Raw genomic sequence first — 72,089 nt, forward strand, 5'->3', positions numbered from 1 at the left:
GAGGGCGACTGCTGTTGGCTGGGGTAAGCACCTTTTGGATTCAACAAACTGACCAAGAAAGGGTAAGTCACTTCTGGACAGGATTGATGGTGTGAGGAAAATCCCTTTTCCTCCTGTCTTCTGTTTGATGGGCATTAGCTTCTGACTTTCATCTTCCTCTCTTGCATGTTTCCTCTTTTCATCATCTTCTGCCCCATTAAATCTGTTTCCACTCTATCCACTGGGTTTCTGGGTCATTTGGAACGGGGACCTCTAACTAAGCCAAACCCTCTTGGGGGCATTCTTGTCCTCTCCCCACCTCCTACTTGAGGCATTTTGTTCTTATTCCCCCCGTGATGGGGGTAGGAGCTGGATCACTGCCCTGGACTTGCCACCCTTCCTCAAAAACATCTCTGCAAGGACACAGGCAGAAGGACTTCCAGTCCATTCTAGAATAATGCATTTGGATTCCAAACAGGATAACAAAACATAAATTACTCACAGATGTATAAGGTGTGAGAGATAGTGAAGTCTTGAAGGGAAGCTGCCCCTTAGAAGGAAACTCTCAGTGCCCTTAGGTGGGGGATGTTCTAGAAGTTGATGGTTGTCATTTAGGAGCATCTCCTTCTGGTGTTGGAGCCTGCATTTGCTTTTTTTTTTCATCTCATTCCTCATTCTTTCATTGGGGCCAAGTTGGCATTGCCTTCAGATGCATTCTAATCAAGAAACAGACAAATATATGATTTATGGTCAAATTTCTTGGAATTAAAATTCATCCGTATGATTTTTTGTTGTTCTTGTTGATTCTATGAGTGTGCCAAGTGTCAAGGCAGCCCTGGTCTAGATTCATTGGGAAGTCTGACTGGAGGTCACACTGACCCTTTCTCTTTTCTAGATGACCCAGACAGCAGGCTGCTCAAGGAGAAGCCAGGGCTGTCAACCAGGCTTTCCATCTCGGAACCCTGTATCTGTTTCTCCACAAGAAGTGGGGACCAGACAACCCTGTAAAGGCACCAACTCACTGGCTGAAGGGAATATTATTGATTATAACGTGGAACCCTGGGGGCTCTGTCCATGCAGGCTACTTTGTGAGTTAAATTATTCTTCTACTTGGGAATGATGCAACCAAAGAGAGAATGCATTTCTTTTATGGTCTGTGACATGAACCTTCTTTGAATGCCAGTACTTCAAAGTCATTCTGCACCCTTCGAGATCAGAGTTGTGCTAAATTATGATAAACCAGATAGTGGAAATGGAAGAAAAGTAGTTGGAGAAGCTCAAAGAAAATTCGGCTTTTGCCTTTTCTTTATTTGCTGTTGGATCCATTTCCCCATTTGGATTTGGGGCCTCAGAAAAGAATTTGTAAGAAAATGAAGCTGAAGAGCCCTGAGTTTACCGTCGAAGCTTACTGCAACGCCACTCCTAAGCTGAGTAACCCTGAGCAAACTGAATCTCCCTCTTGACCTCAGTTTCCCCTTCCATAAAGTTGCCTGACATTGTGACTGTGTGTGGTGGGCTTCCTCCCCATTGGCTTTCCTCCCTCCCTTTCTCCCTATTTCTTTACCTTCACCACTTTTTTAATTAGAGGGGAAAATAGATGAAAAAATAAAATGAAAGGAAAAGCAGAAAATTAGCATTTTCTCAGCTACACATTTCAGTTATTAATATTGCAATTTGAGGTAATGAAATTCACAAAATGCAAAAGGTTTAAGGTTTGCCTGGTGGGGTGAACTCAGCCACATGGTATATGGCTTGAATTTCTAGGTGAGGTTCATTATGCAGAATGCACAATGTGGGCAAGCTAACAACGTCATAAACCCTTCACTTTTGCATTTCTTGACTTTAATGTTGCATTACTGTAGGTTTTAGGTTTTAATATGCTGTATAAATACAGAATACATATTTGTAAGTACAGGCGCTGTGAAAGGGAGGATTCTTCTGTTTTAAATCTTGGGCTTTGAAAGCCCAGCTCTATTTGCTCTCTGGTTGACTTTGTTAGAAAGCAGGTGGGAAAAAGTAGGGCAGGGTGAGTTACCTAGGAACAATCCTCATTTATGCCCAAATCCATTATGAAAGGCAAAGGCTTGCTTTTCGCCCTCACAGCAGTTTGCAGAGGATTTCGTAATGGAGACCAAAGGCTCCTGGGAGGGGAAGCATCAGGATAAAGGAAAGACTTAGCTTGGCTCATCCCTGGCACCTGCCCAGGTTGTCCCTGCCCGGGCGCCTCAGCACAGCCCTTGCTCTGCCTCTGGTGATCGTTGCCAGTTCTCTTGCTTGTTTTCTTTCAGATTCATGATGCTGCAGACGCTGAGCAGTGGTGAAAATCTCTGGGCAACAGAAAAGATGTGAGTGGCTGTACAGTGTGTCTATAGCAGAGAATATAGCAAGTTTCCTTCTTCTAATAGGGATGATCAGTGAACTATTAGATGCTCTCTTGGGGGAAAATGTTGAGTCCTCATTGCCAAGAACTTTTCAGGCCCACAGCTTGCCTGGCCTGTTTCCCTCTATCATCAGAGGCAGCAAAGGGCTTGCTTTTTCCTCCCTTTGGAGTCATCATTGTCAGCCTCTGTACTCACAGTTGTTGGATGGGAGGCCCTTTGTCCATTTGCTAGGTTCCTAATGGTCTTCCCATTGGGCATAGATTGAGGACTGGGTGGGAAAGGGCTTGATATTGTAGGGAGACTAATATTATTGAAGAGGCAGGCTTAGACAGAAAGGTAAAACCTGCCTTCTAGAATTCAAAGAGAAGATGCTGTACACCCCAGGATTTCATCCCTGAGCTTTCATGCAGGGCTTACAACCTGCACTCATCACTGCTCTAACCCACGCCTTGCCCCAATTGAGTGCATCTCTGCTTCTCAGAATAATGAAGGCTCAGAGCCCAGAGGGTCCCTCAAGGTAACCCAACTCTTCTCAGTTCATTCCCCAACTAAACCGCCATAAAGACGTGCACCTCTCTTAAGGGACTTGGCACTGTCTATCTTGCCTTGGAAGTAGTCATATAATCTTCTATCTCCTCTACTTTCCTTGCAGGGAAGATTCTATCACGTTATAGTTCATCCACTCAGCATTTATAAAGGACCTACTATGTGCTGGACTCTACAAATCTATAATATCCATTTAATAATGCACATGACAATGGTCCCTGACCTCCAGGAGCTCAGTCATTGGGATGAGTACCATGATAAACAACCACATGCACAGGGAAGGGGGATTTCTTTCTGCCTCAGGGAGCAGAAACCTTCATGCATGAAACATCCAGGGAATGTCAAATAGTTTGGTATAACTGTCACATAGGACAAAAAAGTGATTACAGTTGAGGCCAGGAGGACAAGGAAATCTTTAGGTTCTTAACCAGGATTGCAGATTGGCATCTGGTGATCTCAGGACTGGATCTAAAGGCCCAAGAAGATTTGTGTCTGAGGAAAGTCTTCCTGAGACCAAACTCGGACCTCCTAGTGTCTTGCGCCATCCCCAGGACATGCAAACTACAGTTAGAATCACTTCCATCTGTTGTGGTCTACATGCTGGGTTTTGAAAAGCACACACATTCTCCCCTTTCCCAGTACCTTTCTGAGTTTATCTTAAAACTCAATATCTCCCCATTTAGTGTTATTTACATGATTAAACCATGGTGTCCTAAAGGCATGTTAAGGTCCCAATATTTTACTTGGTAAAGGCAGTGTGGTCTATGTTAATTGCCATGAAAACTTAAGACCACTTCAGGATGACTGCCACCACTACAAATCTACCAGATGACACATAGGCATGTATCTAGGGGCATCCGGGAAACTAGAAGATACGAAGTTCCTGAAAGGATGAAAGAAGCTCTCTAGAAGGAGGCATAAATGCAGTTCTATAGGCAAAGACTGCCATCTTTTCTGGCCTAATACATCCTAGGTTTCCTCAGAACCTTTCTTCCCCAAGACTGTACTCAGGACCTTCATTAAACCACCCTGGGGAGAGTGTTTGTGTGAGTATGTGCGCTAATAGGAAGGAAATTACACTCTCAATGCTGGCATACAGAGGAGTTAGCTGACACATTAGCATCCTGATCTGACATGGCTGTCAGAAAAATTATCCGTGACCCAGAAGGGGCCACACTAAAGGTGATTTATCCTCTTACTTGGCTTAGCTTGAGCTCTCCCCAGAGAAGGCCATGCCAATTAAACAAAAAATAAGGCAAATTGCTTGTGTTGTGGTGCCTGGTGTTGACTGTTCCCCCAGAGAGACCTACAAATTAATTTTCTCATTGTAGCCTAGCTCTGCAACCGGTTCCAAAATGGAAACCTCAGCAGCTTATCTCCTTAATCTCTTATTCTTTTTTTCATTCACTTTTTTTCCCCAAACAAAATTAAATCATTTAACAGTGATTTTAATAAGCACTAAACAGTGTAATGAACCAGATAATGAAGAAGAACTCATATAATTTTCTTTATCTACTTAGTACTTAATTTATTTTGTATTTTTCCTTTGCATGCCCCTCCCTGAGAGTTTTTCCAATGTTAGGATTTTAGATAAATGTTTCACTTAGTTTCATTGAAACCTGGTAAACATCCTAATTTGAAAGCTGGGTGATAACCCATCCAGACCACCAGTGACAGTGTTTCAAAGCTCATGACCAGGACACAATGCCCCCTTCTGGGACTGGCTGTCACTCAGGTTCCAATGAATTCCCTTAAGCCTCAAGCCAATGGGGCCTTCCTCAAGCCAGTGGGGCTAAGGAAGTCATGCTGGTTTCCACTTGGAGTCTGGACTATGGCTGGAGTGGAAAGTGTGGCCCTTGTTGGACTGGACTTCTCCCGCCTGTGGTTATAATACTGGGTGAGAGGGCTCAGATTAGGTTGTGGCAGAAGCAATGGGAACTCAAGTACAAAGTTCAGGCACTCATGGTTCCAAAGAGTTCCTCCAAGTGCCGTCAAATTATTTGCCATTCTCTATAAGATGCTCATAACTGTTCCATGACCTGTGACACATGTATATTGGGTAAAATAATTTAGCCAGGTATTTCTTCTTAAATTCCTTCAGTGACTCCCATAGCAGTGATCCAGATGATAGAACAAGCACAGCAGACAGATAAGTGGAAAAATTCCATGCTAATAAACACTTTGCCCACATTCCTCATAGCCCATGTAGTGAGTAGACTAGCCAGCCTGGGGAATTTAGACAGGATAAACACTAAAGAATATATACAAAGCCATCCTATTTTTTTTCAAGTGTGTAGTATCTCTGTTTCATTAAAAAGAAAATACAAGTCTGAATTTTAAACCAATCCCCAGGTTTAAAAAATAGAAGTGAAGGAAGGAAGGAAGGAAAGAAGAATAGAAGGGAGAGAGGGTAGATAATTAACTTATTTAGCTATATACCAGGGCTTTTTTTTTTTTCAAGGAAAAATGAGTCTATTACATAGCAGCAAACATGACCCTATTTGGAATGTCCTTGAGATGATGATCCAGGCCGAGTCTTCTGAAAACTGTGCAAGGCACAGTGTGAGCAATAGCAATTTGTCCCTCAGAGAGGCAATGTAGGGATGTGTGTGAGAGGAGAAACATAGAATCTGTGCAAGAGGAGGACCCCTGAGCTCCCAGACCCTAAGGAGAAGTGTGGACTGGCTTGCAGAGAAATAAAGCTCACCTCTCTCCAAGGTCCTTCATGGAAGCCTTGGGTGGAACAGAATGAGACTGTAGGATCTGGCTGGGAATCCTGGCTTGTACATTTCTGGCTGGGAATCCTGGCTCTACCGTTACTGGCATGGTCATTTCGCAGAGCCTCAGTCTCCTCATCTGTGCAATAAGCATGATAAAAATTAGTATCTACCACACAGGATTGTTAGAGGATTACTTGAGATTGAACCTGTAGCCCAAGCTCATAAATGCTAGGAGTCCTCAAAACCAATGTGGATGTTGGGTGCTTTCTGGGACTCTGAGACTGTCCTTCTAACCCAACACCCTTGCTTTTATAAAACTCACCTCTTCCACTGTAAATTCCTGATATCCTCAGGTCTGTGCTAACGAAGAGTTTTCTTGAGCAGGGATTGATTAAAATGTAGTAGCATACCGTCATTTTGCATCACTGCGTGTGTGACTAATAGCCATGGAATTCATGCCACAGATAAATAATTGGCCCTTCAGCCATCCTCCATGTCTTCAGAGACGTACAACCACGATCTATCACAGCTGCAGACATCTCAATGAACATCATCTCTAGATCATAATAGATCATGTTACATTTGTATATGTTCAGGAACATAATTTACTATTAAATGGGGCCAAGATCAGTACCAAAGAAATTATCCTTCCACGGAAGAGGACTCTTTGGCTGCATTATATGCACACTGTGGTTTTTAAAATATTAATTATATTGTAAACTAAAGGTTTACTTTATGTATCATAAATCTGGATGTCTCTTCTTGCTGTGTGCCCAATAAATATACTTCTCATCAACTTTTAATTATGCTGTTTGCATTATTCTGTCCTGAGGATGAGAGTACGTGCTAAATCATGGCCTTCTAATGTGGACTACAGCATAAGTTTAGTTAATTAAACCATATATTTTATTAGTTCTTGCACCTCCATCTTGTAAAACTATGCGTTATTATTATGTTGAAGTGGGAGGGGGTACAAAATAACATATCGGGGTGTTTTTATTGTTATTATTATCATTATTTATTCTAGAGAGTCAGGTAATTTAGGAAAAGTTAAGTTGCTTTACCTCTGCATGTTTCTGCTGCCCTTTGGACTCTGGGCACATTCTCTGTCTGAAGGTAGAGAAGGTGTGGACATGTTGTCAAAAAACCAGGTCACAGGTTTGAGACCAGCTCCAGAGCTGATGAGAGAAACTAAAGCATAAGAGCAGCTCCCCTACATACCCACCCACTTAGCTGTTTTCTTCCTTGACTTTGTGCCTTTCGGCAAGTGGCCTCTGGCCTTTAAGACTATTCCTCTGCTCTTTAATCCATGCACAAAATAGTAGTAAATTTGAAATAGAATAATGCTTGTTTCAAGTTTTAAAGAAGTTGGACATGGTTTCTAGAATGGAAGTCTGAGCTATCCCCTAAGGCAGGCAGCTTGAGAAGGGTCTGAGGCAATGGAGAAGTTCAAGGCCTGGTTGGGCAGCACTGCAGGTCTGACCTGCACTGCAGGCCACACAATGCTGGCAGTTGAAATCTTGGGAGTCAAAGGAAATTGGATTGAAATCTTCCTCTGGCACTTACTAGCCACAACACAGAACAGATATGCGGTGACACTAGCCTTGGCTTTCTCGTCTAAAAGTGATGATACGGTTTGGGTCTGTGTCCCAGCCCAAACCTTATGTCAAATCATAATCCCCAAAGTTGGTGGTGGGGCCTGATAAGAGGCGACTGGATCATGGAGGTGGATATCCCCCTCAGTGCTGCTTTCATGATTGTGAGTGACTACCTGTGAGATATGGTGGTTTAAAAGTGTGTAGCACCTCCCCTCATTCTCTCTCTTCTTTTTGCTCTGGCCACATGAAGATGTGTCTGCTTCCCCTTCACCTTTGCCATAATTATAAGTTTCCTGAGGCCCCCCCCCGCCAGCCATGCTTCCTGTACAGCCTGTGGAACCGTGAGCCAGCTAAAGCTTTTCTTTATAAATTACTTAGTCTCGGGTATTTCTAAAGCAATGTGAGAACAGACTAATGCAAACCTCTTCAAGGTATTATAAAAGTTGAATGAGATATAATGTAAGCCAAGTAGTTAACACAGTGCTGATATAGTGTGTGATAATTGTGGGACCTGTTGCTACTGCTTCTGCCATGCCTCCTACTGTTGACATTCACAGTATCTAGCAGGTTTGACGAGTGGACACACAGCTCTGATGGGGACTCCAGGACCAGTGGGCCAAATCTGCAGGGTTGCTCAATGATTGTACTGCCACATAGCTTGGCCCAGACCACTCTTGAATGAAGTTGACTGGCCTAGTAGCTCAAACTATAGTTCTGGCAAATTTCCTATGTTATTTCTTCTGCTAAAGTTGATCATGGAGTTGTGTTGTCATGTAGATCTCAACTGTTCCCTCAATTCATCGCTTGGTATTGGTAATAGCTATTCCCCTGGCTTTCCCATCAGGCCAGGCATCATGGATGCCCAATGCCTGCACCTCATGACCCTTCACTGTGCAGACAGAGGGAGTCCTTGCAGACAGATGCAGGTAACTGCCACCCCCTTTCAACAGACAGAATATCCCTAGGCATTATGGGACCCCTTTCGGTGCCAACTCCTTTATAAACAACTCCCAAGAAATGTACTGGCTTTATCAGCAACTTAATTCTCCTCCCCTTCCCCCCACCAAAGAATAAATAAAGAACAGAGGCAAGATCTGTTTTGTTTCAACTTTTAAAGGCCTTTGAAGGCACAGCTATTTGAGAACAATAAAAAAAGAAAGCATTCTGTTCTCTTAACTGCTCTTCAGGTGGTGAAGGGCCCCCCACTGCCCCCATCCTTTCCACAGGGAGGGGAGTGGGGACATTGTGTTTTGGTGGCCAAAACCCTTCTCCTGCACCCTCTAGGAGAGCTCTCCAGTTGTGCTGCCCTTCAGGACAGAGTCCACTATAGAGCTTGTAATAAACAAAGGCAATGAGTCACAGCAACATGACCAGGGTTGGCTGGAAGAGCCTTTGCTTGCTGCTGGAGTGTGGGTGGGGACCAGAGGAAGGAACCCCTGGAGGAAGACTTCTCGCCTGTAATGGATCCCATATGCCAAGGGCTGAGTTCTGATATTCTCCAGTCCCAAAGCACCTAGGCTTTGATTTTTATTTTATTTTGGATGGGTGGAGGGATAGAACCGGTATGTTATGGCCTCAGATCTCAAGCTGACAGTTCAGCATTAAATAAAGCATTAAACACAAAAGTTAATTTTTTTCCCCATGTGCCTGTGTGTGGTCTTACCTCCCCATTCTGCCTGTGGCTCTCAACTCCCTTTCTTTAAGACTTTCTTTATCACTTTTAAAAGTTACAAAGAGTTTTATGCTCTTAACTATGAATATGCCACGCACTCCCCAAATTGAGGTGATTGTAGGGAGGCTGACAATTTTCATAATGTGTCTCCCTGTGGATAGAGTCAAATGGAAAGATAGGGGACAGGACGTTGTAGGTTTCAGCATACACCAGAACCAAGTGCCAATATTTCTAGGCCAATCAGGTAAATTGGCCCCATGAACATCTAGTTGGAGTTGTTTTCTGTGCCTTAAATTTAATGTTATAGTGTCTTCTCTCCTTTTTGTAGCTAATTTGAAGGGAGAAAAGCAAAGAAAGTTTTGTCCAGATCTATCTCACTGACAAATAGAAATCTTCAACTGTGTTCTAAAAGTTTATAACTCCTACAGCCCAGTAAGGGCTCCTCTGACTTTATAGCTTTATATTTTCAACCTAATGTCAAATTCACACTCTTGCATTAGTCTGAGGAACTTCGGTAATAAATGTCTGAGAGCTGAACACTTCAGAGAGAAGGCAAGTTTAAACCATCATGGACTAAAAAGCCTTCCACAATCCCTGCAATGGATGGCAATCCAAGAATACCTGGATGGAGCACAGACCTGGAGCATTTCCTTTTGATCTGATGGACTCCGCATCTCTGTCAAAACAAGGGGCTTTGCAGGAAGGCAGAAGCCAAACTACATTCCAGATGGAAAGGAAATCCAAGTGTCACCCGGGATGCTGGTGATCTGGTTTCGTCATTAAGAATGCTGCAGCTAACAGAAAGCTTCAATCTGAGCCGTTAGGAATGTACTAGTTTTGCCTCTCAATCCCTACTGCGGGAGACCCCTGGACCTTTATTTTCCTTCCGAGGCTGTCCTGGGTTTTCTTCTTTAACATTGTCCCTGATTTATGGTATGTCCACATTTCCCTGGATAGTACCATCTTTTGAGTTATACATCATCAGAGTGACTCATTCTGATGATGTATGGCCCCAATACATCATCAAAGCTCCTTGCTCTGCCGTTGCACTAATGATATGTTAGTGTAATACATCACCAGGCTGAGCTGCAGCTGTGATGGATGGAGCTGAGGGTGATGGGAGTCCATGGAGAGGAGGCTGAGGAGCGGGTTCTGGGTAGGCACAGGAGGAAAATTCTTCAATCCCAAGTCGACCTCCCTTCCTGGCACCAATGCCCATACTGAATTAGCACTGTGGCATATGTCCTTACAGAAACAGGGAAACATACATTATCCCCCAAAGCAGTATGAACTCAACGCTCATGTATAGATCATAGATACACTGGAGGTTATAGATACATAACCTATATATAGGTTATATATGTGTGTGTGTGTATATATATAGATATATCACTACAATTAAGGGGTAGGAGGAGTCAGTTGGATTGAACTGGGGCAATGAGGAACAACAAAGAGCACTGGGAGCACTGGAACAAAAACTTCCTCAACAGGAGGGAAGTAAGTGCTCACAAGAGAATGCAGGAATCAGAAATCTACTACCTGCACTCATAATTCTCCAAAAGAATTGGAATAGAAATGCTCTGGGGGTTTCTTAGCTGCTTTTCTCTCAGACCACCTTTTTATTAATGCTTGTGCCTGCCCAGAGCTTCTGACTAGCTGGGAACATTCACTCTAAGGGAACTTTGACTTATGAGTATTTGTCAGCGGATAGATCTACGTGCTAGACCAAACCCATATCTACATAGGTTAATAGCTGGGACTTAGTTTCCTTATCTGAAACTTGAGATAATAATATAAATTATAATATATAAATAATAATAATATAAATAGATATTACCTCACAGCATTAGTATGAGTATTATGAGAGTTAACAGCTATAAAGTGCCTAGAATGAAATATGAAATAAACACTCAATGTTAGCCATTACTACAACAATTTCAGCTATTTCTATTACTGCTACTGCTACTGCTGCCATCACCCTCACTATTGCTGGTGCTGATACTGCTACTACTAGTGCTACTGCCACTACTACCAGTACCCATGAGGCTCTCTTTAAAATCATATACCTAATACCTTCTCCCCTGCCAAAATTCTGCATGTTCTATCTCTTACTTGGAATTTTCCAAGGCACATTAGTACATTAAAGCATACTGAGAGATTCCACAGTTAAAAAAAAAAAAACAAAAACAAATTACCACTTACAATTCCAGTGTACTGTTGACTGGGTACTCTGACTAATTTACTTGCTAAAATACACCTAGAATTGGAGAAATTTACACATATACTCTTTTTTTACTGAGGTGATATTTATGTCACATAAAATTAACCAGGCTATAGTATATAATTCAGTGACATTTTGTATATTCCCAATGTCCTGCAACCACATCTATCTAGTTCCAAATTTTTATCACACTGAAAGAAAATCCTGTACTCATTAAGCAGTCACTCCTCATTCTCCACTCCCCTCCACCCCTGGCAACCACCAATCTGCTTTATGTTTTTACAGATTTAACTAACCTGGATATTTCACATATATGGACTCATACAATATGTGATGTTTAGTGTCTGGCCGCTTTCACTTAGCATATGTTTTTGAGATTCATCTACACTATTGCATGTATGAGTACTTCATTTCTTTTATAGCTGATTAATATTCCATTTGTGTGTATTTACAGACCACATTTTGCTTATCCATTTGTGTGTTGATGGACATTTGGTTACTACCTTTTATCTACTGTGAATAGTGCTGCTATGAATATTTGTGTACAAGCAGGTGTTTGAGTACCTGTTTTCAGTTCCTCGGAGGCTATACCTAGGATTAGAATTGCTGGGTCACATAATAATTCTAGGCTTACCATTTTAGAAACTACCAAAATATTTTCCACATTAATTTGAAACATTTTACATTCCCAGTAGAAATGTATATGGGTTCAATTTCTCCATACCATCACTGACATTTGTTGTTTTCATTTTTATTTTTATTCTAGCCATCCTAATGGATGTGAAGTAGTATCTCATTGTGATTTTGTTTTGCATTTGTCAATGACAGTTGATCACCTTTTTATGTGATTTTTGGCCATTTGTATTCCTTCTTTGGAGATATATCTATTCAAGTTCTTCTACAAAACACTAAATCACAGTTTAGCACAGTCCTTTGCTACTCTATAATAAGGATTGGCTTCCTACAGTTTCCAGTGGCATGTTTTTCATTTCTGTATGAGAGGTCAGAAGAATAGCTCTTAAAATCTTTATTTCTACCATCATTTTGTTCCTGATTATTAATGTATTCTCTAAGAACATATGAATGTTCTCTTCAGCTCTCCTATTTTCTTTCTGAGTTCTGAACTCTAAACAGAATTGTCCCTAAAGTTTGTATTTGCAGCATGTACCTCAAAACCCTACCTATTACACAGTGACAAAGTCAATATCATACTTTTAGGTTTTTATTACAACAGCACCCCAAAATGTGTTTTAGAAGGTGCTTGCTTCCCTCTTACCTTTCCGCCAAAATTGTATGTTTCCTGAGGCCTTCCCAACCATGCTTCCTGTACATCTTGTGGAACTGTGAGTCAAGCAAACCTCTTTTCTTCATAAATGACCCAGTCTCAGGTAGTTCTACACAATGAAGAGATTAAGGACCTATTTTCAGCATCCTTAAAGAAAAGAAATTCCAACCAAGAATTTCATATCTTGCCAAACTAAGCTTCATAAACAAAAGAGAAAAAAGTAATTTTCAGACAAGCAAACACTAAGGGAATTCATAACAACTAGACCTCCCCTACACGGGGTCCTTAAGAGAGTGCTAAACATGGAAATAAAAGAACAGTACCTGTCAGCACAAAAACATACTTAAATACAAAACCCATTGACACTATGAGGCAACTATACAATCAAGTCTATAAAATATCTAGTCAACAATGCAATGACAGGATCAAACTTTAACATATCAATATTGACCTTGAATGTAAATGGGCTTATTACCCCACTTAAAAGGCATAGAATGGCAAATTGGATATAGAAGGAAAACCCAACTGTCTGTCTGTTATCTTCAAGAGAGCCATCTCATATGTAACAACACCCATAGGCTCAAAGTAAGAAGATGGAGAAAGATCTGCCAGGCAAACAGAAAACAAAAAAAGAGCAGGGTTTTTTTTTATTATATCAAGTAAAACATAATTTAAGCCAACAATGATTAAAAATGACAAAGAAAGGCACTATATAATGATAAAGGTTTTAATTTAATAAGAAGACTTAACTATCCTAAATATATATACACCCAACTTTGGAGTACTGAGGTTCATAAAACAAGTATGAAAAGACTTATCCACACAATAATAGTGGGAGATTTCAACACTCCACTGACAGAGTTTGGCAGATCACTGAGGCAGAAAACTAACAAAGAAATTCTGGACTTAAACTTGACACTTAACCAATTCGACCTAATAGACATCCACAAAATATGCCACCCAACAACAGAATATATATTCTTCTCATGTGCATATAGCACATATTCTAAGATAGATCACATGCTTGGCCATAAAGTAAGTCTCAACAAATTAACAAAAAATCAAAATCCTGCCAACTATACTCTCGGATGTCAGCACAATAAAAATGTAAATCAATAACAAGAGGACCTCTCAAAATCATACACTTACATGAGAATTAAACAACCTGCTTCTGAATGATTTTCAAATGAAGGACAAAATCAAGGCAGAAAGAAAAATAAATTGAAACTAATGAAAATAGAGATACAATATATCAGAATCTTTGAAACACAGCTAAAATGGTGTTATGAGGAAAGTTTATAGCACTAAATGCCTACATTAAAAAGTTGGAAACATCTCAGATTAAAAACCTAACATTACACCTGGAGGAACTAGAAGAGCAATGGCAAACTAACCCTGAAACCAGCAGGATAAAACCAACAACTAAAATCAGAGCTGAATTGCATGCAATTGAGAGGTGAAAATCCATACAAAAGCTTAACGAAACTAAAAGTTATTTGAAACAAGAAGTTTGGTAAACTGCTAGCTATGTTATTAATAAAGAAAAAAAGAAGATCCAAATAAGCACCATCACAAATGACAAATGTGATACTACAACTGACCCCACATAAATACAAAAAACCTTCAGAGACTTTTAAGAACACCTCTATGCACACAAACTAGAAAACCTAGAATAAATGGATAAATTCGTGGAAACAGAAAACTTCCCAAAATTGAACCAGAAAGAAACTGAAATCCTGAACAGACTAAAAATGAGTTTCAAAATTAAATAGCAAAATACCTACCATCAAAAAAAGAAAAAGTCCTGGACCAGTTGAAATCACAGCCAAATTCTACCAGACATATAGATAAGAACTAGTACCAATCCTACTGAAATTGGTCCAAAATGTTGAGGAGCAGGGACTCCTCCCTAACTCACGCTACAATATCGGCATCATTTTGATACCAAAGTCTGACAAAAATGTGATGAAAAAAGACAACATCAGGCCAATATTCTTGATAAACATGGATTCAAAAATCCTCAACAAAATACTAGCAAACAAAAGTCCAGAAGCATATCAAGAAGTTAATTCACCATGATCCAGTAGGCTTTATTCCTGGGATGCAAAGTTGGTTCAACATACCAAAATCAGTAAGTGTGATTCACCACATAAACAGAATTAAAAACAAAAACCACATGATCATCTCAATATACACAGAAAAGACTTTTGTTAAAATCCAACACTACTTCATATTACAAACACTCAAAAAATTAGGCATCACATAAAAGGGACATATGTCAAAATAATAAATGTCATCTGTGGCAAACTCAGACTCAACAACATTGTGAATGGGCAAAAGCAGAAAATACACTCCTTGCAAATGGGAACAAGATAAGGATTTCTACTTTCTCCACTCCTATTCAACATAGTACTGGAAGTTCTAGCCAGAGCAACCAGGCAAGAGAAAGAAATAAAAGGCATCCAAATAGGAATATGAGGAAGTCAAACTATCTCTCCTCGCACATGATGTGATTCTATACCTACCAAACCCTATAGCCTTCATCAAATTACTCCTAGAACTGATAAATGGCTTCAGTAAAGGTTCAAGATACAAAATCAATGTACAAAAAGAGGTAACATTTGTATACAACAATAATGTCCAAGCTGAGAGCCAAATTAAAAACACAATCCCATTTACAATAGCCACAAAAAGAATAAAATACCTAGGAATACAGCTAACTAAGGAGGTGAAATATCTCTACAACAAGAGTTTCAAAATACTGACAGAAATTAGAGACTATACAAACAATTGGAAAAACATTCCATGCTCATGGATAGGAGGAATCAATATTGTTAAAATGGCTATACTGCCCAAAGTAATTTACAGATTCAACACTATTCCTATCAAACTACCAGCCTCATTTTTCACAGAATTAGGGGGAAAAAAACTATTCTAAAATGTATGTGGAACAACAGAAAAGCAGCCCCAATAGCCAAAGCAATCATAAGCAAAACGAATAAAGCCAGAAGTATCACACTACCTGAATTTGAACTAAACTACAAGGCTACAGTAACCAAAGGAGCATGGTAATTGTACAAAAACAGACACTTAGACCAACAGAATAGGTTAGAGAACCCATAAATAGAGCCACATATCTACAATCAAAGTTCACAAAAACAAGCAATGGGAAAGGACTCCTTATTCAATAAATAGTGCTGGAATAACTGGCTAGACATATACAGAAGATTGAAATTGGGACCCTTCTTTTCACCATATACAAAAATTAACTCAAGATGGATTAAAGACTTAAAGGTAAGACCTAAAACTTATAAAATCCCTAGAAGAAAATCTAGGAAATAGTATTCTGGACATTGGCCTCTGTAAAAAATTTGTAACTAAGTCCCCAAAAGCATGTGTAACAAAAAAAAAGTTGACAAGTGGGACTATATTAAACTAAAGAGCTTCTATGCAGCAAAAGAAACTATCAACAGAGCAAACAGGCAACCTACAGAATGGGAGAAAATATTTTCAAACTATGCATCTGGCAAAGTCCTAACATCCAGAATCTGTAAGGAGGGTAAACAATTTAACAAGAAAAAAACAAACAACCCCATTTAAAAATAGGCAAGGGATGTGAACAGACACTTCTCAAAAGAAGACACATATGTGTTCAACAAATACATGAAAAAATGCTCGACATCAGTAATCATTAGAGAAATGCAAATTAAAACCACAATGAGATACCACCAGTTAGAATGGCTATTACTCAAAAGTCAAAAAATAGCTGATGTTGGCAATTTGCTAAGAAAAAGAAACACTTAGACACTGCTGGTGTTAATATAAATTATTTCAGCCATTGTGAAAAGCAGCATAAATATTTCTCAAAGAACTTAAAACAGGACTATCATTTGACCCAGCAATCCCATTACTGGGAATATACCCAGAGGAAAATAAGTTGTTCTACAAAAAAGACACATGCATATGCATGTTTATTGCAACACTATTCACAATAGTAAAGACAAGGCATCAACCTAGATACATACCAACAGTGGACTGTGTAAAGAAAACATGGTACGTACATATAGTGGAATACCATGCAACCATAAGAAAGAATAAAATAATGTTACTGTGTTATTTGCAGTAGCACAGATGCATTTGGAGGCCATTAGCATATGCAAATTAAGGAAGAGAAGACCAAACACCACATGGAGGCTAAACACTGAGTGAGCATGAACATAAAGTAGACACAATAGACACTGGGCACTCCTAGATGAGGGAGGGTGGAAGGAAGGTGTGGGTTGAAAAACTATCAGGCACTATGATTGCTACCTGGGTGACTGGATCATTCATACAGCAAACTTCAGCCACGTGCAATTTATCCATGTGCACATGTACCCCTGAACCTAAAATAAAAGACACGTACAAAAAGAAGAATAAGATAACAAGACTTAGAATCAGACTAGACCCAGAAGTAGAGATTAGGATGAACAAAGAAAAAAAATTCAAGATATATTGGCTAACAATTTTTTAAAGCTTATCAAAATAATAAAATTCACCTGTATTGGAACATATATATATATTCTACTAAATGGCAAGAAGTTCACACAACAACAGCAATAATATGTAATATAATAATAATACTGTATCACCTCAAAACAAAAGATCTTAAAAACAGAAAGAGAGAAAAACCAGATACTTAAAAATTATAATAAGACAAAGGCAATAGCAGCGATTGAAACCAAAAGATGACTACTAATATATATATAATACTAAGATATGCTAATGCATATATATAATGCTTATATATATATATATAAAATACTGAGTTGTGTATCCAGCAAAACCATCTTACCAAAATAAGAATAAAGGAGAGAGATTCTCAAACTATTTTCATCAACAAATATTCACTGGAAGAATTTCTAAACTATAAAATATGAAGAATTTCTAAAATATGTAGATATATATGTATATAAATTAGTAAATATATACATACTTCTAAACAAACAGCATTCTTACAAAATACTCATGATAGTAATAATATTACTCGATAGTAATAATATTAATAGCAAATTTATGGATTTCTAAAAAGTAAAACAGGAATAATATGATGGAAAATAATAGCATGCAAATTATAAGAGGGATATTAAGGATAAAAATATTTTCAACTACATGTTATTTGGAAAGAAGGTTAAGATATTTATTAATTTTAAAGTTAAGTCCAATTTAAAGGATTACCATAATAATTATATTAAAATAGTGTTTAAAATGTAATTATTTTCTTGTAGAGACAGGGTCTCACTATGCTGCCATGGTGGGTCTTGAACTCCTGGGCTCAAACATTCCTCCTGCCTTGGCCTCCCATAGTGTTGGGATTACAAGCATGAGCCACCACACCTGGTTTAAAATAATCATTTTAAAAGCAGGAAAGAAGACTAAGTAAACATAAAAACAGCAAGCGAAATAGAAAACCAAATGAAGAGATTAAAGTAGCTCCAGATACGTCAATAATTTCAATAAATATGAACAGGTAAAACTCAGTACTAAGTAAAAAAGATCAGACTGACATTTAAAAATAGGCAAGTCTAGCCATAGGCCATTACAAAGAAATAAACATGAAATATACATGAAACACTAAGACCCAGAAAAATTAAAGACAAAAAGTTGGAAAATACATTTCAAAATTTGAAAAATATTGATAATTTGATAATTTTTGAAACTGGGTAACTGGATTATACCAACTGATCATAATATTTTATTTACTGTTGTGTATGTTAACATTTTCTATAATAAAAAAGCTTTTGGGCAGACACAGTGATTCACACCTGTACTCCCAGCACTTTTGGAGGCCAAGGCAGGAGGATCACTTGATCTCAGAAGTTCAAGACCAGTCTTCACAGCATAGCAAGACCTTGTCTTTACAAAAAAATGTAGAAAGTTAGCCAGGCATGTGGCATGTGCCTGTAGTCCTAGCTACTTCAGACGCTGAGGTCAGAGGATCACAAAAGCCCAGGAGCTCAGGATTACAAAAAGCTGTGATTTGTTCCACTGCACTTCAGTATGGGCAAGAGAGCAAGACTCTGTCTCTAAAAAATAAAAAATAAATAAAAATTAAAGTTTTTAAACAGGTGCTTAGAATACTATGAAATATTATTTAAAGAAAACTGAGATAGTTATTTTACTATTATATGAAATTGATTTTAGTACAAAATATCCTATTAAAGGTAAAAAGGGCTTCTATATATATATATATATATATATATATATATATATATATATATATATATTTAAATATCATTTACCAGGAAGATTTTACAACTCTAAAACATAAAACCTCAATTATATATAAAGAAAATATCAATAGGGTGAAATACACAAATCTACCATCACATTAGAAAGTTCTATACATGCCTCTCAATTACTGCTAGAAACAGCAAAAACAAAAACTTGGCAAAAATAAAGAAGAACTGAAAAGCATTATCAACGAGCTATCTTAATGGACATAGGCAGAACCCTACATTCAACAATTAGAGAATACCCATTCATCTTAAGTTCACAGAGGACAATTACAGAAACTAATCACATATTAGGCCACAAGTCAGATACCCACAAATTTTCAGGAATGATAATATGTATATAATGTTTTCGAGGATAATAAAATTATAGTAGAAATTAATACCAAAAATTGTTAAAAATTCATATTTCTGGAAATTAAAACTACATATGTCTAATTATTGGATGGGGCAAAGAGGAAATTATAATGGTAATTTAAATATACTTAAAACTGAGGATTATCTCAAAACTCGTGGGATATAGTGGAAACGGAACTTTAAGGGAAATGTATAGTCATAAATGCTTAAAAAAAGAAATGTATATAATTGGTGTTATAAGCATTCTGGTTAAGATTTAGAAAATTATAGTTGTTATTATTCAGCTTAAGAAGTAAGAAAAAATAAGCTCAAAGATAGTAGATGTAGGTCAATAAAGATAAAAATAAAAATTTATGAAGTTGAAAAAAGACATGATACAAGGTGAATAAAGCCAAAAGTTGGTGCTTTGAAAACAGTAATAAAATAATCAAACTTCTGATGATTAGAACAAAGAGGAGATGTAATTATAGATTTAGTATGTGATAAAAACCTGACTACTGTGAACAAGCATATGTCAATTTGAAAACTTAGATGAAACAGATAAATTGCTTGAAAATATAATGTACCAAAATTGACTTAAAAATGAAGACAATACTCTTATAGTCATTAAGATACTTAATCAATCACCAAAAGAAGGTAAGACCCAAATGAGTATCACTAAATTTTCAAAAAATAGTTTTTCCAACATACAACACCTTCTTGAGAATAGAAAAAGATGTCAATATAAACTTGGAGTAAAACCAGACAAGGATAATATAATTTATAGGCAATTTTTAAAAATTCTAAACAAAACTCTAATTTGAAGCTAGTAGTTTATAAAAAAAGGTATACATCATGATAAATTTTGGCTTATGGAAAGATGAAATAGAAGGATTGTTTAAAACCAAAGTACCTATAAATGTAATGCCAAACATTAAGAAGATTAAATATATAATTATAAAAAGAAAAGTTTTCCCAATAGTTAACAGAAAATAATTTGATAAAATTCAACAACTATTAACATAAAGGAAATAAAAACATGACAAAATGAGCAAACAAAAAAATCTTACAAATAGCAGTGTCCCTCCTTAACTTTACAAAAGGTATTTAACAAAAAGCTACAGCAAATATAGTGCTTAATAGTAAAGTTAGTATTATTCCCTTATAAGTCAAGGGGGAAAGAGGAGTCCCAGTATCACCACTTTTATTAAACATTGTAATGGAGATTCTAGCTGATGCAACAGGAAACGGGTAAGAAGTAAAAGGTATAAGGATGGCATGAAAGAAAACATAGACACAGATGATATAATTACCTACATTGAAAACTCAAGAGGATCTAAATATAAATTATAAAAATTAATGTGAGCTTTCCAGGGTGGCTGGATATAAGATCAGTACACAAAAGTCAATTGCATCTCATGATACGAATAATAAATATTTAGAAGATATAATTTAAATTAAAAGATACCCTTCATAATAACAAAAAATATTTAGGAATAAATTTAATAAATATGCAATTCCTTCATGGAGAACTGTCAATACATGCATTGAAGATGTTAAAGACATTTAAATAAATTAAGAGCATTCCTCAATAACAAGTTGAAAGACTTAAAATCTTAAAGACACCAGATCTCCTAAAATTGAATTGTAAATTCAATGCAATTCCAATTGAGTTTTTTATGAAACTTGATAAACTGATTTTAAAATGTATATATGAAAGAGCAAATGTCCCTAGTTAGCCAAAACACTCTTAAAGAAGATGAATAGGATGAGGAAACATTCCCTACTAGATATCAGGACTTAATTTGAAAACAAGTAGTTGTGATAATATTCCTATTTAGAAGAAAAAGTTAGTATGCAGCAAAATAAAAGGTCCAGACAGAATTCCATACATCTATAAACACCTTATATGTGCCAGAGAAGGGCATGTCACATCATTGGAATAAGTAAATGATGGGGCAGGTGGCTCCACTTACTAAATAAGTAAGTAAATAAATTAAATTAAATACCTACCACATACCACACATTTAATCAATTCCAGATGGAGTAAGTAGTTAAATGTAAACACTAAACAATTGAAATGAGGAATTGTGTATAAGAGAATGCCTTGATTAAATTGAGCTAGAAAATTATAGCTTAAAACTCAAAAATTGCCAATTAAAAGAGCTAAATTCAAGTACATTAAAATAAATATTAGTATTCCTCCAAGGACACCATAAAGAAAATGAAAGACAAGCAATATTGTGTGAAAAGTATTTGTGTTCCATGTCACCAATAAAAATTAGCACTGAAAAATGTAATGAACTTCTCCAAAATAAGAAATGTATATAAATTTTTTAAAACATGTAAAAGAAACCCTAAATATTAGCCTTATACACACACAGAGAGAAACTTGTTAGAATTAATAGACAAATTCAGAAAAGCAGCAGAATATAAAATCAGCATGCAACAATCACCTGCATTTTTATTCACTAACAATTCAAAAAGAAAATGAAGAAAATGATTCCATTTACAATAACATCAAAAAGAATGAATGCTTCAGAATAAACTTAACCAAGGAAGCAAAAGACTTGTACATTGAAAACTTCAACACCTTGATGAAAGAAATTAAAGAAGACACAAACAAATGGAAAGGTATCCTGTGTTCATGGATTAAACGGCTGAATATTTTAAGATGTAAACATTATCCATGATACATATTACCCATTAAATCCATAATTTAGTGGTAAGTATTCTCATTAAATCTACAGATTTAATGCCATCCCTATCAAAACCCCAATGGCAGTCTTTGGAGAAACAAAAACATTCATCTTAAAATTCATACAGAATCTCAAGGGATCCCAAATAGCGAAAGCAATTCTGAAAAAGAAGGAAAAGTTGGAGCTCTCATATTTCCTAAGTTCAAAACTTGTTATAAAGCTACAGTAATCAAAACAGCATAATACTGACATAGTGACAAACGTGTAGACCAATTAAATAGAATAAACAAGTCAGAAATAAATTTTCACTTAAAGGGTCAAATGGTTTTCCACAAGGATTCCAATACCAGTAAATGGAGAAAGAATAATCTCTTCAACAAATGTTGTGACAACTGGATATCCACATGTAAAAGAATGAATTTGTACCCTTACCTTATACCATAAACAAAATTAATTCAAAACAGATCAAAGAAAGACCAAAACATAAGACCTAAACTTACGCAACTCCAAGAAGAAAACACAGAAGAAAACCTCATGACATTGAATGATTTCCTGACAATGACACCAAAAGAATAGGCAACAAAAGTAAAAGTAGATAAATTTGACTGCATCAAAATTAAAACCTTCTGTGTGTCAAAAGACACAATTAAGTGAAAAGGCAACCCACGGAATGGGATATTTCATATCATGCATCTAATAAGGGGTTAATATTCAGCATATATAAATGACAACAAATAACCTGATTAAAAAATGGACAAAAAAGTTAAATAGACATTTCTCCAAAAAATATATGCAGGTGGCTAACAGGCATATCAGAAAATACTCAACATCACTAATCATTAGGTAAATCAAAGCCACAATGAGATATCAACTCACACCCACTAGGATGGCTACTATCAAAAAACAAAAATAACAAGTGTTGGTGAGGATGTGGCACAACTGGAACCCTTGTGCCCCGTGGGAGGGAATACAAAATGGTGTAACTACTACAGAAAACAGTATGGTGATTACACAAAAAATTAAAAGTGGAATTATCATATGATCCAGCACTTCCACTTTTGGCTGTATATACAAAGAATTAAAAGTAGCGTCTTGAAGAGATATCTGCTATTTGCACACCCATGTTTATAACAGCATTATTATTAACAGCAGTCAAAAAGAGGAGGCAACCCCATTGTCTGTCAATGAATTAATGGACAAACAATATATATAAAATGGCTTATTCAACATTAAGAAGGAAGGAAATTCTGACACATGCTATAACATGGATGAACCAGGAGAACATTATGTTAAAAGAAGTCAGTCACTAAGACAAATACTGTAAAATTCCACTTATATGATGTACCTAGAGTAGCCAATTTCATAGAAACCATAGAATCATGGCTCTCAGAGGCTGGGAGGGAAGAAAAATGGGGGGTCCATTATTTAATGGTTATGGAGTTTCAGTTTTGCAAGAAGAAAATGTTCTGAAGATTCGTTGCACAACAATGTGAATATACTTAATACTACTGCACTACATGGTTAAGATGGTAAATTTTATGCTATGTGTATTTTACCACAATTTTAAACAACGGTGCAAGGACTTGAAAAGGCATTTCACAGAAATGTTACCATGATGGCAAATAAAAAATAAGAAAAACTTATCAAAACAAGGTTTTGCAAATTACTGCCACAAAAAGCAGTGATTTTATACCCACTCGGTTGCAAAAATTAAGTTTGACAGTACTATACAGTGACAGCACTGTGGAATACTGGAAACTCTGGCACATGACCACTGATAGAATGTGCAGGCCTCTCAGCAAATGCATTTTTCAGGGACTCTGTCCATATAAACAATTAGAGTCACCCCACAAAGTTTGTCAGCACTATTCTGGCAGCCCTATAACATGAAATCCTGGAAAAGGGATATTACATCAGCCAGCAAGAGCAATGTATCAGCCAGCCCAGTCTCTGGAACAAGTATCCCATGTTGGTGCTCCAGGACAACTCCGTAAGTGAGAGTGTGGGAGCTCCTCAGGACATTTGCTAAACTTGTGTGTGTGGTGAGGGGTAAGGGAGTTGGGAAGGGATTAGAGAATCAGGGAGTAACTCAAAGAGGAGAAATAAGGTCTAGAATGCCCTGTCCAGACAGTACTCCTGGTTCCAACCCATCTTAGGCTTAAGTAGAGTCCTGGGCAGAGACCTCTTGCCCGGGTGTAATGACAATACTGTTCTTATGTAATGTTGGCAGAGAATGCATCAATATAACCACCTCATAAAACAACTTGCCTTTGTTAATCACTTTGTAAAACAATTTGGCTTTATCTTATAAATTTAAAAATGCACATTACTGCTTAGGACCCAGCATTTCTACTCCTAGACGTAAGTGTTAGAGAATCTCTTGCCTATTTGTCTTAGGAGTAATTTATAAGACTATTCATTCTAGCATTATTCACAATAGATAAAGATGGGAAACAGCTAAATGTCCATCAACAAATAGTACAGATAAATAAATGTTAGGATATTACACCATGAAACAGCAACAGTTCCAAGATCTACAGTTATGCACAGCAGCATGGATAAATTCTGGACATATAATAATAATTGGGAAAAACAAGTTATAGAGGACTACTTACAGTATGATTCAATTACTATGAAATTACAAAAAGCAAAATTAAATAATGTATTTAATACATACATATACACATACATACATATAGTATGTGTGCAAATATATTTTTATATATGTGGCAGTTGAGAGAAACAAGGAGAGGTTTAGAAGTAGATGCAGAGATTATTGGTAATGTTCTCCCTTTTAAGTTGATTGGGGTCACGGATATTTATCTTACTATTAAACTTCATGACTTATATGCCATATATTCTTTTTCTGTATCAAATTACACATTTTTTTACATAGGTTTTAAAAACAATCAAATAACCTTTAAAATTTTTTCTTTAATGGAAAATTTCCCAAGTATGTTTGAGGACAGAACACTTTCCTTTTTTCTTTTCTTTTTCTTTTTTTTTTTTTTTTTTTTAAGATGGAGTCTTACTTTGTCACCCAGCCTGGAGTGCAGTGGCGCGATCTTGGCTCACTGTAATCTCAGTTTACCGGGTTCAAGTGATTCTCCTGCCTCAGCCTCCTGAGTTGCTGGGACTATAGGTGCCTGCCACCAAACCTGGCTAATTATTGTATTTTTAGTAGAGACAGGGTTTCACCATGTTAGCCAGGCTGGTCTTGAAGGCCTGACCTTGTGATCTGCCCACCTCGGCCTCCCAAAGTGCTTGGATTACAGGCGTGAGCCACAGCACCTGGCCAGGACATTCTTTCTATTGTACATTTATTAACATGCAGAAATAGTGCCCTTGGAATGCTTTAAGTGCCTGATTTGGGAGTAAGCTGAGCTTTATTAATGTGGTTTCCCAAGAGTATGGGCCAGGATGACGTGTGGCTCTCTGTCTTTTCATTTCAAAGGTAGTGCCACCTAGGAGGGGACCATATTCAATCTCTCACCTCTTCTAAAATGGGCGAGAACAACATTTGAGACTCTGACGAGTAATAATCCAAGTCTGATTGTTCTTAATAGTTAATTCCTTCACTTTACCTTTCTGGTGAGTGTATATTATTTTTTATTCAGAGAAACATTAGTTCCCTCTGAAACAATAAGCACTGGTAGTGGCTGTCTGCCTAAATATAATCCATTATGTTCTCGCTCACAGTCTATCTCTCCTCTCAGAGCCTAAACTGTGAGTGAGAAATTATGTGTAAATTGTCCACTATGCCTTCATTGTGAGCAGTGCTGAAGTTTGAAGACCCAGTGATGTCAACCTAGTGCTTGATAAGGAGCCGTTTTGGCCCTTTGATCATAAATGAAACTTAAGAAACTAGTTATGTACAATCGTACTTTTCCCCCACATGCAGGAAGATGACCTCCAGGGAATGTGGATCTCGGCTGAACAGACTTTGAAATCTGGTTCTTGGCTGTGTAACCAGCCAATATTCAAGTCAATAAATATTTACTGAGATTTATTGAGTGTTGGTTACAATTCTTAGACTGTATGGCTGAAGACAAAAAAAAAAAAAAGATAAATTTGAAAGTATCCCCTATCTTCAAGGAGGTCGAATGAGAGACAGTATTGACAAGGAAAGAGGCCTAGGTTCCCATGTCAGCTCTGTTGTTGACTTGCTGGGTGGGCCTAGGCAAATCACTTTATCTGTCTGTGGCTCTGTTTTCTCTTTCACAGATTAAAGTGTTGGGGATGAATTGTTTTCAAAGTTCCTTCCAAAGGGAAGAAAAAAGTTGTGTTTATATAAATCTGGATAGGCAGATAAGACTCCTCAGGGAGTTTTATAATGATAAGCCATAAAGGCCATCTAGTGATAGAGTTCCTTAGGTTTGCAAACAAGAAAACCGAGACCCAGAAAGATTATGAGTCTTACCCAAGGTCAAACAGTTCCAATACAAGAGAGTTCTGAGAGTTGAGGGTGGAAGAGGAGAAGAGGTATAACTGGGTGTCTTAGATACATTAGGTTGGAACGTAGACTATGGGCTATATCAAAAGGCCTGTGGGCAATAGAAAATTGACCTGATGCTTCTCCCTCAAGTATTTCTGCCATAGAAGTGGAAGGAAAATTGATCCCATAGATGAAGGAGTTATATGATGAGTTGTGTCCAAAGAACCATGTTGCCAGAGAGAGTTATCTTTTAATACACTAAAAAATCCTAAGGAGAATTAATACATGGAATAGGTAGACATCAAAGCATTTACTCTCTCCTTAACCATAGGCAATGTTTCTGCCCCTCTTTTTGGCCTTGGTAACTCAATAGTACTTATATTCTATTATCTTCTCACTTATACCCTGTAAATGTCGTCTCTTGATATTAACCTGAGTTAATAGAAGGCTTTATGTCTCACGAATCCTGTCTACAGTCGTGTGTGAACAGCAGTCACTGGACATGGGGCAATATAAGTCAGATGAGCTCACTACAAGACACTGACAGGACAATTCTGGAGGAAGGATTTATGCAAGATTTATGCACAGGGGACAGACACAGAAAAAAGTTGTAAAAGATTGGACTTGAGGATATGTCTGCAAGCAAATTTCCAGAGATTTTAGAGCAGCTCAGGAATCTCTCATCAAGAATTAGGATTTGGATCAGTTAGCTATTGCTGTGTAACAAGTTATCTCAAATTCAGTGGCTTAAAACAACAGTCATTTATTATTATAGTGTGCATATCTGTGGATCAGCTTGGTGTTCCCAATAAAGATTGGTTTTGTTCATCTCCATTGGGCTTATTCTTATGTCTAAGGGTTGTGTGGGAGCTCCACTTCGAGTTGGATTTAGTTGAGGTATCTTGGTTGTAACAGCTCAGGATTCTCCCATCCTCTTGTTGACATCAGCATCTAAGCCCAGGCACATCATTCCTATAGTGATGGCAGGAGCTAAAGAGACCAAGCAGAAACACATGATGTCTCTCGAGGCCCAAGCTTGGAGATGATGTACTAAATCTCTTCCTCATTAGGTTGGTCAGAGTCACAGGGCTGAGCCCAAATTCAAGGAGTACGAACATAGACTCTGCTTCTTTAGCAGCACAAACCTCAAAGTCACATGATGAAAGTGTGACTAGAAGGAAAGGTGAGGAATTTGAACCATTCATGTCATCTACTGCAGGAGCTTAGAAAGACCAGTGGTTTTTAAACATTTAAAAATCAATAGATCATTTTGCAAGTAAAGTAAAAAAGAATGCAAACTCTCCTGACACAAATCCATTGTGTGAAAAACACTGTATATATGTCTCTGGGGTTTATTAATCCTTTGAAGTTTACCCATGGGCCTCAAATTTAAAAATCTTTTTTGAGAGGGTCAAGTTGGTTGACTAAGGAGGGACGTTATATTTCTATATAGAGAGAGGGACACCTGCCTGCCAGAGACCCCAGGAGGTCTTTTTGGTATGAGATGTGCTAGTCTATTGAGAACAGAAATTTTTCTTTCATGGGTTTAAAAGTATTGTGACCCAAAAGTGTAAGATCCAGTGCCAAAGTGTGTACCGAAGGAAGAGCTCTGTGTAGGTGGGTGTTCTAGAATGAACCACTTAAATCCTTTCTTGGCAGTATTTTCATTAAATACAATACTTTATAAATTCTAACTTTATTGCTTCATTAGCATAGTGACAGAAAGTTATATTTCAGTTTTCCAAATAAGATTATTTGTCTCTCTTTAATGGCCTACTGCTGCTGAAGAGGATTAAGCAGTGAGAGGCAGCTGAGCCTGCAGAACAGGTGGCAGAAGCTAATTCTTAAGGAAATGGACTCCCCTAGGCAGAGGGTCACCCACCCCCTCTTCTCCCCAAGTCCTATCCCACCACCTCACCCTGGCCAGCCAAGGAAACGTTGGGTGGGTCCAGAGATTGGCCAGTGAGGGGCTACTCTTTACTTGACAAAGAAAACTTGAGCAAGTCCAGTGAACCTGTAAGGATACCTGGTGGATGAATAGCTCTCCATAAACACATTGGTTTGTCTATTTTCAGTCAATTGACCCCAAATAATATCCATTTGCTTTGTTCATCTTCTTTCAGCTAAGTTAAAACAGACAGATCGTTCATGAAGATGTCAGTTTAAAAGGCAGAGAACCTCAATAAACTGACTTAGAAAAGCAAAGTAGGGGTGGTTCAGTGACAATACTCAGGCATTTACCATCTGATATGGGAATTGTCTTATCTATAGAACCATAACTCAAGGTAGAAGCATTTGCTTCTTCCGGTGCTCATTCTGTTTGCAATTCTTTCATGTCCATGTTCTTCCCTAGATCATCTGTACCACAGAGGGTTGAAACCGAAGCAGCTTTTATTTCCTGTAGTATTTCTAGCACCTAGCATAGTGTGCAGCTCACAGTGGATACTCAATAAGTTTGTCAGATGAACAAAAAAAAAATTCTTCAAAATCACTTGGGACAGCGCCTTCCCTGTACTATGAACCTTATTGCATATTATCCTTTTAAAGCACTAATGAACTGGTATTTAGAACTAAGATCACTCTCTGGCTTTTGCTGTATTTTCAGGATTCCTTAGGGAGGAATATAAACTTACAAATGGTGATATTATAATAGCATAATTCCGAGTCAAAAATTTTAAAATGAAACTGAATCTAACCAAGGATTTAAAATGTGAATTTGAAAGCTGTTTTCCCACAGAAGCTTTATATGGTGAAAATATTTTTAAGGAAGTTTTTTTTTCTTTTGACTCAATGTTTAACCATGAAATTCTAACATGTTCTACTTTACATAAAAAGTTGAGCTTATTATTAACAATAGGAATATTAATTGCTAGTCACTGTGAACTATAATGCTGTCTAGCCTTTGGGATGTACAATTAATTATCATCACTTTTTTGTTTTTATTTTAATTAAGCACTTATGCAGCACTTTACATATTTGATGTATTTTATAACCATTAACCACAGAATTAATGCACAAACATAAATTATACATGTTCAGGAAAAAAAAAGAACCATCTCTAAATTATGAATAAAGAAGCTGTTAAGTTTGTGTAGTTTTTCTCTTCGGGGAGAAAATTTTGCCCCTATACAATAGAAGGCTCAAAACATACTTTCCTGTTGAGAATGGCAGAGCTACTAAATGTTAACTTATAGTTTTATAAGAAGAACTTGTGACAGATATTAAAAAATGCATATAACTTTTTAAAAATATCTGCTATTTTAGGAGACACAGGTTTTCAAAGGCTAATTGATTCATAAATGGCTCAGCTCCCCTTGTGAAGCAGAGGAACAACTGGATATGGGATACAGAGATGGGCTTTATAAGGGTTTTGAGCATGAAGCCCAGAGAGGCAGAGCTCAGGGTTACTGAGCTGGGGAGTGTGCCTTGAGCCCAGGCAGCCTGCTTTGTGGACTCTGGAAGGAAAAGCAAGTTGTCCAAAGCAACTGTGCTGTCAAAGTGGCTTTGTTGTCTGGGGTAAATACCCAGGGTTCATCGTCTCATGCCAAGAAGATTTAGGACAGGGACACACATGAGGAGTGGGTTTAGGGGCAGAGGTTTAATAGGAAAAAGAAAGAGAAAGGAGAACACCTCTCTCTCTTTTGTGAGAGAAAGGGGTATCTGAAAGGGGAAAGCCGGCCTGTGGAGGACCCCAGCAGATTATGTAAGCAGTTTTGAGGAGGTACTGTCTATTTATGTAGGGCCCACAGATTGGTTCCACGAAGTGTGATGTTTACATAGTAGGAAGGCTGGTGGCCCCACCCTAATCTTAATATGTAAATGGCCTTTCCCCTTTGCCAGTGACATCTTGTGTGCTCCTTCCTGTACTTGTGGCTGTCAAAGAGAAGGGAAGTTGGAGCTGCCATTTTGATCATGCCTGGTCCCAGGTAGCCTTTTCCTATAGGCACAACAGCTGGCATTCACCCATGTAAACTTCCAGCTTACTTGTCTGTGTCTGCAGCTCGGTTTTACAGGCTGCTCTTTGTTAGAAAATAAAATGATTTGGGGGCTCTTTTTCATTAAAGGGAAAACCTTACCAAGGACTTCCTTACCCTGACTATCTGCCTAAATAATTTCTTTTTAATTCCTATGTCACTGTGGAGGGGACTGGTATTGACTGGCTGACAACAGTTCTTGGCGCTACCTTCCTAAGCTAATAGAAACCATTGTGAGAGGTAAAATGTGGCCTCTGGAACCCAGGACTGCCTGGGTTCAGTTATCTGGATTGATGAAACAACTTTCTTAACTTCTCAGAACCTCAGTTTCCTCATCTGTAGATTGGAAGCAATAATTGTACATACTTCATAGGGTTGGTGTGCAGATGAAATGAATTTAATTCATGTGAAGCACTTTAAACAGTGGCAGATATACAGTAAGTTGTCGGTCAACGATAATCTTATTTGTTACTATTTCTGGCAAAACTAGGACATCATTTGGAGAGGATTGCATCAGAGGTCCCTGCCATTAGGGTGCTTCGTTGAGGAGGAAGATGGTCCTGCCCTAGGAGGGATCAGAGGCAGGTACCGAGTTAGTGTGCTGGTCATTACCATGGCTGCTGCAAACATGAAGTGTATGCAGAAGAGGAGACTCAGTACAAGCAAAGCAATGGAAATGTCCTAAATGAAGAGCTTTGAAGGAACTGGGGTCATTGTGATAAGAGAAGAACAAACTTCACAGGTTCATCTAGGCTGCCTCCAGAAATCTGAAGGAAATAGAGTTGTCACATGACCCCAGGAAGCCAATAAGACCTCTGCGTATGGAATCATACAGTCTGGTACTTGGGGCAGAGTACCCAATATATTTTTGTTGAATGGAGGAATTAATATATGAGTAAATAAATTTGGATAAGAAAGAAATTCCTCAGTCAGCACCATTGAAAAAGTATGAACCCTGTTATTCATTTTTTGTCATGGACACTTGCCATGTCATTTTTTTTTTTTGTCATGGGCAAAAAATAGTATAGGAGAGAACAGTGTGTAAGACTTGGACACTTTGGAGTCAGGCAGATCTGGGTTAAAATTTGGCCACCTCCATTTAAAAGCTATTTGACCTTGGGAATTGCACCTAACCCTTCTCATGTAGAGCTTTCTACACTAAAACATTTACGTTACCTGTGCCAATCTCATAGGGTGGTTGTGAAGATTACATGAGATAATGCTTGCACCAGACAAGTTAATACATGATAATTGTGAGAGCAGTGAGAGTAGTGTCATCATAAGAGGGAGAAAATGCAGGTCAAAGATAGTATAGATGCAGCATGGGAATCACACAAGAGATGGCACTGAACAGCTTTTCAGTTTCCTTTCAAATTGTAGGTTCCGTGCTTCTATTCACTGTTAATTCTATATTCTTTCTAAGAAACTTTTGAGAGTAGTGTGTGTCTGTGTATTAAAGGGAGAGGGGGATATCTTTCTGTTAATAAGGAAACCAGCCCATGGTCAGAAAAAGAATGACCATAGTAAGTGCATCTAAGGAGGGATTACATCTGAAACCTTGGTTTTATTGGCACTGTACTCTAACCACCAAGCTATCTAGCCACAGACCCAACCAGAGACACCAGAGGTTAAAAAGAAGAGAGCGAAGAGTGGTTTCCTAGCATCCATGTGCTTACCTGGCAAGCTCTAGGGCACTCTGAACATGGTTTTTCTCCATGGTTTCCCTGTTTCTAGCCCAGGCTCAATTAGAAACTCCTGGATGAGCGCAGTGGCTCATACCTGTAATCCCAGCAATTTGGGAGGCCGAGATGGGTGGATCACTTGAGGTCAGGAGTTTGAGACTAGCGTGGGCAACATGGCGAAACCCCATCTCTACTAAAAATACAAAAACAAAAACAAAAAATATTAGCCGAGCATGGTAGTGTACGCCTGTAATTCCAGCTACTCGGGAGGCTGAGGCATGAGAATCACTTGAGCCTGGGAGGGAGAGGCTGCAGGGAGCCAAGGTTATACCACCGCACTCCCGTCTGGGTGACAGAGTGAGACTCTGTCTCAAAAAAAAAAAAAAAAATGTAAAGAAAGAAAGAAAGAAAAAAAGAAACTCTATTATCTTATTGCCTTGCTGCCTCAGTTCTCCATGGTGCTAGGCTCCAAGCTGAAGCTTCTGATACTGTCCCCAATATCCCTCACAAAAGAAATCCAACCTGTTCTCAATGGTCCTAGAGTGCAGCATGCAGGTCCAGCATGGCAGGGTACCAAGAGGCGGTGGAAGGAGAAACTTTCTCGTAGCCATGTCTGGGCCATGTTGCATAATTCCAGAAAGTGCCATTGTCATTGTGATTATTGCTGCAGCAGCTCTGGCCAGCAAGGACGCCTCCAAAGTTATTACATACCTTGTCGCCAGAGATGGCCCACTGGAGACTGGGAGACCTCCTAGGTAATATGACCTTGTTAGTCATCACGACCATTTATGATGATTACAGGGATTGTCGGCTGTCCTCAACCCAAAACTTTTTTGGATGCTAAAACATTTTAAGACATAGCTCTTTCCTTACTTCTGACATTCTCTCTAGGGAGAGGACTCAGTTAAGATGCAGTCTTATTATAACTAAATGCCATCACAGTTGTACAGGGAGTGCAGTTAGTATTATCTCAGGAAGTAAAATGTTACTTTCTTAATCTATCCAAGACAGAATAAAGAATATACTATGATACTCAGCATGTTTGGAGAGAAATGCTCATTAACTAAATCTTATCCACAAAAGAATGTCTTTTAACCCACAGTTGATAAGTCTTGAGCAAATGCAGCCTGGTAAACACAGGTTCTTTGCAGAATCTAAGGTGGTGAGTAAAACATGAGAGGAGAGTCAAGATGGAATTGTTAACTTTTGCATGTTTTAGCCTAGGGAGGGAGATTTGGGAGCAGACTCCGAATATTCAAGTGGGGAATTACTTCTAACACAGTGAAGTTAGTTTGGGGGACACTTTGAGGATCTCAGTAAACTACAGATTCTTCTCCGCAGAAAAAAAGTTACATGTGCATATGTTTGCACATAAGTAAATATGTCACATGTACCTATATGCACAGATACTTATCCCTGAAAAAGTTGCATGTCCATACCTTTGTACATAAGTAAATATATCACATGTGCCTGTACGCACATACAAGCATTATTACACACAAAATCCTGTTCACAGACCCTGGGATTCCAGGGATTTCATATACAGAACTCATGTGTAATATGTCCTTCATTTCTTGGAAATCAGTCTCCTGCTGTTTTTTGGTGAAGATTTTGCATCTGAAACCTGTTTGGAAGCTTCCCAAGAATAGGAACCTCATTTTCCTTTCTAGTACATTGGTACCTGGTGCAGTGCCGAATGCAGGGGTGTTTAATAACTTTAAGCCAAATGAGTAAATATCAAAAGGCTGACTCCCAAGTCAGACCCCAAACTAGCATTTAAGAAAAAATATGTTTTAATATGCTTTTCTCTTCTCATAGAAGGTACTCACTGGATGAGCAGGACCTTTCAGCAACTCTGCTTAAGGGAGGACAGAAATTTCTTCACTCTAAAAAAATATAAAACCTGGCTCAGAAAGGAATTTTCAAACCAGGGAGAAACAGTCCCAAACATGCAAACAAACATCATGAAACATCCAAATAGAATCACTTTAAAGGACACAAGTGCCAAGAATGCTAAGGAGCTGGAGAAAGCCACTTTGGGAAGACCTTTAGGGGGCTCTCCCACAGAGTTCCCTGCAGTGCCCTGGTCACATAGGCTGGACTTGGGCAATGTGTCTGCCTCCTTGTTCTTGGCCAACTGTTCTCTCAGCCAAAACTAATTGGGACACAAGGAATGTATTCTGAGGGAGGGTGAATGTTATAACTGGCCCCTTTATGAGACTTCCTGGAAGCCATGGTGGTGCTCCAGTCCCAGGGCTGGGATACACAGGCTGGACGAGCCTTTGTCATGAACCTGTAGGCCCTTCCAGTTCATGGCTCAGTCCGGAAAAGTGGAAAATGCCTTTGAGACCATTAGGCACAGCTCAAAGAAGACAGGGTGGGAGTGCCGCAGAGGCCAGATCCTTCTGAGGAAGGGCAGGCTTAGGGTCACTGGTCTGGCATGAAATAAAAGATGCCTAGTGACTAGTTCAACCAAACAAAAAAGGGCGGTGGTGGAGAGAAATGAGGAGAATTCAGCTTTCCAGCTGCCCAGATCTGCCCTTTTGGGTCCAGACCAGGGAGGACTTAGCCGCCAGGGGCAGAGATGTTGACTTACTCATCTGCATTTCTGCCAACCCTGGGCTCTCGGTCAACCCCTTTTAAGGCATATTTGTGATTATTTGACTTCTCAGAGTCTGGAAGACCAGGGTTTTGTGGCTCATATTAAGTGCGGAGCCTTGGGCAAAGAATCTACTTCAGCAATATGGTTTATTCCCCATTTGTGAATTCAATCATCATTTATTGAACATTGGCTTTGAAAAAAAATGAATAAAATTCAATTCTTTCCCTTTAGGCATGTACACTCTGGAGGAAGCATATGATTATATGCCCAAGCAACTGCAATTGCAGAACGTGACGATGTTTCCAGAAATGACAATGGAGGACACAGAGGAAAGGGTGCACAATTTAATTATAAAAATCAGAAAGGCTTCACAGAGGAGGAGGTGTTTGAACTAAAATTCAAATAGAAAAGTTACAGAAGAAAATTGATAGGACAGGCTCTACTCTTAGGCAGCTCTAAGAATGAATATAGACATGATTATACAGTTGCGGTCCTAAGATCTACTTGGAAGAAAACAAAATGCATTTAAGATCTCAGTCTTCGATCTTGGTGTAATGGCAACATACTGATCAGCGTGCTTGTCTGATGCATCCTGATAGTCTTGTGTTAGCCATTCCTAAGGAGCCAACCAAGGCCTACAAACACTGTATTGTCCCCTAGAAGGGCAGATATGAAGGTCAGAGTTAAGGGTGGTGACACTGTTCTGCAGACAGAAATCTCCCACAGCTGTGCATCAAATTAATGTCTTCAATGTCCTCAAGGCATAGTATTTTGCAGTGGTTGACCTGAGTTTGAATTCTGGTTCTGCCTATGCTACCTGTGTGACCTGGGGCAGGCTATTCAGATTCTCTGAATCAGAATTTGCTTAAGTGGGAGATAATAGCAGTGTTACTCACAACACAGAGTGGTTGTGAGGAGTAAAAGCAGTGATGCTTGTAAAACCTCAGGCACAATCAGGCCCTCAGTACAGGTTAGCACCCCTCCTAATGTGTTATAGAATTGTGACTATTGATAGACCTGATTCAAGATATTCTTCAGCATCCCCAAACTGTAATGATATTCTCTTACTTCCTACTCTGACTTCCATTTGTATAAACTATAAACCAAACTTCATGAACTTGTATAAGTTTCATGTAAGCCTTAGCTTTATACCTAATTGAGTTACAAATGATCATGTAAAGGCTGGAGTGCCTGGGACCCTTAGCCTTCTCCACATTCTCTCCCCTGCCGATTTCCCACTGGGGTCTCTCCCAACTATTCTCTCCTGAAAGGGGTCTCATTTAGTCAATTTAATACATTTTTACCACCCCTAGTCATCAGAATGTGGAAGTAAAGAGAGCCAATGGTGGCCTAGGTTTTGATTTTTATAGGCCTAGATCAAGCTGTGGGACCGACAAGAATGTGTACAGTGTTGGGAGAGTCTACTCCTTGAGAGTGAGTGGATCCCACTTGTAGGGTGGCTGCATTTACTGGCATCATCCTGGTAATAAACTGGCTAGTGCAGACACTGCTGCCAGGGATGGGAACCTGCTGGAGATGCCCTAATAAGGGGCATCCTTGAACTCTGAACATCTTTTTATCAAGCATGAAGAATCCCTTGTGCTAGTTGATTAAAAAGCAGATTCACGAGCCTCAGTGCAGATAGAATGGACAGGGTGGGGACCTGGCATACATGATTCTTCTCCAGGTGATTCCGATTCCCACTTACTTTGGGATTTACCCTTAAGATGGGCAAATAGGAGCCATCCACCAGGGTCAGGTGGTGGCCATCAACAAAATGGTATCTGTGGAGTGAAGCTGTGGCTAGGAGAGCAGAGATTAGGCTGGAGAGCAGCTGAGGCCATGGGTAAGGAGAAGCCAGATTTCTCGAAGAGGTGAGCAGTCTGGAGTGGATTATGTTTGATGCCTAGGGGATGGCAGATACCTAAGGTCAAAATGAGACAAGAGGTCATAGTCATGTTGAGTAGACACAGTAAGGAAACAAAGAGCAAAGCAAGCAGTGGTAAGAAGATAGGTGGCCAGACAAGAGCAAGGTACTCACATGGTCATTTCCAGAGATGTCATGGCCCTAGGGTCATTCTCAATGACCCCAGCTGCTGGAGGAGAGGAAAGCAAGCCAGCAGTTGTCTAGTCAGTGAGGAATAAGACCAGCCTTGGCACTTGTTTACAAAATTCTCCAAGCCATCCTGAATCCCATGGTCTAGCCCCTGACTGTCACTCCCGTCTGACCGTGGGACATTAAACAACCCCCACCTGTCACAACGGTGCTGCGAGGAGCAGAGCCATACACCAGACAGAGTGTCCTGAACATTTTGGATATTAATCCTGACAGAAAAATCTTTAGCATTGTATGGATTAGTCAATGTAAAGTCATTAACTACTTGTCATGACTGTAATATAATCTGCCCTGACTGTAAAGACTCAACAGCACAGTGTTAACCAAATCGACGCAGAAAACAACACATTCCTGTTTAGACTCAATGACTGCTTTACTTGCCAGATCAGAAGCTGCAGCTTTAAGGGGAAAAAACAAAGTGCTCTTTTGAGCATCCTTGGGAGGGAGCCTCCTGTCTTCAGCAGAGCATCCCAAGTCTCCAGCAGTGACAATTTGAAGATACCCTCCCTTTCCTGCAAACCACACCCCCTCCACATAATGGAATCCCATCAATCTCTAGTCCCCGTCCATGGGAAGTTCACAGATAATAAAGCAGAATGTATTCTGCAGGATTGAACATTTCCTCCCAGGATGAGTAATTACCATGTTTTAATCATGCTCATTAGCCAGCCATTAGAGTGCTGTCCAGCTTTTCACCGCCAGAGACAAGACTAGAGAATGATTGTGGTCGGGGGCTGCACCCGACCTGGTGAAATATTTAACCATCTGTTCCAAGTTGTAACCCCCTCTATGAAGCACCTTGGTTTATGGCCACAGCAGCCTTAAATCTCCAGCACTGAATCCACTTGTGTATCTAGGTTGAGCCAGGCCTGAACCCATCAGAACTTGGAACAGTAAAAAGTTAGCATTCACTAAAATCAGAGGTAATCCAGCACCAACTTAGCAATCATAAGTTCTCCACTTTAGCAGAAATATGCATTTTTTTCCTCCATAGCTTGGTGCACTTAGAAGCCAGTAAAAACCTGGCTTTGAAACAGATGAGTACAATGCAAATTATTAAGGTCTTGTTTCTTTTCTGTTCTAAAAGCGACTGCCATTGGCTAAAACATCACCGTTCTTACGAATGCAGAAAGAGCAAGTGTTTAAGTTCTACATTGTAGCATTTGCTTGCCGTTCTCTATCTCTTCAGAATTGTGCTTTGATTGTCTGTGGCTGGGCTGTCCTATGTTCTTTTGTTTTCATACAAATCTAAGTTTTCTTTGAGAAAAATAACTGACAGAGAGCTTCATACGCAGTAGGTGCTTCATAATGTTTTGTTGAATAATGGAATGCCTCAAATGTATTTTCTTAGCTAAGAATTATAAATACAAGGTGATTTCATGTATTCCCAACATGTGAGTTTTTCTTTGTGTGCCTAGGTCCAGCGCCGCCAAATATTCCGCCTGTAGTGACCAATCACCTTACCTTAGCCTTTTTATTTATAACCTGCTCATTTAGAATTTTGCCTGTACTGCAGAAGAGCCAAAACAACAACAATAATACTATTAATAATAAAGTTTTCACTTTTCTTCCTTGCTGCAGTAGCTATTAAATCTCTCTTCTCACTTTTATCTCCTATGTAGACCCAGATTCTTGTTCATTCTAATTTCAATGATGAGTTTTCCTACTGTTCCTTCTTGCTCCTCCCTTCAGGAATCCTCTGTGGTGCTCAACAGAGGACACTACATGTCCTCTGGGGCAGCTGCATAAGCTGTTATGGGGCAGCTGCATAAGCCGTTGACCTCTAACTTGATACCTTCCCTTCAAGTGTGCAAAGTCCAGGCAGGTGGTGAAACTGAGCATCCCAAACATCATAGCAATGGTATCAGAAGTATATATATATTCTGATGGAAATATGGAAAGCATGTATATTCCCACAGGTGAACAAGTGCGGGGTGCTAATTGCAAGTAAAGGAAGGATCAATCAATTAACCAGGTAAAAAGACAACCTGAGTGGAGAGTAGCCACAGGAATCTGTATCCTACATACAAGGCTGGGTGAACCCCAGCGAAACTAGGACATAACCACTACTGTGGACTAAATTGTGTCTTCCAACATTCATATGTTGAAGACTAACCTCCACTGTGACTGTATTTGGAGACAGAGTGTTTAAGTAATCAGGGTTACATGAAGTTATAAGTGTGGGGCCCTAATCTGATACAACTGATGGCCCTCTAGGAAAAAAAAAAATCTCTGTCTGCAAGCACACATTGAGGAAAGGCCATGTGAGGACACAGCAAGATCGTGTCGGGAAGAGAGTCCTCACCAGACACCAACCATGATGGCACATTGATTGCGGACTTCCAACCTCCAGAATTGTGAGAAAATAAATTTCTGTTGTTCAAGCTAACTCGATGATATTTTGTTATGGCAGCCTGAGCCGACTAATACAGCTTTGCCAAAGTTCCAAAAGAGCATGGTATTAAAGCAAGATCCAGTCATTGGAACTGGGTATGTGGCCTCAGGAGAGAGGTAACTGGAACCAAAAGCCGTACTCAGAGCCAGCATGTTCTCTGGGCACCAAATCTGAGCTACTTATGACCTCCTGGTCTAGGACAGGAGCGGGCTGAGAGCCCAAGTAGGTGGCAGGCAAACGGCCCCAACAGTGGGAAGAACCTAGCTGTGAGATCAAGCAGCAGGCAGGGCAGGGCAGGATGGCCCTGACTGCCCATAACCCATTGATTGACTTACAAAAAATTGAGCTGAGAAGGGCCAAGAGATTTACCAATTGTGCTCTGTGAATGTGGGCTGCTTGGCCTTCGCCCAACAATTCCCTCCGAGAATCATGTTAGTGTTGAGATTCAAAATTGGATTACAAACAGTAGTGGATTATGAGAGAGGAGCAATAATGCATTATAAATCAACATTTAACTTTGATCTGTCAAGGAAGTGCCAATTATGAAGGACATTAAATGTGATTTACTAAAAAATGAATGTTGTGTGTCCCGTTTGATTTAAACACTTCTCACCAAGGCGTTTGCTGCTAATAGAACAATGATAGGGCCTTCTACTAGAGCCACCCCATTCTTCCCATACATCAGTCAGGATTATTCTGCCCATTTCTACCCATTCTAACCCCCAACCCACCCCCACTTCTGATTGATAGATACTGTTAAGAAGACCTAAGGAGGTGGCTTTTTTCATATGAGGCTGGGAAGGTCCCACAAACTCATACCTCCCCCAAGTTACCACCAAGGCACAAAGGTGGGCTGGTTCCTTTGCATTTCTCACAGCCGCCTCAGGCCTGCTGGCTGGGGACTCCTTTATGCCTCCATATCTGATAGTAACATTCATTACAGGGTCGAGAGATCACAGGAAATGAACCAATAAAGAGCTTCCACTCTGTGCCAGCTAGTGTGTTAGATATTTTATACCATGCTCCCACGTTTAAGTTTCCCATAAATTTCATGATATGTTATTAGGCTTATTTTACAGATGAGGAAACTGAGACTCAGAGAGGTTTTATAAGTTACTTATGTCACGTAGTTTATAAGTGGTCTCCCTGAGATGTGAACCTAGCACTCTGAGGCTCCAAAACTAATAATATTTCTCTCTGGACAAGCTGCATTCCAGAAACAATATGCCAGGATATAAATATCACAGAAGGAGCCATACCAGTATCCCCTCAGTATGGCCATGACGGCTGTGAGTTCATTGGGGTTACTTATTATTGGCACATAAATGTCCTCTTTCCTACCTTTGGCCAAGATTTGCCCCTCTCATAATTAAAACTTATTTTTATCAGGAACAAGTTCTTCCATATCACTTTTTCCCAATGCCTAAGAACTGGTAGACTGCCATGAATGGCATAAAGTTTTGTTTTGCTTTAAAGGTGGTGCTATAGTTAATTTCCTGGGTAACTTTGGGTGCTCCATTAGGAGGAAAGACAGACAAGTAATTTCTTAAACAAGAGAAGACATAGTCAAACCCCTCATTCCTATAACGCTTCCTGTCCTTCTGACCCAGCATCCTAGCAACACTAAGAGAGAGAAGCCACAGGAGAGGGTTGTTCAAGCCACTGGGGCATGGTGGATGTGATGGTTAATTCTAGGTGTCACCTTGACAGGATTAAGTAATACCTAGAGAAGTGGTAAAGCATTATTTCTAGATGTGACTGCGAGGGTTTTTCCCAAGGAAGTGGGCATGTGAACCACTGAGTGGGGAAGGTCTGCCTTCAATGTGGACAGGTACCATCCAATTGGCTGGGGCCTGGTTAGAAGAAACAATCTCCCCGGCCTTTGGACTCTAGGACTTACACCAGTGGCCCCCCAGGTCTTCAGGCCTTTAGTCTTGAACTGAGAGTTACACCATCGGCTTCCTGGGTTCTGAGGTCTTTGGACTTGGACTGAGTCACATGATTGGCATCCTAGGGTCTCCAGCTTGCAGACAACCCTACCGTGTGACTTCTCAAGCTCCATAATCATATAAACCAGTTCCCTTAATAAATCTCCTCTCATCTGTCTAACTATATCTATCTATCTATCTATCTATCTATCTATCTATCTATCTATCTATCCATCATCTGTCCATCTAATCTATCTATCAGGTTGATGCAAAATAATTGCAGTTTCTCCATTACTTTAATGCAAAGGTAACTGTGGTTTTGCCATTAAAGTAATGGTTGGTACAACTACTTTTGCACCAACCTAATAGCTACCTGTCTGTCTGTCTGTCTATTTGTCCTGTCTCTCTGAAGAGCACTGACTAATACAGTGGACAAGAGAGAGGGTGCTCTGGCAATTCCAGATGGCACCTCTACAGAGTACAGTTTGGGGAGCTTTTGAGTCAGATCACAGTGGGTTGAAATCCTGTGTCTTCATTCACCAACTGGGTGAATTTGGTCAGTTCCTCCACAGTTTTAGGTCTCAGTTTTCCTATCTATAAAGTGGAGGATAATAACAACAGTGTTGTTATGAGGATTAATGAAGTGATGAATGCAATGCATTCAGTCTAAAACCAGAACATGATTAGCCCTCAATCATTCTTAGCTCTCATTAAGATTATGATTACTGTAATTCCTGTATTAAAATCATTTAACCTATTGCTCCTTTGTTTAATGGGAGATGGGGAAGTGGCATGATGGAAAGGGATGAGCTCTTTTGGTATCAGCAGGACTGTCAGCAGAGTCTTCGATTATTTTGGAAGCTATTGGGAGACATGGGGAAAAGCTACGGGAGGATCATCTAATTTAGATACTGAATTCCTTAAGTGATATACGTATGTATTTACTGATGTTTCATTCAAGTTAGTGATGGAATTGTACTGTTATTGAATGTTGAGCCCTTTCTTTTGCTCATAAGGAAACCAAGGCACAAAAGGAAGGGCCCTCTTGGAATCGTACAGCAAGTGAGAGATGGGACTAGCACTGGAACTTGGGTCTTCTGGCTCCTGCTCTGAGCCCTTTCCCCAACCGTTTTGTAAGGTTTGCAGGCCTCAAGGGCAGGCCCCAGGTGGCACCTTCTCTGAAGGGCCCAGCTCAGCTCTGTGCCCTTAAAGACGCTAAGTAAGAACCTGTCAATGAATTGGATGTTTGACTGGGGCCTCTACAATTATGCCTTCCCATTTATCCCTCCTTCCTGTCCTAGCCTCGGTAACTCAAGAGGCCTCATCTCAGCTCTGTAGCTTCCATTTCTGCAAAATCCCTGCTGCCTTTGCAGACCTGGTCTCCCTTTGGGTGACTGCTTTCTTGTAAGCTTGTCATCCCCGCTTCGCTAGTTTCTGGGGTGTGGATAGTATCGGGTGGAAGCTAAGAGCTGGGACTTCAGATCAAGCCCATCTGGATTCAAATTCCATGGTTTAAGTCTGGGACCTCAGGCAAGGTTATTAAACTGGTTCCAGTTTTGGTTTCCTCTTCTGTAAAATGGGGATGATTATAATGAGGTGTTCATGGGGCTGTGGTGAGAATTGAGTTAGATGAAGAACTAAAGTATGAGAATCAACTCAAAATCTGAAAGCTCTCAATTATAAACTGCATCCATGTTACAGGTGGAGATGGTAGGTGGCAGGATTCAGTGCCAGAAAGCTATATTTTAAGATGTACCACTCTTTTTCTAATCGTATTTTCTGAAATCTAGTACTCCACAATTTCTATCATATTTTCTCAAATTATTTTGAGCTTAGAGATGGAAATTCAGCACTATCCTTCACTGAATCCACATTTGTTGAGCACCTGCCATATATATTAAACGGACAGGCCAGACACCTACCACCCGCCCTGCCTCCATTTCAAAGCTGTGGTTGCTGGATTGAGAATAGCTGACTGATTCTATGACCTGTGGGTTTTAGGAGTGAGATATGACATTTGTCAGTTTTTCGGGAGGTACAGCCTCTGAGGAGGGTCTCCGAAGACCTGCCCCTGTGACCCCCTTAGGCTCCCTTTGTCTATCTCTGGAGGGACCTTCAGTCCAAACAGCAATGTTTTCACACCTTAGTTACAGGTACCCTATGCTCATAGCAAGAGTTGGGGGAGGGACTATTTGTGGCGAAAAGAGGAAAGTCCTCTAATTGCTGACTCTGCATTGCTGACTCCTCATTGCCATGGCAACATTCCCATCCTTCCGTGGGTCATCTATGGCTTAGCCACTTGAGAGTCACTCCCATGCTCTATGTAGTCAGGTTGTGGGGCTGGGGTCTCTGTTTGCTAAGGAGCCTCAGTTGTCATGACAGCACTAATCAGAATAGTTGAGAAACATCACGTGGAAGAAAACATCACCAAACCCAGGAAATAAACTCATTCCAAGCAATAAAAACATTTGCACATTCTGTAATTTTGCGTTTTCACTAAAAAAATTGCACTCCAGGAGAACAGGGATCACCCCTGCCTTGTATTGCATTCACAGCTCCAGTGCCTCACAGAGTGTCAGGTAGCGTAGGTATTCAATAAATATTCCTTGACTGAATTATTCTCATTGCCTAGAGGTAATCTAAAGGCATGCTAACGCTAGGTACTGCCCTACACACCTTGCAAAAGTTAATTCACTCTGTGCCTCAGCTTTCTTGTCTGTAAAGTGGAGGAATATTAATATTAGGAATAATAGTTACTGCCAGGTTATGAGTTAAGTAATTTGTCCAAACAAATGAGGAAGCCAAGGTCTGATCCCAGGCAATGTGGATCTTGAGTGTAGGGGCTCATCTAGCAAGGTTGTAGAGGCATCTGAGTGAAGAAGTGGGGTCTGGGCCAACTGCTCTCTTGGTGCGCATGTCTTCCAACTGCCACACAATGTGTTCAGATAAAATGACATTAAAGTAACTATTTTTGGTGGCTTGATGAACAAAAAATGCACACAAAATTGCAGGCTTGAAGAAGGAAGTTAGTGCTAGCCTCTGCCATGTGGCAGTCCTACGGAAAACTCTGGATTTGAAGTATTCCAGGGCTCTTTCTTTTCCTCCCAAGCACACCCTCATTAGCATCATCACAGATAAAAGTCATGCACTAGCCATGAGTTTTATGAAGACAAGGAAATGTGTGTGTCATTCATTCTGTAGCTTTGTTGCCTAGCACAGTTGTGTGACAATAATAGGTGCTAAAAACAAATTTGTTGAATGAAAGAATGAAGAAGAGAGCACTGTGTGATGGGTGGAGATACTTTTAAAAGAAGAGCATTGAGGGTAACTGTCCAGGGTTCAGGAAGAAAAAGCCAATAGACATGGTTTTCTTTTTTTGAGGACTCAAGTTTTGAATTAAATCCCAGAACACAGATTCCAGAACAGACGACAAGAATAATTATTTTTAAAATTCATGCCGTGTGGTGTGACTTTTCTTTGGAAAATTTCAATACATAATTTCGAGGATGCCAGTTGGAAGGGAGAATTTTTATTCCTAATAAAATGGTACCGATCACTTCAATTATTCCTGGGAAAAGGGACATTTTCTCTTTTCTCCTCCAGGCTCTCCCTGAACTCTGCTGCCTGAGGAACTATGGGAAAGAAGAGGATGTGTCTGCTTCTTTCTTTGTCTCTAATACAGTTTGTCATTTACTGAAAACTCAAATGCCACCCTCTTCCACACATAATAAGAGCCCAGCCAGGCTTTCTAAGCTCTGAACCATTGAGCTACAGTGAGGTATGGAGTCCACTCTCTTTCCTCCCCTAAGAGCATGCCACACACAGTGCATGTCCAACGAGGCACACACAGTGTACATGTGTGCAAGTGCACTCATGCACACAAGACCACACATACATCCACACCCATCTGCTCCATGCTTGTGTCAGCCTTGGTTAACATGCTTAGGAGCATCTTCACTCCTTTGTCTCTTACAGGACCTGGGAGGTGGTTTTCTTGTTCTCTGCACATAGCAACAGCTGCAATCAAAGTTAGCCTTTCTCTTCTGTGGGGAATCTGGTGATATACAGAAGACATCAGAGCTAGTTGTCTTGGCTGAACCAGGCATCGACCTGCCTGAAGGGACATGAGATGGCCATTCTGTCTTCTTGCTGAAGCATGGGCAGCACCCCTAGCAGGCTGTGAGCACTTTGACTCCACAAGGGCAGGGATCCTTGTTTCATTCAGTGATGTACCCTAAATTTCCACAAGTGTGCCTGGCACATAGTATGTGCTCAATAAAAACATTTTTGAAAGAATAAGTAACTTTGGATAGTTTTTAGAAAAATACCTGGTATTTCCTTGCATATACTGCCTGGAACACCCATTCCTCTCTTACCCCTTCCCAAGGTAAAAGTCCCATTTGTATTTTAAGGACCAACATATTGTCACCTCATTTTTGGTGCTTTAAAAAACTTATATATCACAGTTGTACAGATTTGGGTGTAGATGTGATATTATGATACATGTATACATGTGTAATGATCAAATCAAGGTAGTTGGGATATCCATTACCCCAAACACGTGTATTTTCTTGGAGTTGGGAACACTATAACTCTTCTAGCTACTTTGAAATATTCACTAAATTATTGTTAACTATAATTTCCCTACCATGCAGTCTCCACCCCAGATATAGGTAATTTCTTCCTGTCTTCAGCATTTCATGTGCTCTGTTTTTCTTGGAGAAATGGACATGTTGACTTGCAATTACTTGGTTACATATAGTAACCAAGTAATATGTAACCAATATGTAATAGTAAAAGATACTACATTCTCTCTCAATAGCAAAATGATTTTTCTAAGGCAGATGCCTATTTATTTATTTATGTGTTCCTCACATGTACTAAAGTGGATAGAACAACAACACGGTGCTCACTAGAGCACAGTGGTGAAAAGGTTGCCTCTGGAGTTGGACTGCTATGGTGTGAAATCTTGCTCTGCCATTTGCAAGCCATGCAGACATTTGGTCAACTTATGTAATTTCTACATCTTCATTTCCTTTTCTGTCAAATGGCAGTATTAGCAAGATCTACCTCATAGTAGTAAGGGGTTCAATGAATTAATACTTGTAAAGCACTTACAACGCTGCGTTGTGTAAATTAAGTACTCAATAAATATTTTTATTTTTTTCATAATGTATGCTTATAGTTGACATTTGTTTTTAATTTCTTTTTAAAATTTTACTTGGGGCCAGGTGCAATGCCTGTAATCCCAAAACTGAGAGGCTGAGGTGGGAGGATCACTTGAACTCAGGAAGTTTTAAATTTAACTGTGTATTATTCAAGCAATATTTTCCCTATGATAACCCCTGAATTTTCTTTGGGGACCCACTTGGTTAAATTTCAGTCTCTGTAGTTTTTCCAGAGCTACACACCCTCTCCTCCCAGATAGACTGAATCGAGTCTGACCAAACAGCATTATGAATTTCTCTGGTCCCATGATTGGGCCAGAGACAGATTCAGGATCTCACTATAACCAGGAAAGTAGTACAAATCTTGTGTTGGGGTTCCTGGGAAAGAAGAGGATGGTCTCCTCTCACTGGACTGAATCTGTGTTACCTCCAGGAGGGTAGAGCTCATCTGGGAAGGGAGTCAGCTAGGAGAAGAGCCAAACCATGAGACGGAGGGAAAAACTTGATCCCTGATATATCTATATTATAATGTGGGAGTCCCTGATCTATCTATACCAGGAGCCAGAAACACCTCCAGACTCTGCCTGTTGCAGTGACAATGGCTGCATAACAATTACTACTAAACTTAGCAGCTTAGAGCAATGGCAGAATGTATTTGGCTTGTGTATCTTCAATTTGCAAAGGGTTCAACAGGGACAGATTGCATCTCCCCCACTAGGGTCCATGATGGTGGCCTGAGGGCTGGGGGCTAGAATCATCTGAAGGCTTGGCAATTGATGCTGATGGTCACCTGAGGGGCTCCAGCTTCTATCTCCAGGGAACTCTTCATGTGTTCTTTTCTTATAGGCTAGTGTGGGCTTCCTTACATCAGAGTGACAAGTTTTTACTCTGAGGGAATGCCCCATTCTACCACCTAACAAGGCAGAAACTGCATCCTTTTTATGACCCAACAAGGAAATTCACATGGCATCAGTTCTGCCATCCTCCATCGGTTGGAGCAGTCAGGGGAGGTCAGGTCCAAGAGAAGAGGAAGAGCAATGTTTAAGAAAAGCATTTGGGACTGGAAATGTGATGGTGGTCATTTTTGAAAAACGTAATGTAAAATTACTTTTTGATAAAGTCAGTCAGAATTAGATTTTCTATGTTTGATCACAGAAATAATCCTAAAAACATTAATAAATGTTTCTGGCTCCCGGTATAGATAGATCAGGGGCTCCCACATTACATATAGATATATCAGGGATCCAGTTTTTCCCTCCGTCTCATGGTTTGGCTCTTTTCCTAGCTGACTTCCTTCCCAGATAAGCTCTTCCCTCCTGGAGGTAACACAGATTCAGTCCAGTGAGAGGAGACCATCCTCTTTCCCAGGAACCTTTGTTGAATAGATAATTTAATTCTTGACAGTGCCTCATGCAATTTTATGGAGTTTGTTATTTTTTCCTTTAATCAAATCATAACTTTTATCATCTTTTGTTTGCTCTATATTTTGTTCAGGAGAAAAATCCCTCATTGTAGGGGAGCCTAAAAAATAGTGGCATATTCTGGAGAGAGTCATTCACTTCACTAGTTTTACAGATAAGGTAGGCTCACTTTTGTGGGCATTCAGCAACATGGCACCTGAGATGTATTTGTACAGACATTCTAAGCCTCTCAAAATATTTTCCTACCAGAAACATTTTCGCTTGTCCAATCAGTAGAGACAGGTGTTTTAAACTTTGAGTTGCCTAATATCTAGAGAAGAAATGATTAACATTACTACTTGACTGCAATGAACTTAAATGATGTTCCAAATAAAATGGTTATATGCTTATATACATTAGAAGGAAGTTGAAATAAACCAGAATGAAACAAACATTTGTTTTGTTTTTTATTCTAGGACTTTCAAAGTCCTTAACATATCGTTTTCCAATAGGGACTGTAGAGCACAGATTATGATGAGCTGATTCTGAGCTAACATTTTTTTCTCAGATTCTTGCTAAATTCTGGCATTCTAAAGAACACAGTTTAAGGAATAATGGCATTCCTAAAACAGATCTTGGAGGCAACCTCCTAAAACAGATCTTGAAGGCAACTATAAACCTTTATTACATTTTTTCATACTTGCCTTTTTGAAAAGTTTTTTTGTTTGTTTATTATTTTCTTCAGGCTATTAAGTTAAATTTCATAGTTTTCATATAAACACTCCACAAATGGTATCCATATGAGTCTGACCTCCTCAGATTCATTTGGGAGGAATAACTAGTATCTTCCTGGGTGGGATAATGTCTTTCATCTGCAGAATATGAGACTCTATGATGTGTGGTCATATTGACATGCATTGAGCAAGATAAGTTCCTGCCACCAGAGGAAGTGCCTTTTCCCAATTCAGAGGGGCTCCAATTCTTTTTGACAGTCTCACAAGCATGCTGTGTCTGGTTTATATTTCCTAGCTCTGGAAACTAGATCCAATTCTTTTAGACTAGGTCATCCTTTTAAAAGCAACCTCACGAGCCAAAAAACAAATGGTGGATATTTCCTTTTCTTTGGTAACAATGTTGTTTTGCTAATACTGGTTTGTTTTATATCCTTGTTATAGTTTGCTTGGATCTTGGACATTTTGTAATTGGTTATTCTTTTTTAAAAAATTATACTCTAAGTTCTAGGGTACATGTGCACAATGTGCAGGTTTGTTACATATGTATACATGTGCCATGTTGGTGTGCTGCACCCATTAACTCATCATTTGCATTAGGTACTTCTCCTAATGCTATCCCTCCCCTCTCCCCCAACCCCACAACAGGCTCCAGTGTATGATGTTCCCTACCCTGTGTCCAAGTGTTCTCATTGTTCAATTCCCACCTATGAGTGAACATGCAGTGTCTGGTTTTCTGTCCTTATGATAGTTTGCTCAGAATGATCGTTTCCAGCCACATCCATATCCCAACAAAGGACATGAACTCATCCTTTTTTATGACTGCACAGTATTCCATGGTTATATGTGCCACAGAATGGGAGAATATTTTTGCAATATACCCATATGACGAAGAGTTAATATCCAGAATCTACAAATAACTTAAACAAATTTACAAGAAAAAATGAAACAACCCATCAAAAAGTGTGCAAAGGATATGAATAGACACTTTTCAAAAAAAGACATTTATGCAGCCAACAGACACATGACAAAATGCTCATCATCACTGGTCATCAGAGAAATGCAAATCAAAACCACAATGAAATACCATCTCACACCAGTTAGAATGGCGATCATTAAAAAGTCAGGAAACAACAGGTGCTGGAGAGGATGTGAAGAAATAGGAACACTTTTACACTGTTGGTGGGAGTGTACACTACTTCAACCATTGTGGAAGACAGTGTGGTGATTACTCCAGGATCTAGAACTAGAAATGCCATTTGAAACAGTGATCCCATTACTGGGTATATACCCAAAGGATTATAAATCAGGTAATTGGTTATTCTAAGCAGAAAGGGGAGCGAGGCAGTTCTATAAATTCTGGCTTTCTCTCAGTTCTCTTCATTTCCCAGTTAAGTGTCCTGAGACTTGCTGCCCCTTAAGCGTTCTTCTCAAGAGGCTTCTCTATGATGTTGTATGACATTGGAGTGCCTGTTGTAGAATATTTCCTGTCTTCTAGAACTCAAAACATTACAAATAGCAGACCCACATTGGACTGAGCATCTGCCCACCACTTTACAATTCTTTTGGTTGTGGGTTTTTGATGCAGGAAATATCACAAATAGCAAGGAGAAATATTATCCATCAGAGAGGTGACACAGAATGGCCACGCTCTTCCAAATATCTCAAGAGAAATTCATCCCAATAATACAGAGACAATTTGGAAAAGATTTAAAATCTTAGATTGTGTGTGCAATGGTAAAAGGGCAAGGCGATAAATAATGGGAGCAGAGAGGATTGATCGGTTTGGGGTCCAGCATTGCTTAAAGTATTTTCCAATTAGTACACATTCTGCAAAATATTAATAGTTATTAGTTGATGAAAAGAGAGAATGTGTCAGCAGATGAATTTAGAAAACCCGTGGTTAAGAACTTTTTTATTACTGGACTTAACAGAGCCCTTAATACATAAATGTGTTTTGTGTCTCTCCAAAAGGGGATGAAATTTGCTAATGTTTTGACCAAAAAATTCTCTTTTCAGGAAGCAGATCTTAGGACTGGTGATTCCAATATTAAATATTAAATTATAGAATAACATTTCCCAAAAGTGTTTTCTGTGATTCTGGCTTTAAGATAAAGAGTATTATACAAAAAGAAGGAAAGAAGGTAGCTTGGCAAAGGAGTCCGGTCATAGCCTGGTGATGAGAGTTACTAATGACATTTGGGCAAGAGGAAGAGCTCAATGGTATGTGCCAGATAAAGTCAGAGACACCTGACATGAATTACCTGATTGTAATCCCCACAACTCCATGAAATAATCACAGTTGTTACCCACATTTTACAAATGGGAAAGTCAAGGCACAAAGATGAGATGCTTCTTGTCCAGGGTCACTCAGCAAATAAGTGAAGGAATCAGAAATAAACTTAGGCCACCTGACTGCAGAGCTTTTGTTCTTCCTATACTACAGTGACTTGAAAAAATATCAAGGAAAATGTAAATAGACCATGGAATTCATTTCAGGAAAGTGGAATAGCAGTGCCCATAAAGTGGTTTTGCAACATGTTTACCATAGAGATTCTCCAATGTTAAGACTTTTATGCCACTTTATGTGACAATCTTGTTCCTGACTCTTTCTAATGACACCAGCTTCTCTCATTTACATTACACACTGAAACATGCCATAAATCACACACTGGAGGGCTCTTTGAATCATGGGGCCATATCAGATGGCTCTTCCATGACCTTGGGAATACATGTAAAAGGAAAGAAGAAAGATCAAACCAATAACCAAAGCTTCCACCTTAGCAAGCTATAAAAAGTAAAGTAAAGTAAATCCAAAAAAAACAGAATAAAAGAAATAATAAAAATTAGAGCAGAAATCAGTGAAATTAAAAACAGAAAATCAGTAGGGAAAATCAACAAAATCAAATGCTGGTTCTTTGAAAAATAACCACATTTTACAAATGGGAAAATAAAGGCACAAATATATATTGAATAAAATACAATTAATAATCCTCTAGCTAGGACTACTAAGAAAAAAAACAATAAAAAAGAAAAGACCCAAATGACTAATATTTCATTTCAAAAATAAAAGAGGGGCTAGCAGTACTGAGCCCATGGACATTAAAAGAATAACAAAAGAACTTTATTAACAACCCAATGCCCATGAATTTTATAACTTAGATGAATGGACCAATTCCTTGAATAACACAAATCTATCAAAACTCACATGAGGAGAAATAGATAACCCAAATAGGCCTGCCTATACCTATTTAAAAATTGAATCAATAATGAATGATCTTCTAAAACAGAAAGCACCTGGCCCATATGGTTTTACTGATGTATTTCATCAAACACTTAAAAATAAATTATGCCAACTATTTGCAATCTTATTCAGAAGTTAAAAGTAGAGGGAACACTTCCTATCACATTGTATGCAGCTAGCATTACTCTAATACCAAAACCAGACACAGAAATTATAAGAAAAGAAAACTACAACCTAATATCCCTCATTAATATAGATGTAAAAATATTCAATAGGATATCAGCGTACTGAATCCAACAATGTATAAAAAGAATGATATGCCATGCAAGTGAGATTTATCCCAAATATTCAAGGATGTTTCAACATTTAGAAACCAAGTAATGAAATATGCTATATTAGCAGGCTAAAGAAGAAAACGTATCACATGTGAGCACATCAATGGATCCAGAAAATGCATTTGACAAAATCTAATATCCATTCATGATAGTTCAAAATGTTTTAAAATTTATCTTGAGATATCTTCTCTGACTCATGTTATTTAGAAATGTGTCATTTAATCTCCAAGTATTTGGAGATTTTCCAGCTATGTTTTTGTTATTGACATCCGGTTAAATTCCACTGTGGTCTGGAAAGAGATATTGTATAATTTATATTCTTTTCAATTTGTTAAGGAATGTTTTATCTTCCAAAGTATTGTTTATCTTGGTGAATATTCCATGTGAGCTTCAGAAGAATATGTATCCTTCTATTGTTAGATGAGGTATTATGTAAATATCGACTATATTCATTTGATTGATGATACTTTTCTGTTCAACTATATGTCCTTATATAGTTGACTGTTGGATCTGTCGATTGCTATTAGTGTCAAAATCTCAACTATAATAGCTTATTCGTAGATTTCTCCTTGTCTTTCAATTTTTGCCTCCTCTCTTTTGATGTCCTGTTGTTAGGCACATGCACATTAAGGACTGTTGCAACTTCTTGGAGAATTGACCCTTTTATCATTATGTAGTGCCTTTCTTGATCCCTGATAATTTTCCTTATTCTGAAGTCTGCTTTATCTGAAGTTAGTAGAGCTACTCCAGGTTTCTTTTGATTAGCGTTAGCATGGTATACCTTTCTTCATTCTTTCAATTTGAATCTACGCATGTCTTTAAATTTAAAGTAGATTTCTTGTAGACAACATGTAGTTAGGTCTTGCTTTTGTTTTTGTTTTTCAGTACACTTTGGCCATCTCTGTCTTTTGATTGGTATATTTAGACAATTCATATTTAAAGTGATTTCTGATACAACTGGCTTAATATCTATCTTATTTTTAAATGTTTTTTTATTTATTGGTCTTGTTCTTTGTTTGTTTTTCTGTGTTCCACTCTTTTTCTGCCTTCTCTGCTTTTAATGGAACATTTTATATAATTCAATTTTCTTTCAGTGGAATATCAATTATACTTATTCTAAAAATATTATCAGCGGGTTTACTGGAGTTTGCAATATACATTTACAACTAATGTAACCCACTTTCAAACAACATGTACTGCTTCCCGGATAGTGAAAGTAACTTATGAAAACAGTTTTCCTAATTCCTCATTCTTATCCCTTATAACATGGTTGTCATTCATTTCACATATCCATAAGCAATATCACTAAATACATTGCTTCTATTGTTTTTAACTCATTATATGTTAGATCAACTATAATTAAGAAAAATATAGTATGTATTTAATTTTGTCATTATTTATTCCTTTCTTTATGTAGGTTTGAGTTTCTGACCTGGGGATATTTTTTCTCTAATTTTTTAAAACATTTCTTTCAAGGCAGACCTACTGAGAGAGTTTCCTCAGTTTTTGTTTATTGTAGAAAAGTAAAGACTAAGAAAGTCTTTATTTTTCCTTCATTTTTGAAGGATAATTATGCAGGATACAGAACTTTAGGTTAGTGGGATTTTTTTTTCAACACTTTAAATATTTTACTCCACCCTTTTTCTTTTCTTTCTTTTTGTCTTTCTTTTTTATTTTTTTTTTCTTATTTATGTATTTATTTATTGCTTGTGTGGTTTCTAAAGAAAGGTGCCATATAGTTCTTGACTTTGTTCTTTTATGTGTAAGGTGCTCTCTCCAACCCTCTTTCAAGATTTTCTCTTTATCATTTATTGTCTGTAGTTTGAATGTGATGTCTAAGTGTAGACTTCTTGATATTTACCCTGTCTGGTTTTCTCTGACTTTTCTGGAACTGAGGATTATTGTTTGTATTAATTTTGGAAATTTCTCAGTCGTTATTACTTTAAATATTTCTTCTGCTCCTTTTTGACTTATTTTTCTCCTGATATTCCCTTTATGTGCCTGTTTATACCTCTTGTAATTGTCTCTTAGTTCTTGGATATTCTGCCAAGAATATTTTTATTTTATTTTAATTCCCTTTTCTCCTTGCTTTTCTGTTTTAGAAATTTCTATAGAGTTATCTTCAGGATTCGTTCCTCAACTGTGTTCAACCTACTGACTTCTGAGGAGACATCCTGAGGACCCAGGATGGAGTCAGTTGCACTCAAACCACTTGATTGGTTTGGGGAAGAGACATTGCTCCAAAGAAAACTGGGGAGCTATTACCTAAAGGGGAAACAGGTGCAAAACAGATAATAATGACAGAAATCAACTGCAGATGCCTCAGAAAACCGGGAAAAGGACTGTTTATGAGGTAGACATCAGGAAATGATAGCTAGACTTCAGTGGAGGACATTTAAAACAACATGGAGGAGCGCAAGATGGACAGGAATATGCAGGAAAGTCTGAAGCGTGGAGTCAGGCAGCCCTTTAGCAATGCGGCTCAACACCAATACTCTGAAAGCATGGTAACATTCAGTGACTTGGCATTTATTGTAGTTTCTTATCTGTTCTTTTCGTCACAGTAGTCACAGCCCACATGTGACTATTTAAATTTAACTTAGTTTTAATTAAATAAAATTAAAACTTCAGTTCCTCAGTTGTACTAGCTACATTTCAAGTACTCAGTAACCTTAACATGTGGCTAGTAGCTACTGTATTGCTTAGTACAGAATAGAACATTTTCTTCACTGCAGAAAGTTCTATTAGGTAGCACTGGATTTAACTATCACTTGCATCATTTCAATTATTTTTCCCAAGAAACATATATGTTGAGACATCATACTTTTCTTTTGCTGGCCAATTTGAAATAACGAGGAAAAGAGAATCAAATAATTTTGCTAATGATAGATCTAATAAAGACTCTCCAATGAGAGGCTTAAGCTCAAACATGAAATTCAATTAAAAATCTTGATTATCTATCCATGACTACACAAATCCCCCTGTGTGCTCTTTTTCTCTTCCTCTAATTATGTCCTGTCAAATTGGAAAATAAGTTGTGATTATTGGAAGCTGGTCAGGTTGAGTAACAGACGCCAATTAAGTATATACTGAAAGAAGAGAACATGATGCTGGTTAATCCTTGCTTTTGGACTCCACAGCCCCCCATTGGTGTTATACAAACCTCCCACAGGAATGTAGGAAACTGTTCTTCAATTGCTCTGTCAGGCTCCCACTGGGCACCCTGGATGGTCCTGACAGCATCCAGGGCAGCTTGGAGTTCCAGGACTGCATCTTCTTGTAATTGATGAAAAATATTTACAATTGCCACATCCCCAAATTATATCAGACATTTCCTATGTTAAGGGAAATAACATGCTACGCAGATGCTGTCCTTTGGGTTTTATACATGCAGTAGATATTAATTTGGAGTGTGTTTGAGCTCGGTTGTCAGAAAAAATGAGCAGAATGGATGGCAACCAACGTTTACTTAGCCATTGCTATGGCCAGACTCTGCCAGACATGACAACAGAGCATTTCATGTATATTTCACAAGAGACCTATGTGCTGTAGGGATTATGCCTACTTTAATTAGTCAGAGAACCGAGGCTTAGTAAGGTCAAGCAAATTTCCAAACATTTCAAATGTTGTCACTAAGTTAAGTGGCAGAGCTGGGATATTAATCCAGTATTGTCTGACACCGCTTTTGAGTTACCACCTGGTATTTCTGCAGTATTTGATGAAAAGATAGGGGAGTTTGGCCTTTGGTTGGGATCACCTCCTCTGCTTCATCAGAAGTTTGTACTGACTTCAGTTACAAAGTCCTAAGACTTTGGGAAGTGTTGAATTTGGAGTTTTTGTTTGTTTGTTTTTTACCTTTGTCAGGCTTATATGTACAGGAATCTCAGCCACTTCTTGTATGCATGTATTTATTGAATCTTCTTTCAGCAAACAGTTATTGAGAATCTGTTGTGCAGCAAATATTGCAGATATAGTAATGAATAAATAAAGCATGGTCTCTGCCTTCAGAGAGCTCACAATATCCTAGAAGAGATAGATATATCAGTAAGCTATTACAAAGCAGGGTGATAGTGATAATCAGAGAAGAAAACATAGTTATGCAGTTTCATCCCAGAGGTGGGCTGGCAGGAGGAACAGCCAGGTGCAGGTATTGAGGGGGAACACTGTGGAGAAACTAAAAGCAATAATGGAATCAACTAAATCAACTCAATGTTACGTATTTTTTATTATCACCAGGTACTGGCAATTCTAAATAATATCAATAATATCAACGATATTAAAAAAAAATTGTTGGTCTAAGTTCTAAATAATTGTAGAACTTACTGTTGAGTTTGAATAATGTATACATAAGCAGGAAATTAGGGCATGTTTGTTACATGTTCTTTAAGAAACATTTTATTCTACACAGAAGTTAATCCAGATAACCCCTGGTTATACTGTCAGTCCTCCTCCTCCCATGCCTCCCACCACAAGAAAGATGACAGGGCTAAAGTTACTTCATGCTATTGTGACCACTGTTTGTGTTAAAAAAAAAAAAAAAAACAGGGAAATAGTACTAACTACAAGTTGTAATTATTTTGTAATAGATAAGGACAGATTTAATTCACATGGGATATATTTTGCAGATTTTAATAATACCTTCCAAAGTGACATTATTCTTCTTTTAAAATTGTGAATTGTCTGTTTTCAAACTAGTAAACAAATTAGGAAACTAGTAAGTGTTATTCATTATTATGTGATTTTAACTGAAAATCATTTCATCTTTTAGAGGAGAGTGAAAGCAATCTTCTCTGGATGTCCAATGCCCTAGGCCCAAAACGAGTGCTACAGGCTCAAAATAAGGAGCCTCTTACAACCCACGAGCTTGGGAGAAGCTGATACGTTAAAAAAAAAAAAACTCAGGATGGCGGTAACCCAGGGTATGGGCTGGGGAGTGGTAAGAGCTGAGTCTCGTGAGATAGTAGGAACCAGGTAAGGAGGGCCAGGGATTTAGATGATTTTGAAAAGGAGGGAGTCATGGTTAGTTTTGTGCATTAGAAAGTACATAGACAAGAAATATGACCATGGCAGCAGGCTGTTGTCTTATATCACTACTTTTTTTGAACTTTAAAAATTTTAACAACTTGTGTCAGTTATGCTCCACATAACAATATTTTGCTCATCATTAAGTGATGCATGACTATGTTTTAAAATAATTTCAGGTTTCAAAACAAGATGCGAAAATAGTACAAAAACTGTTCTATATCTTTCACCCACAGTTGCCAACAGTTAAATCTTACTATGATTGAAACAATATTATTGATAGGCTATATTATTATCTAATCTACAGACTTTATTCAAAGTTCTCTAACTGTCTCACTAATGCTCCATTTGGTCCAGGATTCAATACAGGTTATGATGCTACATTTGGTTATTATTTATTTAGTTAATATCTCTTCCAATATGGAAAGTTCCTCAGTTTGTCTTTGTTTTTCATGACCTCAGCACTTTTAAAGAATACCAGACATTTATTTTATAGACTGACTCTCAATTTGAGTTTGTCTAATGTTTCCCTATGATTTAATTCTGATTTAAATTTTTGGCAAAGATGCTGCAAAATTGATCTTGTGTTCTTATCAAGGGATCATTGAGAAGGCTTTTCCTATACCAGAGCCCCCAATCTAAAAACAAGATAATGCTAAGAAATTTAAAATCAGAGTGAGCTACAGGTAATAGAAACAGTAAAACTCAAATCTAGCTCAATACCTAACTTGATTGACTAATGACCCAACAGAAAAAATGTGCCTGTTTTTAGGCATAATTATCAAGAGGTACATGCTAATTTGTGCTATTACTAGTGGCATTTATATCACTTGGTTAAGGGGATATATGCTATGTGTCTTAATTATGGTTATTTTTCTATTTGTAATTAAGAAATAGTTTATGTAGCATTATTTTGAAATCATGTAAATATCCTGTTTCTCATACTTTCACCCACTAATTTTAGCATCCACTGATGATTCTTGTCTGAAACAAATAATACTGTGATGTTTCCCAAATAGTGATTTTCTATTTCCATTGTTCCTTCTGTATGTATTAGTTGAAGGAAAAATTGTCTCATTTACTCACTTATTCTTTCATTAATTCATTTATCGGTTATATCAGTATAGATCCGTCATTTTTTATTTTAATCTCTGGATTGTAATTTTTCCTACTATTTATTTTATTTCTCAAAAATTCCCAGACTTAGCCAATGAGAACTTCTCATGTTGGTTTCTGTGTCTTTTTAACATGTCCTCAATTTTTCTTGCTCAGAAAAAACTAGTGTCATGTATATTTTGTTTTTCAAAAAGAGAATTTTAAAATATTGTTTCCTTATTCTTGACATCATTAGATCATTTGATATTGTTTCACAGCTCTACATTGCTCTGTTTTGTGCCATCCCTCAATCAGCTCCCACTTATTTTTCTCCTTGTGCTTCAGTTGGGTAATTGCTATTGATCCATCTTCAAGTTCACTGATTTTTTTTTTTCCTCAGCTGTGTTGACTCTACTGATAAGCTCATCAAGAGCACTCTTCATATTTGTTACCATGTGTTTTTATTTTTAGTATTTCTGTACGTGTTTTTTTCTTAGAGCATCTTTCTTCAGAAACTTCTCATCTGTGTATTGTTTATGAATGTTGTCCACTGTTTCCACTGGAAACGTTAGCATATTAGTCATAGTTACGTTTAATTTCTTGTCTGATGATTCCAACATTTGGATCACCTCTGGGTCTGATTCTGCTGATTGCTTTGCCTCTTGACAGTGAATGGCATTTTCTCGCTTTTTAGTATCTTGTCATTTTTTATTGAGTGGCAGACATTCTATCTAAACCAGTAGTGGCTGAGGTCAGTAGTAATTATGCTTAAAAACAGGCACATTTTTTCTGTTGGGTCATTAGTCAATCAAGTTAGGTATTGAGCTAGATTTGAGTTTTACTGTTTCTATTACCTATAGCTCACTCTAATTTTAAATTTCTTAGCATTATCTTGTTTTTAGATTGGGGGCTCTGGTATAGGAAAAGGCTTCTCAGTGATCCTGCTCCACTCTTATCTGTAAACTTTCCTGTACCTGTGTCACAAGAGTGCTGTCTCTCTATTCTCTTACCTATTCTGTACATGAGTAATATCTTTTTCCAATTATTATTTTCTTCTTTGAGCATTTTCAAAGTTTACTTTCTTATATCTTTCTAAGGTTTTTGTTTACTGAAATATTTAATTTTCTTACTTTTATTATTTTGTCTTATATTTGCAAGAGTATTTATGGCTATTGTTTTCTTCAAACATTGTTTTAATGTACCCACATATTCTGATAAGTAGTGCTGTTTTTTTTTTTTTTACAAATTCTATATTTTAAATTTGCATTTTGCCTTTACATGAGATTGCATATAAATTCCAACAAAAAGACATTTTGTGGTTTTTAAAATTTTTTTTGGTTATATCTGAGTGTTTTTGCATAGTGATCAGATTGTTGTTCATAATATTTCTACTTTACAAAAGTTAATGCTGATTTACTTGTTACCTAACTGATCTTAACATAAAATCAATGTTGTAGAGGTCTCATGATTGATTTCAAGATGATATCCTCTGTTATCAGTGTATAGTCTGTACTATGTGTGTGTGTGTGTGCATGAATCTTGCTTTGTAAATTAAATTGAAAGTCTTTTTCAAATCTTGAGATATGTGTGGTCTCATTAGCATAATAATATTCATAATTATGTGTTTTATATTAACTATGTTAATGTATTTACCTGATGCATATTCTTTGATCTTTTATTTTTTAAAAATGTTTTGTGGTGTGGAGGAGGAGCAAGATGGTCGAATAGAAGCCTTCACTGATAATTATCCCTGCAGGAACACCAAATTGAACAACTATCCACACAAAACAAGTACCTTCAGAAGAATAAAAAACCAGGTGAGTGATCACAGCACTTCCTTTTAACTTCTTATCACTGAAGGAGACACTGAAGAGGATAGGAAAGACAGTCTTGAGTTGTCAATGCCACCTCTCCCCAATCTTCCAGCAGCAGCCGCATGGCACAGAGTGACAATCTGTGTGTTTGGGGGAAGGAGAGTGCAGTGATCACAGAATTTTGCATTGGAACTCAGTAATTCTCTGTCACAGCAGAAAGTAACACTGAGCAGAATTCAGCCAGTGCCTATGGAGGGTGCATTTAGTTCAGCTCTGGCCAGGGGAAAATCACTTATCCCAGTGGTCAGAACTTGAGTTTTTGCAAGCCTTGCCACGATGGGCTAAAGGAGTCTGGGGTCCTAAATAAATTTAAAAGGCAGTCTAGACCACAATGACTGAAATTTCTGGGCAAGTTCTAGTGCTGTGCTGGGCTCAGAGCAAGTGAACTTTAGGGGCAAGCAACCTAGTGAGACACCAGCTTGGATGACCAAGGGAGTGCTTGCACCACCCCTCCCTCAACCCCAGGCAGTACATCTAGCAGCTCCAGGAAAGACTCCTTCCCTTCACATGAGGAGAGAAGAAGGAAGAGTAAAGAGGACGTTGTCTTGCAACTTGACTATCAGTTCAGCCACATGACTCATATACAGTATCAGGCAGAGTTGTGAGGTCCCCATTCCAGGCTCTAACTCCTGGACAACATTTATAGACACACACTGGGCCAGAAGAAAACCAACTGCCTTGAAAGAAAGGACCCAGTCCTGAAAGAATTCATCATCTGCTCACTAAAGAGCCCTTGGACCCTGAATAATCACTAGCAAGGCAGTACTACCCAGTGTACAATAATCACTACCCAGGCAGTACTTACGGTGAGCTCTGGGTGAGACCTAGAGTTGTGCTGGCATCAGGCATCACCAGGCACATTCTCAGCTGTGATGACTACAGGGAGAGACTCCTTCTTGGGAAAGAAGAAGGAGGAGTAAAGGGAACTTTGTTTGACAGCTTAGGTACCAGCTCTGCCACAGTACACAAAAGCAGGCTTTTGGGATTCTCAATTCCAAAGTATTTCTGGACCTGCCCTGGGAGGGCCAGAGGGGAGCCTAATGCCCTGAAAGGAGAGTTCCAGACCTGGCAGTATTTGCCACAAGCTGACTCATGAGCCCTTGGGCCTTGAGTGAACATGGGCAGCAGCTAAGCAGTACTTGCCTGGGCAGTGATGGTCTTGGAGAGAGATTCCTTTGCCTATGGAAAGGGGAGGGCAGAGTAGGAAGGACTTTGTCTTATAGCTTAGGTGCCAGCTCAGCTGCAGTAGAATAGAGTACCAGGTAGATTCCTAAGGTTCCCAACTCCAGGTCCTGGCTCCTGGAAAGCATCTCTAGATCTTCCTGGGACTTGGGAGGGCGGGGGACAGGTCTTGGTGCCCTGAAGGGAATGGCACAATCCTGGCAGGCTGTGCCAACTGCTGATTGTCAAGTTCTAGGGACTTGACTGAACATAGGTGGTATCAAGGCAGTGGTTACCACAGGCCTTGAGTGAGAGCCAGTGCTGTGTTGGCTTCAGGTCTAGCCTAGTGCAGTCATCATGGCAGTGGTCACAGGGGTGCTTATATGACCCCTCCACAAGCTTTGGGAAACTCAGCAAAGAGAAAGACTCTGTTTGTTTTGAAGAAAGTAAGAAAATAGAACAAGTGTCTCTGCCGGGTAATCCTAAGAATTCTTCTGGATCTTATCAAAGACCATCAAGGTAGTACCTCTATGAGTCTTCAAGAGCCACAGGATCACTGGGCATGGGGTATCCCCAAATGCAGATAAAGCCACAGTGACTACAAACTTAGATCACAACACCCAAGTCCCTAAAAATACCTGGAAAGCCTTTCTGAGAAGAATGGGTACAACAGGCCCAGATTTCAAAAACTACACCCACAAGCATCAAAATCATCCAGGAAAACATGACTTCACTAAATGTTCTGAAGAAGGCACCTGGGACCAATCCTGGACAGATAGAAATATGTGACCTTTTAGACAAAGGTTTCAAAATCACTGCTTTGAGAAAACTCAACAGAATTCAAGAAAACACATGAAATAATTTAGAATTATATAAGATAAATTTAACAAAGTGATTGAAATAATTTAAAAGAATCAAGCAGAAATTCTGGAGTTGAAGAATGTAACTGACGTACTGAAGAATGCATCAGAGTTTCTTACCAGCAGAATTGATCAAGCAGAAGAAATAGTGAGTTTAAAGACAGGCTATTTGAAAATATACAGTCAGAGGAGAGAAGAAAAAAATAATAAGGCATATTCACAAGATCTAGAAAATAGACTCAAAAGGCCAAAACTAAGAGTTATTGGCCTTAAAGAGGAGATAGAGAGAGAGAGATAGGAGTAGAAAGTTTATTCAAAGGGATAATAGCAGAGAACTTCCCAAATCCAGAGAAATATATTAATATCTAAGTACAAAAAGGTTATAGAACCACAAGAAAAATTAACCCAAGTAAGGTTACCTTGACTACCTCAAGACATTTAATAATGAAACTTCCAAAAGTCAAAAATAAAGAAAAGATCCTAAGAGCAGCAAGAGAATATATATATATAAACACACACACACACACACACACACACACAAACACACACACACACACACACACAATGAAGCTCCAGTACATTTGGCATTAGACTTTTAAGTGGAAACCTTACAGGCCAGGAAAGAGTGACATGACATTTTTAAAGTGGTGAAGAAAAAAGAATCACCCTAGAATAGTATATCTGGTGAAAATATTCTTTAGAAATAAAGCAGAAATAGACTTTCTGAGACAAACGAAAGTTGAGGGATTTCATTAACCCTAGATCTGTTCTACAAGAAATTCTAAAGGGAGTTTTCTTCATTCTGAAAGAAAATGATGTTAATAAGCAATAAGAAATTTTATAAAGGTGTAAAACTCACTGGTAATAGTAAGTAAACAGAAAAACACATAATATTATAAAACTATAATTGTGGTATGTAAACTACTTTTATCTTGACTAGAAAAACTAAAAGATGAACTAATCAAAATAGTAACTATAACAACATTTCAACACATAGACAATACAAAAAGATATAAATAGAAAAACAACAAAAAGTTAAAAAGCAGGAGGACAAACTTAACGTGTAGAGTTTTTATTCATTTTCTCTTTTCTTGCTTTTAGTCTACATAAACATGTTAAGTTGTTATCAGTTTAAAATCATGGCTTACAAAATATTATTTGCAACCTTAATGGTAACATCAAATAAGAACATACATCAGATTCACAAAAAATAAAAAGCAAGAAATTAAAACATAACCACCAGAGAAAATAATCTTTACTAAACGGAAGACAAGAAGGAAGAAAAGGAGGACCACAAAACAAACAGAAAACAGGTAACAAAATGACAGGACTAAGTTCTTACTTATCAATAATAATATTGAATGCAAATGGACTAAACTCTCCAATCAAAAGACATAGTGGCAGAATGGATTAAAAACAATGAGACCCAATGATCTCTTGCCTACCAAAAACACACTTCACCAATAAAGACACATAGACTGAAAATAAAGGAATAAAAGAAGATATTTCATGCCAGTTTAAAGAGAAAAATAGTAGCTATTTTTATCCAACACAACAGATTTCAAAACAGAAACTACAAAAAGAGACAATAGAGTCATTTTATGGTGATAAAGGGTCAATTCAACAAGAGGCTATAACAGCTTTAAATAAGTGTGCACCCAGTGCTGGAGCACACAGCTATATAAAGCAAATATTATTAGAGCTAAAGAGAGAGCTAGGCCCCAAAACAATAATAGCTAGAGATGTCAACTTCTCATTTTAAGCATTAGAGAGATCATTTAGAGAGAATCAACAAAGAAACATCAGACTTAATCTGTAATTTTAGACCCAAGGGAGCTAACATATATTTACAGAACATTTCATCTAATGAATACACAATACACATTATTTTCCTCAGCACATGGATTATTCTGAAGAATAGATCATGTGTTAGGCCACAAAACAAGCCATAAAGAAATTCCAAAAAAATGAAATTATATCAAGTATCTTCTCTGACCACAATTAAATAAGACTAGAAATCAATAACATGAGGAATTTTGGAAACTATGCAAACACATTAAAATTAAACACTATGTTCTTGAATGATCAGTGGGACAATGAAAATATTAAGAAAAAAAATTATTAAATTTCTTGAAACAAATGACAATGGTAACATAACATACCCAAATCTATGGGATATAGTGAAAGCAGTACTAAGAGGAAAGTTTAAAGCTGTAAACTACATCAAAAAAGTAGAAAACTTCAAATACACAACCTAAGAAAACAACACAAAAGATCAAGAAAATGAAAAGTTGATTTTTGAAAAGATATGCAAAACAGACAAACTTTTAGCCAGACTAAGAGAAAAAGAGAGAAGACCTAAATAATCAAAATTCTAGATGGAGTAGGAGACATTACAACTGATACCACAGAAATTGAAAGGATCATTAGAGGCTACTATGAGCAACTATATACAATGATATTGGCAAACCTAGAAGAAATGGATAAATTCCTAGATAGATGCACCCTACCAAGATTGAACCATGAAGAAATCTAAAACCTGAACAGACCAATAACAAGTAACAAGATCAAAGCTATAATAAAATGTCTCCCAACAAAGAAAAGCCTGGGATTCAATGTCTTTATTGTTAAATTCTACCAAACATTTAAAAAACTAATGCCAACCCTACTCAAACTTCCAAAAAATAGGAGCAGAAGGAAATACTTTCAAATTCATGCTATGAAGCCAGTATTACCCTGATATCAAAACCAGATGAAGACACATAAAAAAAGAAAGAAAAGAAAAGAAAACCACAAGCCAGTGTCCCTGGCTTGTTGAGGATGCAAAAATCCTCAACAAAATATTAGCAACCAAATTCAGCGACACATTAAAAAGATCATTCATTATGACAAAGTAGGATTTATCCCAGGGATGCAAGGATGGCTCAGCATATGCAAATTAATCAGTGTGATACATGATATCAACAGAATGGAGGACAAAAACCATATGATCATTTCAATTGATGCTTATAAAGCAGTTGATATAATTCAATCTCCCTTCATCACAAAAGTCCTAAAAACCCTTAAAAATGGGTATAGAAAGAATATACCTCAACACAATAACAGCCATATACAACAGACCCACAGCTATATCAGACTGAGAAGAAAAACTGAATGCTTTTTCTCTAAGATCTAAAACATGACGAGGATGCCCACTTTCACCATTGTTATTCAACATAGTACTGGAAATCTTAGCTAGAACAATCAGAAAATAGAAAGAAATAAAAGGTATCCAGATAGGAAGGGACAAAGTCAAAGTATCCTTCTTTGCAGGTGATATGATCTTATATGTTTGGAAAAACCTAAGGACTTCACAAAAACTATCAGAACTGATAAACAAATTCAATAAAGTTGCAGGATACAATGTCAACATACAAAAATTAGTAGCATATCCATATGCTAACAGCAAACAATCTGAAAAAGAAATCAAGAAAGTAATCCCATTTACAATAGCTACAAATAAAATACCTAGGATTTCATTTAACCAAATAATGAAAGATCTCTACAATGAAAACTACAAAATATTATTGAAAGAAATAGAAGAGGACACACACACAAATGGAAAGATATTCCATGTTCACAAATTGGAAGAATCAATATTATTAAAATTTCCATATTACCCAAAGCAATCTACAGATTCAATGCACATTCTATCAAAATATCAATGACAATCTTCACAGAAAACAGAAAAAAAAATTCAAAAAATTATATGGAACCACAAAAGACATAGAATCCTGAGCAAAAAGAAAAAAAAAAAAAAGCTGGAGGAATCACATTATTTGACTTCAAATTACACTACAGAGCTACAGTAACCAAAACAGCATGGTTCTGGCATAAAAAGAGACACATAGACCACTATAAGACAACAAACAACACAGAAGCAAATTCATACATCTACAGTAAACCCATTTTTGGCAAAGTTGCTAATAGTATACTTTGGGGAAAGGGCAATCTCTTCAATAAATGGTGTTTAGAAAACTGGATATCTATATGCAGAAGAATAAAACTAGACCCCCATCTCTCACCAAGTACAAAAATTAAATCAAAATAGACTAAAGACTTAAATCTAAGACCTCAAACTATGAAACTGAAAGAAAACATTGGAGAATCTCTCCAGGACATTGGTAGATTTGGTAGATTTCTTGAGTAATACCTCACAAGCACAGGTAACCAAAGAAGAAATGAACAAAGGGGATCACATCAAGTTAAAAAAACCTATGCACAGCAGAGCACCCACTTGGACAGACAGAGCAGTTTGTGGAGACTCGCATCACGAACTTTTGCTCCAGAACTACTGCAGGAATAAACCAGGAAAGTGGAGAGAACTCACAGACCCTTTGAAGGAAGCAGATTGCTCCTGCAGGACCTGGGAGACAGCCCAAATACCATGAGTGCCCAAGCTGTGAAAGTGGAAAAGGGGGACTGTCCACTGACAAACACATACCCACACTGGGGAACCTGAAGGTCTAGATCATGAGAAAAGGATCTGATCTCACCTAGAGCTGAGTCAATTTAGAGAGTCGAGTGAAATACAAGGGTAGAGGAAGCAGCAGAAAAAAGATCTATGGGCGCTCTGTGTCCCCTGGGAAGCTATTTCGGACTTGTTTCACAGAGGTCCTTTGGGGAGAGCTGCCAGAGGTACTGGGAAAACACCACAGGGAGAAGGAAAACTCCAGTTGAACTTTGTAAAAATTCCAACCAAATGCAAAGTCTCCAGGCCAGAACTTGGGAAAGGGCATAAATCTGGTTTGCAGACTCCACAGGCAGGGAAACAACAGCCCTGCTTGCTTTCACAGCTGAGAGGCAGGTAGCCTGGGACAAGTTCTCAGCCCTGCTTTCCCACTGCCTGGAAACCGAATCGGTGCTGTTAAGGGGGACACAGTGGGATTGAAACTGTCCTTTTGTATAGTCTCATAGGAGACTCCTTTTCCAAAGGAGCTCAGTAAGGCCTGTGACTGCTGGTTTTCTCCCATTTTCCTAACAACCTGCCTGACACAGCAGAGGGAGTCATAATCCTCCTGGGAACATAACTCCATTGACCTGGGAATGACACCTCCATCCCCCATGGCAGTCACAGCAAGCCCTGCCCAAGCAGAGTCTGAGCTCAGCTATGCCTAGTCCTGCCCCCACCTGATGCTCCTTCTCTACTCACCGTGGTAACAGAAGACAAAGGGCATATGCTCTTGGGAGTTCTAGGGTCCCACCCACCACCTGATCCTCCCTATACTACCACAGCTGATGCTCTCGTGGAAGTACCACCTCCTGGAAGGAGGATAACCAGGACAAAAATAGTGCATTAAACAACCAAAACTAAGGAACCTCAGAGAATCCATTTCACACCCCCACACCACCACCATCAGAGCGAGTGCTGGTATCCATGGCTGAGAGACCTGCAGACGGCTCCTATCACAGGACTCTGCAGACAACCTCCAGCACCAGTCCAGAGACTGGTAAAGCTGCTGGGTGGTTAGATCCACAAGAGAGATAAGAATCACTACAGTTAGGCTCTCAGGAAGAGACATCCCTAGGAAAAGGGGAGAGTACTACATCTAGGGAACACCCTATAGGACAAGAGAGTCTGAATAACCTCGAGCCCTAGATCTTTCCACTGATATATCCTATCCAGATGAGGAGAAACTAGAAAAACAATTCTGGTAATATGACAAAACAAGGTTCTTTAACATCCCCCAAAAATCACACTAGCTTACTAGCAGTGGATCCGAACCAAGAAGCAATTCCCAATTTACCTGAAAAAGAATTCAGAAGGTCAGTTATTAAGCTAATCAAGGAGGCACCAGAGAAAGGTGAAGTCCAATTTAAGGAAAAAAAAATCATACAAGAAATGAGAAGAGAAATCTTCAGTGAAATAGATAGCATAAATAAAAAAAACAATCACAATTTCAGGTATAGAGAATGCACTTAGAGAAATGCAAGATGTTCTGGAAAGTCTCGGCAATAGGATCGAACAAGCAGGAGAATTTCAGATCTCAAAGATAAGGTTTTCAAATTAATACAGTCCAACAATACAAAGAAAAAAGAATAAGAAAAAATGAACAAAGCCTCTGAGAAGTTTGGGATTATGTTAAGTGACCAAACCTAAGGAATGTTCCTAAGGAAGAGAAATCTAAAAGTTTGGAAAACATATTTGGGGAATAATCAAGGAAAACTTCCCTGGCCTTGCTACAGACCTAGACATCCAAATACAAGAAGCTCAAAGAACAACTGGGAAATTCATCGCAAAAAAATCATCACCTAGGCAGTATGTCAAGTTATCAAAAGTCAAGATAAAGGAAAAAATCTTAAGAGCTGTGAGGCAAAAGCACCAGGTAACCTATAAAGGAAAACCTATCAGACTAACAGCAGATTTCTCAGCAGAAGCCCTACAAGCTAGAAGAGATTGGGCTATATCTTCAGCCTCCTTAAACCAAACAATTATCAGTCAACAATCTTGTATCAGGCACAACTAAGCTTCATAAATAAAGGAAAGACACTGTCTTTTTCAGACAAATGCTGAGAGAATTTGCCACTACCAAGCCAGCACTATAAGAACTGCTAAAAGGAGCTCTAAATCTTGAGACAAATCCTGAAAACACACAAAAACAGAACTTCTTTAAAGCATAAATCTCACAGGACCTATAACATAAGAATACAATAAAAGAAAAAAAGGTATACAGGCAACAAATAGCGCAATGAATGGAATAATACCTCACATCTCAATACTAACATTGAATGTAAATGGCCTATATGCTCCACTTAAAAGATATAGAACTGCAGAATGGATATGGATAAGAATTCACCAACAAACTGTTTGCTGCCTTCAAGAGACTTACCTAACACGTAAGGACTCAGATAAACTTAAAGTTAAGGGGTGGAAAAAGACATTCCATGAAAATGGACACAAAAAGCAAGCAGGAGTCGCTGTTCTTATATTAGACAAAAAATCCTTGAAGCAACAGCAGTTTAGAAAGACAAAGAGGGACATTATATAGTAACAAAAGGCCTTGTCCAACAAAAAATATCACAATTCTAAATATATACGCAGCTAACACTGGAGCTCCAAAATTTATAAAACAATTACTACTAGACCTAAGAAATGAGATAGACAGCAAGACAATAATAGTGGGGGACTTCAATACTTCACTGACAGCACTAGACAGGTCATCAAGACAGAAAGTCAGTGAAAAAACAATGGATTTAAACTATACCTTTGAACAAGCTGACTTAACATATATTTACAGAACATTCTACCTAATAACTGCAGAGTATACATTCTATTCATTAGCACATGGAACTTTCTTCAAGATAGACCATATGAGAGGCCACAAAACAAGTCTCAGTAAATTTAAGAAAATTGAAATTATATCAAGTACTCTCTCAGACCACAGTGGAATAAAACTGGAAATCAACTCCATAAGAAACCTTCAAAGCCATGCAAATACATGAAAATTATATAACTTTCTCTGGAGTGATCATTGGGCCAACAATGAAATTAAGATGGAAATTTAAAAATTCTTTGAACTGAACAATAATAGTAACAAAATCTATCAAAACCTCTAGGATACAACAAAGGTGGTGCTAAGAGGAAAGTTCATAGCTCCTAAATGCCTACATCAGAAAGTCTGAAAGAGCACAAACAGACAATCTAAGTTTGCACCTCAAAGAACTAGAGAAACAAGAAAAAACCACACCCAAACACAGTAGAAGGAAGGAAAGAACCAAGATCAGAGCAGAACTAAATTAAATGGAAACAAAAAAGATACAAAAGATAAATGAAGCAAAAATCTGGTTCTTTGAAAAGGCAAATAAAATTGAAATAACATTAGCAAAATTAACCAAAAAAAGATGAGTGAAAATCCAAATAAGCTAATTAGAAATGAAACGGGAGCTATTACAACCAACACCATCATTTAAAGCTACTATGAACACCCTTACAGGCATAAACAAGAAAACTTAGAGGAGATGAATAAGAAACCACCCTTCTAGCTTAAATCAGGAAGAATTAGATACCCTGAACAGATCAATAACAAGCAGTGAGATTAGAATAGTAATAAAAATATTACCAACAAAAAATATCCAGGACCAGTCAGATTCACAGCTGAATTCTACCAAACATTCAAAGAAGAATTGATACCAATCCTATTGACACTATTCCACAAGACAGAGAAAGAGTGAATCTCCCCTAAATTATTCTATGAAGCCTGAATCACCAGACATAACAATAAAAGAAGTCTATAGGCCAATATCCTTGATGAACATAAATGCAAAAATTCTTAATAAAATACTAGCTTAACTGAATCCAACAACATATCAAAAAGATGATCCACCATGATGATCAAGTGGGTTTCAAAGCAGGGATGCAGGGATGGTTTAACATATGCAAGTCAATAAATGTGATGCTCACATAAACAGAATTGAAAACAAAAATAATATGATTATCTCAATAGACACAGAACAAGCATTTGACAAAATCCAGCATCTCTTTGTGATTAAAACCCTCAGCAAAATTGGCATACAAGTAACATACCTTAGTGTAATGAAAACCATTTATGACAAACTGACAGTCAACATAATATTGACTGGGGAATAGTTCAAAGCATTCCCTCTGAGAACTGGAAGAAGACAAGAATGCCCACTCTCACCACTTCTATTTAACATAGTACTGGAAGTCCTAGTTGGAACAATCAGACAAGAGAAAGAAATAAGGGCATCCAAATTGGTAAAGAGGAAGTCAAACTGTCACTGTTTGCTGATGATATGATTGTATACCTAGAAAACCCCAAAGACTCCTCTATAAAGCTCCTAGAATTGATAAATGAATTCAGCAGTTTCCAGATACAAAATTAATGTACACAAATCAGTAGTTCTCCTATACACCAACAGCAATGAAGCTGAGAATCAAATCAAGAACTCAACCACTTTTACAATAGCTGCAAAAAAATAAAATTCTTAGGAATATACCTAACCAAGGAGATGAAAAACTACAAAACACTGCTGAAAGAAATCATAGACTATATAAACAAATAGAAACACATTACATGTTCATGGATGGGTAGAATCAATATTGTGAAAATAACCATACTGCCAAAAACAATCTACAAATTCAATACCATTCCCATAAAAATATCACCATCATTCTTCACAGAACTAGAAAAAACAATCCTGAAATTCATATGAAACCAAGAAAGAGCCAGCACAGATAAAGCAAGACTAAGCAAAAAGAACAAATCTGGAGGCATCACATTATCTGATTTCAAACTATCCTATAAAGTCATAGTAACAAAAACATCATGGTACTGATATAAAAATAGGCACATAGACCAATAGAACAGAATAGAGAACCCAGAAATAAACCCAAATACCGACAGCCAACTGATCTTCAACAAAGCAAACAAAAACATAATGTGGGGAAAGAATGCTCTATTCAACAAATGGTTCTGGGATAAGTGGTTAGCCACATGTAGGAGAGTAAAACTGAATCCTCATCTTTCACCTTATACAAAAATCAACTCAAGATGAATCAAGGACTTAAATCTAAGATCTGAAACTGTAAACATTTTAGAAGATAACATTTGATAAACTCTTCTAGACATTGGCTTATGCAAGGATTTCATGACCAAGAACCCAAAAGCAAATGGAATAAAAACAGATAAATAGGTGAGACTTAATTAAACTAAAGAGCTTTTGCACAGTAAAAAGAACAGTCAGAAAAGTAAACAGACAATCCACAGAGTAGAAGAATATTTTCCCAATTTATACATCTGACAATGGACTAATATCCAGAATCTACAATGAACTCAAGCAAATTAGCAAGAAAGAAGCAAACAATCCAATCAAAATTCGGCTAAGGACATGAATAGACAATTCTCAAAAGAAGATATAGAAATGGCGAACAAACATATGAAAAAATGTTCAACATCACTAATTATCAGGGAAATGCAAATCAAAACCACAATGCAATACCACCTTACTCCTACAAGAATGGCCATAATCCAAAAAATCAAAAACTAATAGATGTTGGTGTGGATGTTGTGAAAAGGGAACACTTCTACACTGCTGTTGGGAATGTAAACTAGTACAACCACTATGGAAAACAGTGTGGAGATTCCTTAAATAACTAAAAGTGGAAATACCATTTGATCCAGCAATACCATTACTGGTTATCTACCCAGAGGAAAAGAAGTCATTATACAAAAAGATACCTGCACACACATGTTTATAGCAGCACATTTCATAATTGCAAAAATGTGGAACTAACCCAAATGTCCACCAATCAACTAGTGTATAAAGAAACTGTGAGACATATATATATAATATATAAT

This window comes from Macaca nemestrina, chromosome 9 (genome assembly GCF_043159975.1).
Source record: "Macaca nemestrina isolate mMacNem1 chromosome 9, mMacNem.hap1, whole genome shotgun sequence".
NCBI classification, from domain to species: Eukaryota; Metazoa; Chordata; class Mammalia; order Primates; family Cercopithecidae; genus Macaca; species Macaca nemestrina.